This window comes from Phaseolus vulgaris, chromosome 11 (assembly GCF_000499845.2).
Source record: "Phaseolus vulgaris cultivar G19833 chromosome 11, P. vulgaris v2.0, whole genome shotgun sequence".
Taxonomy (NCBI): domain Eukaryota; kingdom Viridiplantae; phylum Streptophyta; class Magnoliopsida; order Fabales; family Fabaceae; genus Phaseolus; species Phaseolus vulgaris.
In genome coordinates, this window is record NC_023749.2 from 6947966 (window position 1) to 7009132 (window position 61167).

The 61167-nt window shown below is 34.4% G+C and overlaps 6 protein-coding genes and 2 pseudogenes across 8 annotated transcripts; all 8 read right to left on the bottom strand.

Moving 5' to 3' along the window:
• Positions 1 to 2553: 2553 nt before the first annotated feature.
• LOC137833101 (fasciclin-like arabinogalactan protein 12) lies at positions 2554 to 3738 on the bottom strand. The gene has a single exon (XM_068641477.1). The coding sequence runs from the start codon at positions 3680 to 3682 to the stop codon at positions 2816 to 2818; it is 867 nt and encodes a 288-aa protein (XP_068497578.1). The 5' UTR covers positions 3683 to 3738; the 3' UTR covers positions 2554 to 2815.
• A 1970-nt stretch (positions 3739 to 5708) lies between these two features.
• On the bottom strand, positions 5709 to 6804 carry LOC137839395 (fasciclin-like arabinogalactan protein 11). Its single transcript, XM_068648514.1, has one exon. It carries the CDS (start codon positions 6710 to 6712, stop codon positions 5870 to 5872), a length of 843 nt encoding a protein of 280 aa, XP_068504615.1. The 5' UTR covers positions 6713 to 6804; the 3' UTR covers positions 5709 to 5869.
• A 2109-nt stretch (positions 6805 to 8913) lies between these two features.
• Positions 8914 to 9932, bottom strand: LOC137833299 (fasciclin-like arabinogalactan protein 12). The gene has a single exon (XM_068641658.1). The coding sequence runs from the start codon at positions 9856 to 9858 to the stop codon at positions 9013 to 9015; it is 846 nt and encodes a 281-aa protein (XP_068497759.1). The 5' UTR covers positions 9859 to 9932; the 3' UTR covers positions 8914 to 9012.
• A 1398-nt stretch (positions 9933 to 11330) lies between these two features.
• Positions 11331 to 16435, bottom strand: LOC137829761 (fasciclin-like arabinogalactan protein 12). Its single transcript, XM_068636665.1, has 3 exons — positions 15766 to 16435; positions 15236 to 15238; positions 11331 to 11720 (listed from the first exon to the last, which is right to left on the bottom strand). The coding sequence occupies exons 1-3, from the start codon at positions 16399 to 16401 to the stop codon at positions 11484 to 11486; spliced, it is 876 nt and encodes a 291-aa protein (XP_068492766.1). The 5' UTR covers positions 16402 to 16435; the 3' UTR covers positions 11331 to 11483.
• Positions 16436 to 21394: 4959 nt separating this feature from the next.
• Positions 21395 to 26181, bottom strand: LOC137829010 (putative disease resistance protein At4g10780; annotated as a pseudogene).
• A 10025-nt stretch (positions 26182 to 36206) lies between these two features.
• Positions 36207 to 36865, bottom strand: LOC137823152 (fasciclin-like arabinogalactan protein 12; annotated as a pseudogene).
• Positions 36866 to 49420: 12555 nt separating this feature from the next.
• Positions 49421 to 55793, bottom strand: LOC137809702 (beta-galactosidase 8-like). Of its 3 annotated transcripts, XM_068610886.1 has the most exons (19): positions 55118 to 55793; positions 54910 to 55005; positions 54470 to 54582; positions 54327 to 54393; positions 54154 to 54246; positions 53889 to 54032; positions 53615 to 53703; positions 53372 to 53477; positions 53179 to 53266; positions 52901 to 53019; positions 52300 to 52458; positions 51943 to 52148; positions 51772 to 51860; positions 51198 to 51307; positions 50967 to 51080; positions 50755 to 50856; positions 50315 to 50526; positions 49888 to 50224; positions 49421 to 49774 (listed from the first exon to the last, which is right to left on the bottom strand). In XM_068610886.1, the coding sequence occupies exons 1-19, from the start codon at positions 55280 to 55282 to the stop codon at positions 49667 to 49669; spliced, it is 2517 nt and encodes an 838-aa protein (XP_068466987.1). In that variant the 5' UTR covers positions 55283 to 55793; the 3' UTR covers positions 49421 to 49666. The 3 variants fall into 3 exon arrangements, 2 of the variants coding, with proteins under 2 accessions (XP_068466987.1, XP_068466927.1); XM_068610826.1 differs by having other exon boundaries at positions 53179 to 53477; positions 55118 to 55413; XR_011080823.1 differs by lacking the exons at positions 49421 to 49774; positions 49888 to 50224 and having other exon boundaries at positions 50479 to 50526; positions 50755 to 50881; positions 55118 to 55418.
• Positions 55794 to 58291: 2498 nt separating this feature from the next.
• LOC137832492 (fasciclin-like arabinogalactan protein 12) lies at positions 58292 to 59980 on the bottom strand. Its single transcript, XM_068640688.1, has one exon. It carries the CDS (start codon positions 59520 to 59522, stop codon positions 58518 to 58520), a length of 1005 nt encoding a protein of 334 aa, XP_068496789.1. The 5' UTR covers positions 59523 to 59980; the 3' UTR covers positions 58292 to 58517.
• Positions 59981 to 61167: the final 1187 nt, after the last annotated feature.

Here is a 61167-nt window from a genome sequence, read left to right on the forward strand (position 1 = left end):
TCGACGATCCTCTTCTCGCACCACTCGCCCAGTTGATTCACCACCCGCGCTTGAAAAATCATCAGAAGCAGAAAAACTTGAAAGAGACATTACCTTTGCAAGAACTGGTTACAGATAGAAAATAAGCTTCTTTTCTCAATACACAACGAAACACATTCGTAAAAGTTTGAAAGAAGACCCTATTTATAACCCAAAGATGCACCCTAGAATTTGAAACGTTGCAAGCAATCTGAAACCGTTCAAAAATGTATAATCTAACGGTTGCAACAACAAATTCACGTCAAATCAACTTAACTCAGCAAGCTAAAGCACAAAAACCGAGGCATTTAATATCAAATTAAATCAAATGTCAAATTTACTATATTCTATTAAGACGCGAATATTTTTTAAAAAAGCTTAAAATATTTCTGTCTTGGGGGGCTAGTGTACTGGTAGGCTAAAACCGAGAGGTTCATGCCGAGAACTACATAGTATAACAACTAAGATGTTAGGTTAAAACCGAGAGGTTTAGACCGAAAGCGAAGAAGACAAAAGAATAAAACAAAAATATAAAAATTATAAAAGCCCAATTAGATAAAAACTTGCAAGAGGGGTGCACAAATAATAAAAAAGGTGCAGAAAGAAAGCCCAAGAGTAAAGGGGAAAGCCCATTAAAGAAACTCTATAAATAGGAGTTCAGAGATAGAAAGAGGTAAGAGTGATTTTATCTGATAAATATTAAACCTTTTCTGACTTTGGCATCGGAGCGACTTGCAGGTACCCCCACCAGCCGAGAGGAGAAGCCGAGAGTACCAGCCTAGAGGAGAAGCCGAAAGCACCAGCCTAGAGGAGAAGCCGAGAGCACCAGCCGAGAGCACCAGCCGAAAGCACCAGCCGAGAGGAGAAGCCAAGAGTTCCCATCAAGGAGAGAAATTAAGTACCCAGCCCAAGATAGTATTCAGCCCAAGATTGAAGGATTAGTCTTGTTAACCCATTTCGAGTGTTCTTGGTCCCTGTTGTAAGAATAATAATAAATACTTTAAATATAAATACTTTTTTAATCTGTAAATTAGAGTATATAATTTAATTAATATAATAATTAATTATTTTTAGCTCTAAATTTAATTACTATTTAATGATTTTGTTGTAATTATATATATATATATATTAATTAGTATTTTTTTAATTAGTATTTTTTTTTTATCTTATGAAATGATTTCACTTTTATTTATCAAACTTTTATTCTGTAGTTACATAATTAAGTTAGATTTAAATTCATTTTTATAATAAATAGTAGAACTATTAGGGTAATAATTTTTTAATAATTTGTGTTGATTTTTCCTTTTAAATACTTGTGTGGTATAAATGAGATTTCTAACACATTCTTTTAAGTGTGTAATTCAATAAGTGTTAATTTAATTTCGTGAAATTTACATCCAACTTGAATATTGTGATTTTGATATATCATTACTATATTAGCATGTGTCATCTCCACTTAAAGATGAAGAGTACATATTTTCAAGAGGCTACCCAACAAAGTCAATAAAATGAAATGAAACTTAGAAACACTGATAATTTGATTCACTATTCCTCAATACACAAAAATCTTCTCCTTCCAATGTGCAATTACATTACGTTGTTAATTTCTTTCAAATAACATGTGTTGTTCCCTTGTAAACTTTCAAAGAAAGAAAGTTAAGGCATCATATTCTTAATATCATATAAATCAGCTATTAATTGCATGCTAAACAAATATAATATGGTGCGATTCCATTTAGCATGTTAATACATGGACAAATTCTCCATCCACCTCTACATCTTACGCTTTTATTTTCATACATACAAAAGTCAGTTTTAACTTTTTTTAAAAAAATTTAAATAATTCTAAATAAAACAATCTCACACACCTCAATTACTCCTCCAGTATCCTATATATCTCTTCCTGTCGTAACACTTTTTGTTCTTATCCAACCGCATTGAGAGAGCATTTTCTTCATTTGAGCATGTGTTAGAGTGTTGGTGAGAAAATTTGTTGTATTCAACGTTTCGAAGATATTTTTTTTAATTTGTATTTCTTTTTTTGCACATCGCTATATTTTTTTTTAAAATTTTGTGGTTTCCAAAAAAAATGGAAAAAAGCGAATGAAAACACAACCATTAATAAAAACATCACAAAACTTAGTTCAACTACTAACCACTACAAGGAATCATCAACACTTGAGAATAAAAGAATGCATCATACTCAGAAGGCTATTGTTGAAATTAAAAAAAAAATAGAGGTGTAGTGAAAAGGTACGGAGGTACACGTAGAATTTGCCTAATACATGGCTATTATTTTTATTTTTATGAGAAATTTAAGTGTCAAAATGAGAGTCTCATGGTCTAATATAAAGTTTACTCATAAAAGAGAAAAAATCAATTTTCTTAGAAAAAAGTGTATTTTTTATTGCAATGCAACCACTATTTGCTTATATTAGGCACATAATATTCTTTTTCAACCTCCTTCCGTTACCAAACATGAAAACTAGTCACTATCTAACTTTTGGAGTATGCTTAACAAGTTGGAGATTTAAATTAGTAGAAATGGGTGTATAGTTTCTATTATTTTCTTCTTGATAAAACATAACAAAGGTTGCAATTTTTTTAAGGAAATATAGCTGAAGAAAAACCCTTAAATATATAGAGGGATACAACAATTAGTCAAATTACAGATCCCTTAATCCACTCTCATAAATTCACCACTAAAGTACTCTTTATCGCAATCAAACACTCTCAATCATTAACTGCATGGTAAGTAATGGTTTGGATTTTGGTAATCATCAAATCCAGTTTTTGTCTACGAAGACAATGCAGTCACAAGAACTAGTCCAAGAACAAGGGAACCCCACTTTCCATGCATATGGATTTTCATAGTTCCAGAGTTCTCTTTAGTGGAACTAATCTCAGATGAATCTGAGGGATCTGGAGAAATTGACTTCTCCTTATCCGCTTTAGGAGCCTTTGCTGATGGTTCCGGAGCCAATGTGGGTGCCTTAGCAACAGCAAAGAAGTCCATAGGAAGAAGCACCTTACCCACCTTGTAAATAGCAAGATGCTTATCTGTATATACAATGCCTGTGATGGTGGTGTTAACCTCACCCGTTGAGATGTTCACACTCCCACCATAACTTATCACATTCAGTTCCACTTTTCCAGGTTTAGCCCCTGCAAGGGTTCTCACAGGGTTGGTTAGAGTATCAAAGTTGGAGCTAGAAACATAGTCTGAAAGAACATGGAACTGTAAGAGCTCGAGCTTTTGGCCATCAGAAAGAGAGTTGAGGAAGCCTGGTTTGAGTTCAGAGAAGGAACTGTCATCAGGGGCAAGAAGGGTGATGCCACCTGATTTAGTAGTGAGGAGCTGTGCATTGAGTTGGTTGATCAATTGGGTGGTTTTCATGAGGCGGATTAGGATGTTGAATGATTTGGCCTGCCTCAGGATTCCAACAATGTCAACAGCTGCAGTGTCAGGGGTGGAATCAGTTGGTGACTGTGGCAGTGAGGGAACCAATGGCTGTTTAGGAGCCTCAGCTGGAGGGGTAGGTGTAGGTTGAAGTGGTTTAAGAGGGGCAGAAGCTGGTGATAATTGGGCTAAAGTGGTGGTGGAATACAAAAATGAAAGTAGCAGGGCTAGTGAGAAGGACAAGACACATTGCTCTTTCATCATTTTGGTTTTTTACAATGAAGGTTTAGATGATAGGAATTGTAGTTGTAATGAGGTGTTGATGCATTGGTGATATGGTGGAGATGGTTTTTATAGAGAAAGTTTGGGATTGGGAGACAAGGATAGGTAGTTGAGAGGACTTGTTTGAGAACCTTAAATTGTGATTTTTGAGCACACACTGAGTGGCTAGCTGGCAAGGATATTGAGGTGTTGCATCAACAATGATATATGGATGGAGCATTGTGTTTTCATGATTGAAGGCCACACCAGTCTCCCATCACAATCAATTGATCAATTGTAGTTTTTCTGCTGGACCTCTGTTATCAAACAGAGCAACCTTTTTGCAATGAAAATAGAAAGACATAGCCATTGATGTGCACAAGTTATGGCATCTTTTGTAAAAACAATGTAATTGGAGAAAGGTCAAAAAATTGTTTCCCATGCATGGTAACGAAAATATATGAGGTTTGGACACATTTCTTAAATGACGTGTTTGTGTCGATTCTATTGGACACCAACGCTGGTAGAATATGTATCTTTGAAGTGTCAAATTCAAAAAATATTTATGAAATTTCTGATAATTCGACAATTTTAATACGGTTCTAATACAATTTTAAAAAGGAGAAACACATTAATTTTCTAAAAACTTAAATTTATATATCAATTCTTATTATAATTATAAAAATAAGAAACAAATCCTTTTGAATCCGCCATGAAAAATATTTATTAAAAAAATTGAAAAAATACTTGTACATATAAATCTTTATTGTTAAGGTATATAATTCATAATTATATAATATATAAATCTGTGTTCATGTATCCTATATTTTAAAGATTATACAGATTATACGTATTTACATTTTAGAAATTATACGTATTTTCATATATATATATATATATCCGTGTCTTCTAATGCATAGATGAAAATACTTCAAGAAGATTAATTTTGTTTTCTTTACTCTGAAGCTTTTCAAGATTCAGTTCGTACTTCAAAGATAAAATAAAACTTGAAATTCAAAGTTTAAAAGTTTAATCTTTCACCCTGTTTCCCAATAATATAAAGATATTTATTACAATGTTGTTTCACACAAAGGGAGATATAACATTATTCTGATATAAAGTTCTCTTATTTAGGTGTAGATGCACTGCTGTTAAATATAATAGATGTTATTGTTAGAAAATGAAATCGAATAAATTCAATATAATTATTGCTTACCCAAGAAAGTTTATTTCTTTTTCATTCAATTATGAATTAAATTAGGAACATTTACAGTATGACACATAATTAACCTTTTCAACAGTGATCTTAGACACCCGACTCGGTCAAAATTTTAATTTAAGGGAAACTAGTATTTTTTATGTTTATTTTGTTTCTGAAAAGGATGGCCTGAAGGCCTAAAAACTACAAGGAAAATTACATTAGAAACATCAACTAAAAAGGGAATAGAAAGAAGAACATTTGTTAAGGGCACATGAATAACCACATTTTAGGTTCTCCAATCACTTTCTAATATGAAAATAAAACCATAAATTAAAGTTGGAATGATTATTTTCCATTAGTTTCTTTATACACTTCACATTTGCACAAAGATAAAGAGTATTCCTTTTGCACAATGATATTTTAGATATCACTAAGAATCTTTACCATCCCAACTAAGTTATCATTTTAAAGTTTCAACAATTATTTCACATTACACGAACATTCATAAAAGAAGAGAAAAGACAAACAAAAATACAAACAAGTATATCTATGTCAATAAAAAGAAAACCATCCCAACTAACAACCTAAATTCTGAAAGGTTAAAATGATTCTTAAATAAAATGGTGTTCATTACATTACAGTGGGTAAAGAATCAAATAAAAAAGAAGTTCAATTTATTATCAACTTTTATGATAGTCATAAAATCCGCACATCTATTACTTATTTAGAAGATCCAAGAAACTTTAAAGTCAACAGTAGCAAGTTTTCAAACATTGTATTCCAAAGATTTTTGAGTAAATTGAAGCATAACTAAAAATTTCGGAACGATTTAACAGAAACAGCTGAATTGTGAATCATTCAAGCATTCTTTCCCTTTCCATTTCACCAATACACGAGATACCAGAAAAATACAGCAAATTTAAACAAAAAAAGAAGCACAAACAAAGAAATTAACCACAAAGAAAACTGAAAGTTCAGCTGCTAAATGATCAACTCCACATGGTTGCCATAGCGAACAAGGCTATCCCAAGTGACACAAACTTTGTTCCACTAACATTGCTCAAACTGAGTGCCCCAGATTTATTGTGATCCTGGTTTGCTTCTTCTTGATCGTCATCAGAAGAGTTTTCCTTAGCAGCTTTGGGAGCCTTTGCAAGAGATGAAGGAGCCAAAGCTGGAGCCTTATTGGTTGCAAAGAAATCTAGAGGAAGAAGCACCTTGTCCACGTGATAAATCCCAAGTTTGTTATCCGAGTATACTACCCCAAGAATGGTGGCATTGACGACCCCAGTTGAAATGTTGACACTGTTACCTAATGCATTCACATTCAGTGGAAGCCTTGCAGGGTCTTTGCCAGCCACTGTCTGCACAGGGTTGCTCAGAGAATCAAAGTTTGAGCTGGACACAAACTCTGGTAATATGTGGAACTGCACAAGTTCAATTTTCTGGCCTGCGTTTAGGGAGTTGAGGAAGCCAGCTTTGAGGTTGGAAAAGGCAGAATCATCTGGTGCAAGGATGGTTATGCCCCCACTCTTGGCTGTTATGAGCTGTGAGTTGATGTTGTTCATGATTTCTGTGGTTTTGAGGAGGCGGACCAGGGTTGAGAACATTTTGGCCTTTTTTAGGATTCTGGTGATGTCATCAGGGACAGAGTCAGGGGAGTCTGGAGACTGAGGTAATGTGGGGACTAATGGTTTTGGTGATGGTGCTGCAGCCTTTGGGGTATGGGGAGTTTTTGCTGCAGGGGCTGCTGCAGGTGCAGGTGAAATAGCCAAGGTGGTAGAGGAAAATAGTAGAAAGAGTGAGAAGGAGAAAAGGGTTGCTTGTTTCATCTTCCAGTTGCTAAGTCAAACCTGTAGATATGGCTTTGATGATTGTGGAAGTATGTGAATGGTTTGAATTAATTATGGTTGGAGTTTGTGTGTGATATGTTGGATTTGTGAATGAGGGGGGTTATATAGAGATTAGAGGCCAAGAAAATGATAGGTTGGTGACATGTTGTGGCTGTGAAATTTGTTAGCTGTGGAGTGATATCCCAACTGTGATGAAATTATTAGTGGGATATTTGGCAAAGTGATGCTTTAGTTGGCATACATTAGGTGAAATAACTACTTCTGTCATTGCTGTAGTCTGGGCATCAGTTAGAAAGGTTTGCCATGACACCATTTAAATACAACACAGTATGCAAGTATGTCCTACAAAAAGATGTCTGAATGCAGAAAAGTTGTACTTAGATGTTGAGGAAAACGATAATTTACACACATTTTAAGGACACCATATGATAAGACAAGACAGTGAGTCTACTATAGAAAACATTTTATTTCTGTTATATTACTGTATATAAAAGTTCCATAAGACAATTGGAAAGCATACATAAAACAGAGAAAATAACTAAAATTACAGTACCTGGGTTATTCTCAAATTGTACTCTCTCGTTAATCCAGATGTCTATTTGATTAATTAAGTGTTCATGCAGTTGTTACACTGCTAACTTCTTTCACCACTCTGCACTGCACCTCTATGCAAAAAGATGAGCTTTTGTTCTCAATATTTTAAACACTGACGAATTGACAATTTGGGTGACATGATCAAGAAAAAAACCACTACCGGTCGAATTATTTTTTTATTCATCCCCATAATTTTTAAATGCAACTCCATAATTTATAAAATGAACATTTTACTCTTTATAAATGTGACTTCAAGCTTACCAGTTATGAAAATATTCCACTACAAGTTTTTTGAAATTCTAAAATGATTTAGAATAAGATTTTCATAACAAAATCTTTAAAATAAATTTTGAGGAACATATGAAATGCATTTCAAAACAAATTTTTTGAAACATGAGTTATTTCTAAAATGAGCTTTCATAACAAATTTTATAAAACACATGAGATATGCATACCATAATAGAATCTCTAAAACAAGCTTTTTAGAACATATATAATATTCCAGAACAAACTTTGTAGAACAACTCTTTTTCCTTCTTCTTCTTCATCTTAGAGTATAGTAGCAACAAAGAACAAATGTGTAGTTGGAGGTGCAACAACGCGGATGACGGTGACAACAATGATAATGTGGTGCAACGAGAGAGTTTATTTTTATTTTTTTTCTTTTATATGGAAGTGCAGTTAGTAATTATTGTGGTGTAGTAAGAAAAAATCTGTAAAATTCTTAACCCATTTTAATACACATGTAGCAAAAACAACGTACTAAAATAATCGGAGAGTTTCTTCTTGCACCCCTACAATTTTCTTCCTTCACCCTACATTCTTTTGAAATACTAAAATTATCATTTCACAATTTTAGGTGATTTCAAAATAGGAATTTCATAAAAAAAAGTGTTTCCAAAATAGAGATTCGAACATCGCTATCTCATATCTGGTTTCACCTCACACATTAAGTATCTCTAATACTTTTAATACTTTTGGCTTAACTCCATTTCTAGATTATCTTTGACTTATTTTCACACTTAAATCACCTTCAATCCGAGCTCCACATCTTAAGTTCTTCTATGTCGACACCACATAAATTAATAATTTTTTATTCGACATTTCTCCTTAAACATTTTATCTCGTGAGTTGGACAATTCTTTATATCAAAAGGCAATGTTATACTAAAAAAAATGACAATTCACTAAAAATAAATCATTAAATAAAAATTAATTTTAAAAAAATAAAAATTAGTTATTATATTAATTAAAATAAATATTATTTTAGAGATTAAAAAAAATATTAAATTTTTTTTTATTATTAATAAAATTTATAAATTAATATTTAACTATTAACTTTAGAATTAAAATAGTTGGTTATTCCACCTTAGAATTATGTGCATGTGGTTCATCGTTCCAACACAATCAAATTATATTAAGAATAAAAATATACTATATCCATTGATTAAATTTTATATAAGGTACTCTTTAATATTTCAATAATTATTTTAATTTCTTAACTAATGCTTTTAGAATATCAGTTAGAAATGGAATGAATTTTTTTTTTTTTGCAAGTTATGGTCTTAACTCTTATGCAATAGAAAATGGAAGGAAGAAATATTCATATATGATTGAACCAAAATGGCATACCAAACCACAAGCACTATAGCCAATATAAAAAAACCATTATTTTCTTCTTGCCCTCTACATGCATATCATGGCTCCACCCATCAGAACAACAAAAGACATCCACTTTACATGTACGCTGTAGAAATTCATGCAACCACCAGAAGCCTCCACCGGAACACCACTGTCATCATCCATATTTTTGTTACTGTCACCACTTCTGTCTGCATGTGGCTTCGGTGCCGGAGCCTTAGGCTTAGGGAGCACCACGTCAAGTGGAAGAAGCACCTTGTCCACCTCATAAATAGCAAGCTGCTTGTCTGTATACACGGTGCCTGTGATGGTGGCATTGACGGCACCGGTGCTCATGCTCACGTGGCTGCCACCGTAAGTGGTGATGTTAAGTTGCAGCCTTTTGGGGTCATCACCGGCTTGGGTCTGAACGGGGTTGGTTAAAGTGTCGAAGTTGGAGATTGAGAGGAAGGAAGAAAGAGTGTGAAACTGTAGGAGTTCCACCTTTTGCCTGTCGTTGAGTGAGTTCAGGAACCCTCCTTTCAGCTTTGAAAAGGCACTGTCAGGTGGCGACAAAATGGTCAATCCGCCGGAATCTGATGTGAGGAGTTGAGAGTTGAGTTGGTTGATCAACTGGGTTGTCTTCAGAAGCCGAATCAGAACAGAAAATCTTTTGGCCTTACTCAGTATTTGAGCAATGTCAAAGGTAGCGGCTTTTGGGGTGGCGGGAGATGGGGCAGCATCGGGGGACACTGGTACCAATGGAACAGTGTTCATTCCCGATGGAGATGCCAATGGTGATTGTGCTACTCTTGGGATTGAAGGAGATGCTGCGGGGGAGTGTTGAGCTGATGTGGTGACTACCACAAGTACAAGTGAGACACACAAGAAGAGAGAATGTTGCATCACCATTTTGTGTTATAGTGATTATTTTCAACACTACAGACTGCAATGTGTGTTGTCCGTTTTGATGTGAGGAAAATGGAAGAAGTGGCTCTTGTTTTATATGGTGGCTGAGAGAGAAGGATGTGCAGAAGGTGTGTGTCAGAAAGATTAAACTTCTCTCTGTAAACAATTTTCAGTTACCTATCATGGAAAGTTGGTGCATCAACCAGGATTGGTGGTGAACCAGTTGGGATTGAGAAGTGGAAGAAACGGAGTATTGGCTGGTATGTGAACATCTGCAATATTTTACTTTCACGTCACAATTCATAGGTTGTCACTATACATCAATTGGATTTGAAAAGGTTGTCACTGAAAATCTCACCTGAAAGTGGCATGGCCACACTGTATACTAGTTGTGTATTTACATCAATAAAAATTGATAGTCATTGTCTTGAAAACTGACATGACAGGTGTTTGATTGTGCAGGGAACTTGTATTAGGTGAGATGGTGAGATCTGTCATACTCTCTTTCACTGTATGATATAGAAAACTAAAAAAAGCAAATCTTGTACTTTGGTCCACATTGCATATTATGTTGTATTGGAACAGAGCTTAATAGAAAAAAATGTTGCATATATTCATATAATTCGGTTTAATGTTTACTTTTCCTTCTTCTCTTATAGGTTAAATTTATGTTGGGATTGTAAATTGAGTTCTCTAACCATTGTTGCATCGTAAACAGAATATTATGAGTACGTTTGGAAACTCAAATATTTTCACTCTCAAAGATAAGCAACAGTATCGCAAAGCAACTGAAGTAAAGATAAATAAGAATTCACACGATCACTGAATTTACTTCTACAAATCTTCTCCTTATAATATTCGTGTAAAGTTTAAACTGTTGATATGTTTAAGGGATGACATGTATCTTCCCTGTAAAGAAAGAAAATTAGACACGTCAGGGATCCATTTTACTGTATGCTTAACAAATCACAATTTGGTGTGAATCTAGTTAGCCTGTTAAATGTAAATTTAATCGCAGTATCCAAAGAGAAAAATTCAATATTATTTGGAAAAATGGAATACTTTTGTATAGCAAATTGCAATACAACCATTATTTGCTTATATTAGGCATATCTTCTTTCTCCGCCTCCTTTAGTTACCAAACTTTACAACTACTCATCACTAACCTTATAAATAAATATTGGATGATTAGTTGGTTTAATTTTAGTATGAGAACTTTATTACAAAAAATTGAATTTCGTTAATTTTGTTCGAAAACTGCGTTAATGGTTGATGAAACTCTCTTTATGCACCGGTCTTTAATAATTTGTATTTGTGTTTATTAAAGAAAAAATTAACCTAATAGACTATATGTTTAGACCAGTCAAGTTTTGTTTAATAGACTACATGTTTAACAAATTGGAGGCTTAAGTTGAGACAAAGTTTCTTCATCAAAAGATATAATAAAGCTTGTAAACATTAGTTAAGAAATCATAAATTAAAAGCACAACACTTAAATTTATAGAGGAAAAAAAATAACTCATAAATTCTCCAGATTCACTCCTTTCTCGCAATAAAAAAAATTACATTCTTGAACATGAAAGATATACTAGATTGAAATTTGGTAAATTTGGAAAAACCTATATGGTTTATGATAACAATGCAATCAGGAGAACTAGTCCTGGGACAAGGGACAACAACTTTCCATAACCGATTTTCACTGTGCCAGAGGTACCGTTGTTGGAATTAATATCAGATGATTCTGAGGAATCTGGAGACATTGACTTCTCCTTATCCGCTTTAGGCGCCTTTGCAGAAGATTCTGGGGCCAAAGAAGGTGCCTTTGCAGGCGCCTTGGCAACAACAAAGAAGTCCATAGGAAGAAGCTATTGGGAAAAACGGGTAATTTTCCCACTAAAACAAAACCCTAACAGAGCTACCCGACAAATAATATTGAATAAATAAAGCGGAATAATAAAAGAGATAAAGAGGAAAAACACACCCGAAAATTGTTAACGGAGTTCGGCCTGTTTAGCCTAATCTCCGAGCACAGCAAAAACAACTCCCTTTTATTATTATGAGAGAAGATATTACAAATTGGGATATTTAACAGTGAAGGGGGAGAGTTTAATTTATAACCCTCAAACCTCCTTCCCAAACAATGAACCCACCGATGTGGGACTTGGGATTAAGCCAAAATCAACAAATCTCCACCTTGGCTTAATTTCAAGTCTCACCTAAAACAAATCTTCTCAAAACATAACAAAAACAAACTTTACAGTGCTTCAAATTTGCGCCTCCGGACGCCAACTTCAAATGTGCAAGATATTAACCAAGTCTAAACAGTGTTCAAACTTGGTCCTTGTAACCACCTTGGTGAGCATATCTGCAGGATTCTCCGTAGTGTGAATCTTCTGGAGAACAATCTCCTCTTCTTCGAGAATCTCACGCACAAAGTGATAGCGAACATCAATGTGCTTCGTCCGTGCATGAAAGACTTGATTCTTTGCTAAATGAATAGCACTCTGACTGTCAGAATATAACTCAAGTTGTTTCTGACCAACTCCCAAGTCTTTAAGCAACCCATGAAGCCAAATTGCTTCCTTCACAGCCTCTGTAATCGCCATATACTCTGCCTCTGTCGTAGACAAAGCCACCGTAGACTGCAAGGTAGACTTCCAACTAACTGGCGCTTTTGCTAAAGTGAACAAATAACCAGTAGTAGACCGTCGCTTATCCAAATCACCTGCATAATCAGAATCACAATATCCAACTATGCATTGACCAAGTGATTCATCTTGCTCAAATGTCAATCCAACATCTAAGGTATTTTGGAGGTACCGTAGAATCCATCTCACAGCTTGCCAATGACCCTTGCCCGGATCATGCATGTACCTGCTAACAACACTCACAGCCTGTGAAATATCTGGTCTTGTACACACCATTGCATACATCAAGCTTCCAACTGCATTTGCATATGGGACTTCCGCCATGTATTCTCGTTCTTCATCAGTCGTCGGAGATAAACGGCTACTCAATTTCAAATGAGGAGCAAGTGGGGTACTTACAGGTTTTGTATCTTCGTGTATACCAAAACGTTGTAGTACCTTCTGCAAATACTGCTTCTGTGACAGCCAAAGTTTTCCCCTCTCTCTGTCCCTGTTTATCTCCATGCCGAGAATCTTCTTGGCTTTCCCCAAATCCTTCATCTCGAACTCTTTACTCAACTGAGCCTTTAACCTGTCAATCTCAACTTGGCTCTTTGCTGCAATCAGCATATCATCAACATATAAGAGTAAGTAAATGTAGGAACCATCTTCAAGTCTGCGCAAATACACACAGTGATCATATTTGCTTCTCTTGTACTTCTGATCCTTCATGAACTTATCAAATCGTTTGTACCACTGTCTCGGAGATTGTTTCAGTCCGTACAACGATTTGCTAAGTTTACAAACCCAATCTTCTTTACCATCAACCTTGTATCCTTCTGGTTGAGTCATATAGATTTCTTCCTCCAAATCACCGTGTAGGAACGCGGTCTTTACATCAAGTTGAGCAAGCTCCAAATTCAACTGTGCTACCAAGGCCAACAAAATTCGAATGGAGGAATGTTTAACAACTGGAGAAAATACCTCATTATAATCAATTCCCTCCCTCTGAGCAAAGCCTTTAGCAACCAACCTTGCCTTGTAGCGAACATCTTCTTTATTAGGAAATCCTTCTTTCTTTGCAAATACCCATTTGCACCCAATTGCCTTCTTACCTTTCGGTAATTGTGCCAGCTTCCACGTCTTGTTCTTCTTCAAAGACTGCATCTCCTCTTCCATCGCACCTGCCCAATTACCACTCTCTGAACTCAGAATGGCTCCTGGGTAAGTGGATGGAATGTCATCAACAACTGGAAGTGCATAGGCAACCATATCCATGAAACGAGCAGGCTTCTGAATATCTCGTCTCTGTCTTCTAACTGCAATTGGCGCTGATTGCTGTTGAGATTCTTGGGTAGGAACCTCTTCCTCATCTGACTCTTCTTCTACCATAGGAGAGTCACTTGTGGTATTTCGTGTTGGGATCACCACTGTCGGCTCAAACTCCACCTGCTTCCGGGCACACTCCACCTGTTGCGGAGTACTATCAGCTCCTTCTGGATTTACCTTCTTTAACATGGCAGATTCATCAAAGGTAACATCCCTGCTGATAATCGTCTTCTTTGCCTCTAGACACCACAAACGGTATCCCTTCACTCCAGGACTAAAGCCCATGAAAAGAGCTTTCTTTGCCCGTGGATCCAACTTTGATTCAATCACATGATAATATGCAATAGAACCAAAAACATGCAAAGAATCATAATCAGTTGCAGGTTTTCCAGACCATACCTCTAACGGGGTTTTGCCATCTATAGCAGATGATGGCAAACGATTGACGAGATGTTGAACGTATGTCACAGCCTCAGCCCAAAACTCTCTGCCTAACTCAGCATTAGACAACATACAACGAACTTTCTCCACAAGTGTCTTGTTCATACGCTCCGAAACCCCATTCTGTTGTGGTGTTTTTCTAACAGTGAAGTGCCGAACTATGCCACAATCTTGGCATACCTTCAGGAACGGATCACTCTTGTATTCTCCTCCATTATCTGTTCGGAGAACCTTAATCTTCCTTCCTGTCTGGTTTTCAACTTGAGCTTTCCACTTAAGGAAAATTCCAAGCACATCATTTTTGTTCTTCATAGTAAACACCCAAACTCTTCTGGAAAAATCATCAACAAAAGTGACAAAATAATGCCTACCTCCGATTGACGGAGTCTTGGCAGGTCCCCACACATCTGAATGCACATAATCCAGAATACCCTTGGTATTGTGAATTGCAGTGCCAAACTTCACTCTTCGTTGTTTTCCCAGAACACAATGCTCACAAAATTCAAGTTTGCAAGCCTTCGTACCTTTCAACAATCCTTGCTTGGTAAGAATTTGCAAGGATTTCTCTCCAGCATGTCCCAACCTCATATGCCACAACTTCGTTGCCTCAGCATCCTTCTTAGTGCTAGAAGTTGTTGCCGCTACTGTCCCCACCACTGTACTACCTTGGTAGTAATACAAATTGTTCTTCCTCACGCCTTTCAACATCACCAGTGCTCCTGAAGTTGCTTTAAGAATTCCATCTCGCATCGTCACAACTAGGCCTTTAGATTCTAAAGCCCCCAATGAGATGAGATTCTTCTTCAACTTTGGCACGTACCGTACATCCCGCAAAATTCTGGTGGATCCATCGTGATTCCGCAACTTGATTGAACCTATCCCGACTGTCTTACATGGATTATCATTACCCATGCAAACAACCCCGCCATCGAGTTCTTGAAAATCAAAGAACCATTCCCGAATGGGACACATATGATAGGTACAACCTGAATCCAATATCCACTCATCTGGATGCAATGATGCTGAAAGCGAGACAATCAACACATCACTTTTGCTTTCTGCAACATTTGCATCTTGCAGAGCCTTCCCTTCTTGATCCGAATTTGCCATTACAGACTCACAATATAATATTCAATATTACAAATAATTTCAAACAACCCAAGGCGAACCTTCGGCTCTGATACCACTTGTTGGGAAAAACGGGTAATTTTCCCACTAAAACAAAACCCTAACAGAGCTACCCGACAAATAATATTGAATAAATAAAGCGGAATAATAAAAGAGATAAAGAGGAAAAACACACCCGAAAATTGTTAACGGAGTTCGGCCTGTTTAGCCTAATCTCCGAGCACAGCAAAAACAACTCCCTTTTATTATTATGAGAGAAGATATTACAAATTGGGATATTTAACAGTGAAGGGGGAGAGTTTAATTTATAACCCTCAAACCTCCTTCCCAAACAATGAACCCACCGATGTGGGACTTGGGATTAAGCCAAAATCAACAGAAGCACCTTCCCCACCTTGAAAATAGCAAGATGCTTATCTGTATATACAATGCCTGTGATGGTGGTGTTAACCTCACCCGTTGAGATGTTCACACTCCCTCCGTAGCTTATCACATTCAATTCCACCTTTCCAGGTTTAGACCCTGCTAATGTTCTTACAGGGTTTGTAAGTGTATCAAAGTTGGAGCTAGACACATAGTCTGAAAGAACATGGAACTGTAAGAGCTCGAGCTTTTGGCCATCAGAAAGAGAGTTGAGGAAGCCTGGTTTGAGTTCAGAGAAGGAACTGTCATCAGGGGCAAGAAGGGTGATGCCACCTGATTTAGTAGTGAGGAGCTGTGCATTGAGTTGGTTGATCAATTGGGTGGTTTTCATGAGGCGGATAAGGATGTTGAATGACTTGGCCTGCCTCAGGATTCCAACAATGTCAACAGCTGCAGTGTCAGGGGTGGAATCACTTGGTGACTGTGGCAGTGAGGGAACCAATGGCTGTTTAGGAGCCTCAGCTGGTGGGGTAGGGGTAGGTTGAACTGGTTTAAGAGGGGCAGAAGCTGGTGATAATTGGGCTAAAGTGGTGGTGGAATACAAAAGTGAAAGTAGCAGTACTACTGGAAAGGACAATACAGGTTGCTTTTTCATCATGGTTTGGAAGTTTTGGGGATTGAAGGGTACGAAGCTAGACTAGAGGAAAAAAATGGAAGTGGTAGGATTTTTATGGGAATGAGAACTTGATGCATTGATGACATGGTGGAGATGGCTTTTATAGAGCGAGTATGGGAGTGAGAGACCGTGATAGGTAGGTGGAAGGCTTTGTTTTGAAACTTTATATTGTGATTTGTGAGCATACAGTAAGCTAGAAAAGAATATTGAGGTTTTGCATCAACGTTCTACTGATGTATTAAGCATAATGCATTTTAATGATTGAATGCCACACCAATGTGCCATCAAAATCAATTGATTTTGTCAATAATATTGCTTTTTGCTGAGACCATTGTAATTAAACAGTGCGATATTTTTTCCCATGAAGATATATTGGGTGAAAAAAAGAGTGTTTGATCAAACAGATCAAGCAATAGAAACACACGCAAATGAAACATGCAATAGGTTCTGATAGGTTGTGGAAGTTACACTCCTAAAACTCTACATCTGTACATAATGACATTATTTCGGTTGCAAGTCACATAAGAAGTAAGCTATATTCTGTACATAGTTGGTTCTTCCTTTTGAATTGGATATTTGTCAGCCGCCCATTCTTGAAATTTTGTGTTAATGTCCGTCATTTTCCTCATCAACTTCTATAAATATGGTTCTTCAAGATTACGAGGAGTATTATCAGTTTGCACAAATGGTTGAAAAGATGTTTGCCTTTCATCAAAGTAGTTTTGCTGATAATATGGTTGTTGTTGAGGTTGCTCATAAGACTGTTGACAATATGGATTATAACGTTAAGGCTGTTGAAAGTGAGGTTCACATTGCTGCAGAGGCTGTTCATATTGCTGATAATATGAATTATAATGTTGAGGCGGTTGAAAGTAGGGTTCACATTGCTACAAAGGCTGCTCACATTGTTGATAATATGAATTATAATTTTGAGGCTGTTGAAAGTAGGGTTCACATTGCTGTAAAAGTTGTTTATAAAATTGTGAAGATTGCTGCAAATATGGCTCATGAATATCATAATTGTAAATTTTTTTAGCTAATTTCTCTTCCATTTTGGATTTGAAAACAGGGATATGTAACAGACACCAATACCTATTAGACATCTCAAGGCAAACTTTTTTTTTTAAATTGAAAAGCAAACCAAGTAAACTCCCAAGAGAGAGAGGTGAGTCACAAGTGGACAAACTTAGAAACCAAGTCTTTCCTAACCAGAGTCTTCTCTGAATTGCTTTCAATATTAAAAAATCAAAGAGTAGCAACTGAAGTGTCTACCCTAAATGCAAGATCCTATAAAAAAAACTAATGCAAATGCTACACTTAATGCTTAAAAAAAATATATGCTCATCAAATACCCCCACACTTATCCTTTTGCACTCCCGGGCAAAACACTCTAAGTTTTTTTTTTTTTTTAAAAAAGCAGTGCAAATAACAAATAGCAAATTCTAAGAATGCATAATGACAAACATGATATAATTTCAAGAAATCAAGGAATCAAGAAAAATGTAAATGGAAATTCCTATATTTTAATATACAAGCAGGTTATTGAAATCGAAGGTTGAATCAAAATTGACAAAACTTCACTGAATACTCTCCTACTTTCATCAATATATTTAATAAGAAATTTTAGCCAGGTTTCCTTTAAAACTCTTTTTTCAACATATCCAACTGCATTACAGATCCTGAAAGGTTCATGGAGTAAATCACCAATTTTATTATGGATAGTGAGTACGCAAATATGATACATTCATACATGAATAGACTGATAAATCTCTTACGTTGTTGTTCCAAAAGGATGATGAAACTATGCCATTAGATACATTCTGAATTACAAGCACATGGTTTGTTATTTGTGACACTAATTCTGATCCTGTCATACCACATGTTTTGAATTCATTAACTTTAAGGTGTATAATTTAGAATTTTAGAATTTAGGCTTTAAGATTTAAGATTTATGGTTTATAAGGACGAACATTATAAACAGTTGGATGAAGCTTCAATAGAAAATAAGCTTTGGAATTTTTTTACAACATAACTCCACATGCTTCTTGATGTCTTGACCTCATCAACTTTAGGGGTAGATCTCTAAATTATAACTGGGAGGGGTAGTTCTTGGGAGAGGTGATTGAATTTCACTAGCTTTTTTTGTGTACGTTTTCATGGATGTTTGGATGGAACACATGTATTTGTTGATAGTTTTAGGCATTCGATAGTGTAGCTAAAGTTTAGATATTGGATTTTAGCTACCTCCCCTTGGAAATTCATTGTATCCAAATGTTTGTATCTCTTCTGCTAAATGTGATTGTTTGAATTTAAGGAGGCTGAAATGTCTTTTCTATTTCACGGCATTCGTTGATACAAAATTTATAGAGATGAAAGAACACGCCCTCGGTGGCAAAGATTGTGTTAAATCAACATCTTCCTTGTAGATAGCATTTAAACTTTTTAAACCGAGAAAATAAAGATTGGAGGTTTTTTATATTAGTGGAACAAGAATTTGACAAACATAGCAAGGTCTTCATTTTTTTTGCAATTACTAATGTCAATTTTCATCAGAGAAGGAAGGCCATTCCATGACCCTGTAGCAGATAAGCATTCACATTGATCATTGTTGATATAATATTTGATGCAGATGTTGATACAATAGCAGCAGTGAGGCCATTCTGATACTATTAAATACTGAATATTCATGAAACTAATCACTAGTATTAGTAATCTATTGACGGTTAACTGAACCATTAATGGTATTCACAATCGTTAGGTAAAACTAAGGTGGTCTTGGGTTTTCAAAAATCCAAATCCAAATATTTGGATCAAATTTAAAATCCAAATCCATATTTTTTCAAAAATAATTTGGATTTCTATAAATCCAAATCCAAATATTTGGATTTCTATAAATCCAAATCCAAATATTTGGATTGAATCTAAAATTCAAATCCATATTTTTTATAAATTTATATAATATAAAAAAATTATTAGTGTAATGTAATTTTTTTTTATAAAGATTAATTATTAAATTTTTTAATGTTAAACTTATGTTTTCAATTAGTTATTAATTTTAATATTTTATAGTAGCTTAACATTTTTATATTTACGCCAATCTTAATCAATTCTTTCTTTTAACTATATTCTATTCACTAGGTAAATCTTATTTTTTTTTTCTTTGATAAGTCATTTATTATTTATTTAATATATATTTAAATAAATACGTTTGATTTTAGGAGAAATTTTTTATCCTGATTTTATTTTCAATTATATATTCAGATAAAATATAAATTAAATAATTTTAATATGTTTAATTTAAAATTTTCGTATTATGCATATTTTAATTTTGATAAAAAAACTTAATAAAAAATTACTCCGTTATTTTTATTAAGGTAAAACATTCTCTATTTTTTTTTGTTATAAAAATGATTTAATTTTTAAAATATTAAAATAAATTGTATAAAAGGGATTATTTTTCCCTGATGTCAATTCAGTAGAAAAAATTTATTTTTCAAAATTCTAAAATGAATACCCTCTTGATGAAAAACAAAAATTGAATATTTTTATTTCTTGTATGAATGTGAATTCTGAAAGTCAGGGACTATCCAATAGAAGAATACCAATGAATGTCAGGAAGCGTAACCGGGTTCAAACATCTCAAATGACTGTAAGTGAGCATGATGGAGAAGCCAGTGAAGGACATTCTGATAGTGTCATACCACATGCTTCTTGATGTCTTGACCTCATCAACTTTAGGGATGATGTCGGAAATGATCTTGTATTAACAATTGGATGTAGATCTCTAAATTATAACCACGAGGGGTAGTTCTTAGGAGAGGTGATTGGATTTCTCTAGCTTTTTTTGTGTACGTTTTCATGGATGTTTGGATGGAACATATGGTATTTGTTGATAGTTTTAGGCATTCGATAGTGTAGCTAAACTTTAGATATTGGATTTTAGCTACCTCCCCTTGGAAATTGATTGTATCCAAATGTTGTATCTCTTCTGCTAAATGTGATTGTTTGAATTTAAGGAGGGTGAAATGTGTCTTTTCCATTTTATGGCATTCGATGATACAAAATTTCTTGAGATGAAATTTGACAAAGACATTTTCATCACGCCCCTCGATGGAGAAGCCAGTGAAAGACATTCTGACACGCCCCTCGGTGGCAAAGACTGTTAAATCAACATCTTCCTCGTAGATAGCAGTTAAGCTTTTTAAACCGAGAATAAAAGATTGGAGGTTTTTTATATTAGTGGAACAAGAATTTGACAAACTTAGCAAGCTCTTCAGTTTTTTGCAATTACTAATGTCAATCTTCATCAGAGAAGGAGGGTCATTCCATGACAGGGTAGCAGATAAGCATTCCCATTGATCATTATTGATATAATATTTGATGCAGATGTTGATATAATAGCAGCAGTGTGAGGCCATTCTGATACTATTAAATATTGAATATTCATGAAACTGATGACTAGTATTACTATTGACGGTTAACTGAACCATTAATGTTATTCACAATCATTAGGTAAAATATAGAAATTGAGAAACTTGCATAAAAAAATATATAAATTAAAAATATAAAAATAACCATTGAAATTTATAAAATATCTAACCGAACATTATATTTACTCAAATTAAAATAAGTAGCTGAAAAAAAAGTCATAATTTTTTTTAATAATAACAAAATCGCCATCTATAACTTATTTACAATTCAAATTTTAAATAAAGATAAATCTCATAACTCTAACCACACTACTTCCTCAATTTTAAAATAATAGTATTTTAACCTTGTCACTCATGATAAAGAAAATGCTCAATTAATACAAAATCAGATAAAAAAAATTTCAAAATTTCAATTATTTTTGTTTCTCTCTTCAATTCAAGCAGTATTTTATTGATTTCTTATAATTATAAGAAGGGTATGTAGAAAGAAAATATTGAAGTTCTCAAATCTAATTATGGAGAAAGAATAAAGACTAAGCGTATCATAATTGGAATCAACACAATCAATCATAAAGCAACGTATTCTATTCTGGGATGACATGAATTGGGACAATGATTGAAGACCAATTTAAGCCCAGATTTACAGACTAAAATCCCCTTGCACACCATCTTTAATTTTGGTAAATATGTTACTACTAAAGTGGTCAACTTAGGGAGTGTAATTTTGATACCATCATCATAACTCTGCAAATATCTGTTCCATTGAATGGCAGTCTGATACAGATAGACACTCCAGGTTTTGAAGTTGTGGCACTAAGCTTGGTGTCAGCAACGTCTTTATTCCACGACAATGGTAGATATCAAAGTGTTTGAGATTAGAAAAGATGCCTCTGGGGGACGGAGGTGGTATTAAATTCGCAATATCTTCCTTGCAGATAGCAGTTAAACTTTCCAAATTACAAAGACTCAAATATTGAAGGCTTTCGATATTAGCGCATAAGGAACAAGACAAACAGAATAAGCTCTCTAGGTTAGTGCATCTAGTAACAGAAATTTCCGTCAAATGCTTAGGACAATTTGACGACAGAGGAGCACAAAAGCATTCCCATTGATCATTGTCTTCTACAGATAATATTGCTAGGTCTCTCGGGAGGGCATATGAGAATTCTTTGCAATCTCCAATGTTTATAGTTCGGCACTCAAATTCAATAGGAGTTTCTTCGAAGGTAAAATACTTTTTGTCATTCCAATCCTGATAATGGATAAGATAAGTTTGAGGTCCATAACCGCTGTCCAGGGTTTCTCGCACATAACGGTTGAGGTTATCCCCATCCACAAACCTTCCTGAAAAACATTCAAGCATAGTCATCCCCTTTACATCCTCTACACTTATACTTGAACTACCCCAGACATTCAGGTATTGAATATTGGTCAAACTAGGGAGAAAACTTCCTGGTACCAACTTCAAATTGTCATTCATCGACAGATCTAGCAATTCCAACTTCATTAGATTTTCCAAACCTTCAGGTGCTGCTTGGATGAAACAATATGAAATCTGCAATCTTAATAATGACTGTAGCTCCCCCAATGGAGGTATATATTCCAATTTTGAACATTCTTTGAGGGTTAAAGAAGTGAGAGACCTCAAGTTAGACAGCGAATGAGGCAAACATGTTAACTCTTCATTTTGTGATAAATCAAGTGTTGTTAGAGCATTCATGTGTGTGAAAAAACACTCTGGAATACGTTTAATCAAATTTTCAAATAAAAACAAGGTGGACAAGCGTGGACAATTAGGAGAAGTGCCCTCTGGAATTTCTTGTATCATGTTTTTAGGCAGAGAAACTGCTTCCAAATCAATTGTCCATTCCCGTATGTGAGTTATCTTTTCCATAGCTTTATTACATTTTACCATCATGTTAATGCCACTCTCCTTCAAGATATTCCACGCCATTTTCCTCACCAGACCATTCATTTTTACTCTCCTCGCGAAAACAAAACTACCCGACAATAAAGAATGGTTTATGAGTTTATTCACCATGACATACCCCTCATCAAATATTTCCTTCAAACTACTCTTTCCATTCAACAATCCCCTGTCAGCAAGCTTCATAATCAAATTATCAATTTCGAAATCATTAGCTAACAATGCACAATACAAGAAACATTTTTGCACGTCCTTTTCATTTAAATTATCATAGCTGCGTCTTAGTACACTTAAAACTTCTTCCTGCATCTCCACTTCCATTTCCAATGTGTCAAATCTATTCAGCGCATGTCTCCACCAATACAAGTCAAATTTTCCTTTCATGATTCGAGCAATCACACTGATTCCAAGTGGTAAACCATCACATTCCCTTACAACAGATCTTGCAATATTTTCCACTTCAGGATGAAGTGTTGAAGGTGTCCCAAGGTGTCCGTGTTTTAGTAAAAACAACTCCCAAGCTTCGTCAAAATCACGGAAAGGGCTCACAGTTATCATATTAATTGACTCACAATCCATCTGTTCAAACACATTTTTCAAACGACTTGTGATGATCAATTTAATACCCTTTATTCCAAGAGGAATTCCCACCTTTTCTAGATCAATATATTTCCAAACATCATCCAAAATAACTACTATCTTTTCTCTTTTTTCTAACTCTGATGCCAAAATCATTGCTCTTCTTCTCTCATCATCTCCCGAAAGTCTTACCTTTATTATTTCTGCAATGTGCTGTTGCAATTTGAAAATGGTGAAATTATGGGAAACAGTGACCCATAAGACATCCTTGAAAGTTTTGTTTCTTTTTATCTCACTATGCATGTAAGTTGCTAGGAATGTTTTTCCCACTCCCCCAGTTCCACATATGCCAATCATCAAAACTCTATCATCTTCCAGAAGCTTCTGAATCTTCCTAACATTTTTCCCAAATTTGCTACCAACAAATTCATTTGACAAAACCGAAGGCTTCTTTACCTCATGCTCTTCCACTTTTTTAGTTAACCATTGTATTTTGTTAAATTCTTCTGATATTTCAGGCAAATATATTTCTTCTTCTACAACAGAGAAACACTCAAACTGATTCAGTGAGTTCTTTATATCAACAGCTCGTTGTTTCATGTCCTGCAGTCCGCACAACCAATGATCAACCTCTCTCTTGCGCTTCTTGCCACGTGACTCCAACAACTGTAATTGTGTCTGAATGTCGTCTTCTTTACTTCTCAGATTGGATATAATCACATCTAACTTACTTTGCAAAGTAGTCCTCAAAGTACCATTATGAGCTTCATAATCTGTTTCATTGTTTTGGTGAAACTTAAATCATTTAAAGTAATAATATATTTAAACAAGGAAAAAAAAATACAAATACATTTTAAAGTACAAAATCTAATTAAACAGTATTTTATTTCTTCGTTTTTCCTTTTATTCGATTTTTGAATAGAAGTTTTAAATATATATTACTTTATCAAAATAATATATATATTTTTTCAGAAAAAATATTTAATTAAAAGTATTAAATTTTATGTTTTTTTTCAATATTATTTTTAATTTTTATCTTTTTACTTATTAATTTTAGTTATTTTTTATTTTTTTTCATCAATAATTATGAGAGATTTGAAATAAGCAAAAACTAGCCCATGAGAAATACTACTATTGATATAAAATAAACAAAAGTTTAGAAATGATTAAAAACTTATAGTACTAAAATAAAAAATTTAATCAAAAACTTAATTAGCGATAATAATTTTAAAAAAGAGTAAATAACCTCAAATAGTTGTGCTTTACAATTCCAACACACATAATAAAATGTGGTTAATTTTTTTTAATATATATATATATATATATATTCACATTAAGAAATTTAAAATTATACATGTTGAAACACCAAAATAAAAATTGACCATTAAAAACTAAAATAAGAAAAAAAAACTATATATATTGCATGACCTAAATAAAATGATAAAAATATTTGTGCGAAAATAAGAAAAAAAGAAGATAATGGAAGGGTAAGTAGAATGCATACCTTGTAATGATGCACACCTTTCAGGGTTAAGTGCATTATCAACCATTTCTATATCACCTAGATCACCTTCAACCACTTCAATGCAAAAAGAGATGTAGATAAAATTAAAATCTATTCATTTTTTAAATTTAAACTAAAATCAGAAAAAATTTAAGGTAGTAATTAAGGTAAGTTTATGAAGACATATACAAACAAAATGATGATTGAAAATCAAGCTATCTTGTATCACCTAAAAAATAAAGCACTCAGAATGAAGGGAAACAAATAAAGACAAAAAAAAAATCTATTAGAAAGTTGCATAGAAAGTTGCATACCTCCTAATAATGTTGATCCTGTTTCATGGTTAATTGAACCACCAACAATATCAGTCATTTCCCCAACCCTTTCGGCCACTTCAATAAAACATAAAATATGAGATGATTAAAAAAAAACAATAACATTTTTCTGCTCTTTCATATTATTTTATACTGCTGTATGATTTAGACTTAAAGTTTATTCTTGGGTTAATTAAGTAATAACGTTTAAACAAAATACAGAAAAAAGAGTATGTGAGTGAGAAATAAAAAATAGTTGTACCTTGTGATGTGGTGATGACATTTATATGTTGTTGGGAATGATTTGAAGCTGAGATATGGTTAGGAAGAGAGGAGCATATACGAATGCCTTTTCCTTGTATTCGATCAACATGTGCTTTAATTCTTGAAACTCCTCCTCTGAATTTCAGTCCACAGTGTTTGCACTTCAACCTACCATCTTCTTCAACAGAAACTTGATTCCAGTACTCCTCATCTTTAGGTCTACCCATTATTATTATATTTTCCTCTGCCCACAAAATGAAATCTACTGCGGTAGTGTTGTAGGGTTGAAGTAACCATTCACAGCATCCATTGACTTTGATTACAAGTGAGTATCCAAGTATTATGAAATGCAAAATTAGATAAATAAGGAAAAATTGTTTTACTTGTTGGATCATGGATAAATAATGGAAGACAAAGCAATCATTTCCATTGGAAAATCAGAGAAAGAAGAGGGAATTACCGAATGGAGCCCTTCTTCCAAGTGGTTGATTACTGAATGCAGCAACTTAGTCTCTTTTAACATATGAAATTATGTTTGAAAATGTAGAAGTGATTTGAGAGAGAAAGAGCAAAAATAGAGAAGATGCATCTGAAGTTGGAGAGATTTGGTAGAAATTTGCATCTGCAGAAAAGTAAAAGACACTTGCTGATAGCTCCAAAGAAAGAGTCGGCATTAACTGTTTGGTGAAAAAATTACAAAAATGGTGCAAGCAATTTGACACTCTAAATAAGTATATCGGCTCTAAGTTGCATTGGGGTTTAGGCATTCAGTTTAAATCTTTTTTACACCCAATATCATAATTAATATTTGTTCATGCAAATGATCATTTTTTTAAATTTAATGTATTTTATTTTTAAAAAATAGTTAATAACGTGTTTTTATTTTGAAAAATAATTAATTTTGTTTTAAATTGTATCCATCTTAAACTCTATTTCACGAAAATAATTTAATTTTTTTAAAATAACAAAAATATTTTTAACTTTAACTACATTTAAAAAATAATAAATATTATTAATTTATTTAGAATACTTTATATATATTTTTTGTATATTAAACTTGATTTAGGATAAGTTAGTTTTTTTATAAAAAAAGTTAGTTTTAATTCTTAAACTTTATTTATGATTATTTTAAATAAAACAAATTAATTTTTTAAAAAAAATAAGAACATATATATATATATATATATATTATCTTAAATAATGATTTTTATAGTCAAAGTAATTAGTATTTTAATTAAAATGAAAATTTAAAACCTAATTAAAAGTTAATTTTAAAATTATATACCATTAAAGAAAATTTAATACAAATAAATATTCAGTTGATATGAAGCAAGAATTTATTATAGACATATTTAAAAAAAATATTAATTATTACTTTGTGTAGAAAATAATTCAATTGACTAAAATATATTTAAGGAACGATTTTTCATGTATGTAATTTTTGTTGCGTTTATGTATTTTTGGTGTCAAATTGCACTATATTTGTAATTTTTTCTCTTAAAGTTGCATGTTTTCAGATGAGATCTTTTGCTTTTTATATTAGACGATAAATATGAAATTTTTTTATATTTTAAATTTTTCAGTTGTAACTACTTTTAGTTACATCTGTTTTATAATTTGTAATTCGCACAACTTCATCTCATAACCGATTTTATAAATATAACCGATTTTATAAATATGAGTTAAAATTAGGTGCAGTTCGTAATAAATTTTGACTCTATTTTTCCAATTTGAACGCAAGTGTGAACATATTCCTCGAACAAAGAATAAAATAATCCAATGTTATTTCAATATATTTGGTCTACTTCAAAAGCAGAAACATTGGCCCACATCATCTAACTCAGATTTAGGGACAGAAAAACAAATTTTTTTTTAAGTTTGGTTTAGATTTAAGGAGCATTGTTTGATTTTGTTAAGTTAGCGAAATGAGTGTTTAGAATGTCGGCAGCATGAATGTGAAGGTGGGGTGTGATGACTTCTTGTAACATAATCATTATCCAACTCCAACTTTCCTTTCCTTTTCCATGGAAATAACACCACGTGATTGCTTTCTTCTTCCTTCCAATGCCACCTTTTTCGCAAAATAACCTACTCTCTTACAAAAATGGTTGTGATACAATTTTTCTGACACTTGAAAATGAAGTCATTTTTCGATATAATTAGTTTGATTTTACCTCCTCCACATGTCAGAAATATCTTTATAATAAAGTTTTTATTTTTCAAAAACAATTTCATTTTGATATAAAAGAAAAAAGAAAATTGTTCCATTTTTGTAAAAAAAATAAATTTCTTATAAAAAGGTATCACTATGCAACCTGACATTTTGACTAGACTGACACATCAAGTAACAACAATTTTCTGCTATCACATGAAAAAGTTATTATTAAAAAAAAGATATTATTAAAAAAAGAAAAAAGATATTATTATAAAAAAATAGAAAATAAAAAATTTGGGAGAATTAGACCAAAATTCAAGTTAACAAAAACGATACATAGGTAAAATATACATATTCATAAAGAATTCTAAGAATAGACTAAATGGAAAGCTATTATACCAATGAAATATTTCTCAATAAATATTAAATTAGTCAACTTATCAGCACACGCATCACATCCTTTTACGAAAAGTATGAGTAACTTTAACTCCAATGATTTTTTCATAATAATTAAGACAAATATTTTATGGATTTCGAAACATTCAAAAAATATTTGTCCTAACACTAAATACAGCACAAACCAAAACATAATCCGATCAAAAAAATTTAATATTATTTTTAGCTAAAATTAATGTTTGATTTTCATGATTTATACAGTTTTTTTCATACCCATGAAATAGATAATGTATATACAATTATAAAAATATAATTTATTTTAATTGAAAATAATAGAAATAGGTAAAAGATGTTATTAGCCATCTCAGAACCAATATGGTTTTGTGATATGCAGATGTGAATATGGAGGAGGAAGACGAAACAAGAGTCTTGAATATCAGTTCTACAATGGTAGAGAGTTAAAATCTGAAACAAAATATCTGAATGAATTAAAAACATTATAGTTTAAGTGTGAAAGGTACCCAGAAACACACGTCACATCATAAATAAATGTCTTTAAAATCTTAACTGCGTTGAGGTTCACTTATCTACCTATTGGATAACAGGTTGTGTGACTCTTGCCGACAAAGAAATTAAGGCATGTCAGTGAAGAAACAATTTTTTTCCCAAGAACACTATTTGTTTTGAATTCTGGTTTATTTCATTTTAATTAGTAAAATTGATTTTTTTCAACTGTTAAACGTGATTGAAATTTATTTTAAATAAAAAAGTATGTCCCAATATTAAAATCGATTGCTAATGTAAACTGAAAAACTTTTTTAAGAGCTTCTCTTGTTTAATGATGACCTGTCGAACTTAAAAGATGTTTTTATATTACCCTCTTCATTTACATTAATTAGGTCATGTTGATTTAATTTTTGACGGATTATGTATAAATTTTACATACAAATATTCTTAATAATTTATACAAAATATTGAAAACATAAAATAAATATAATTAATATCTTCAAAACATAAATACTTTCTTTATTTAGAAGGATTAAAAAAATTCAAATATGAAAGAATTCCTATAAATAATTTTTTAATACAATAAATGTTTTTAAATAAATATTTTTTATCTTGTTTCCTTAACTCATTTTCTTAAACGTGTCTGCCATGTGACAGAAAAGGATTGATCGCTAACTTTCATCAATATATTTAATAAGAAATTTTAGCCAGGTTTCCTTGAGACTCTTTTTTCAACATATCCAAATGCATTACAGATCCTGAAAGGTTCATGGAGTAAATCACCAATTTTATTATGGATAGTGAGTACACAAATATGATACATTCATACATGAATAGACTGATAAATTTCTTACATTGTTGCTCCAAAAGGATGATGAAACTATGCCATTAGATACATTCTGAATTACAAGCACATGGTTTGTTATGTGTGACACTAATTCTGATGCTGTCATATCACATCATATCACATGTTTCTTCATATTTTGAATAGGAAAATGATTATTTGACACCTCCAAACTGTTTGCTCCAATTTACACCTGTGTGACGTGGAGGAATGGATGATGTGGCATGGGCACTTTTGGTATTTTTGGTAAAAGCAACGTGACATGTGATCTAAAAACGGGGAAGAGTGTATTACGGTTTGAAATTCAAATTTCCCGCAAGCATAGGAACGTGTAGAGATAGACAAACGGTGACTTCGGTGACGAAGTTGTGTACGGTGACGGCGGAGAGGGCAAAGGTGTGAACTGACGGTGACGGCGGAGTAGTGACAGTGGTTTAGTGCGAACTGACAGTGGTTTAGTGCGAACTGACGGCGGAGTAGTGCGAACTGACGGTGGTGTGCGAAACGCTGCGAGGAAGGAGGAGAAGGTGGTTTGCGAAACGCTACGAGGAAGGAGGAGAAGGTAAGTGTGTTTATTTTGGTGTAGTGATTGACCAAATTTGACTGCTATAGTGGATGTATTTGAGATTGTGCATGCATAACAAGAACCTGTTAAAAAAACATCATCTGTTTATCCAGAAATTTAAAGTTAAAAATTCAATGTGTAGGTAATTTCTTCTTTTTTTTCATAGACAAGATGATAGGTAATCCTGGGAACTGAATTTGTATAGGGTGTGTGACTGTGAAGGATTTTGGATTGATGTTCTATTTCGTTGGCTGACGTTCGAAATTGATATACTGAGAAGCAACAAATGTATCTTAGAAATTAACGTGGGTTCATGGCCTAAGTCCTGAAGGGCAGTTAAAGGTTTTTGGTCTCCTAATCCTTCATATGAAATTTCATGAAAATCTTACAAGTCCTAACACATTTGGTAAGTTGGAGAATCATGTGTTCATAAAAGTACTTGTAATTCCAAAGCCTCCACTAAGGTTATTCTTTTTTGGACATTTTGTTAACAGCAAATAGGTATCATCATTTGGTGTACATATTATATTTAGTTTTTTACCCTTGAATATGTATTTGTTGTCTAGAATACTACAAATATTTTATGTTTCAGCCGGCAAGAGGAATTGTCGCACACACCCAGAAACGAAGTCAGTATATTAAATTTCTATCTCATTGGTACCCTTATAGTGTAAGTGGGGACCCATGTGTTAATAAGTGGGGAACCAATAATAACTTTTTGCATGCTGATTATCTTCATTTTATTTTTCAGATTCTTGTATTTGGAACTGAATGTTGTGTGTAGTTGACAATAGTTGGATGGAATGAATCTTATTTGGGTGTGTTTTAGCATGATGTGGTGTTCATTGGAACCCTGGTAGTGAAAGTGGGGACCCATGTGTTAATTAGTGGGGACCCATGAGTAACTTTGTGCTTGCTCATCGGCTTCAATTATTTTTTTTTTATTCCTGGAACTAGAAATGAATATGGTGTGTAGTTGAGACAAAGTTGGATGGTATAAATGTTAATTGACTGGGTTTTAGCATGATGTGGTGGTCATTGGAACCCTTATAGTGTAAGTGGGGACCCATGTGTTAATAAGTGGAGACCCATGAGTAATTTTCTGCATGTTCATTGTCTTCAATTTTGTTTTTGCATTCCTGTAAGTGGAACTGAATGTTGTGTGTAAGTGACACATAGTTGGACTGTATTAATGCTAATTGAGTGGGTTTTAACATGATGTGGTGGTTATTGGAAGCCTTATACTGTAAGTGGGGACCCATGTGTTAATAAGTGGGGAACCATGCATTACTTTCTGCATGGTCATTGTCTTAAATTATGTTTTTGGATTCCAAGAACTGGAAGTGATTGTTGTGTGTAGTTTAGACATAGTTGGATGGTATGAATGTTAATTGAGTGGGTTTTAACATGATGTGGTGGTCACTGAAACCCTTATAGTGTAAGAGGGGACCCATGAATTACTTTCTGCATGGTCATTGTCTTAAATTTTGTTTTTAGATTCCAAGAACTGGAAGTGATTGTTGTGTGTAGTTTAGACATAGTTGGATGGTATGAATGTTAATTGGGTGGATTTTAGCATGATGTGGTGGTCATTGGAACTCTTATAGTGTAAGTGGGGACCCATGAATTACTTTCTGCATGGTCATTGTCTTAATTTTTGTTTTTGGATTCCAAGAACTGGAAGTGATTGTTGTGTGTAGTTTAGACATAGTTGGATGGTATGAATGTTAATTGGGTGGATTTTAGCATGATGTGGTGGTTATTGGAAGCCTTATACTGTAAGTGGGGACCCATGTGTTAATAAGTGGGGAACCATGCATTACTTTCTGCATGGTCATTGTCTTAAATTATGTTTTTCGATTCCAAGAACTGGAAGTGATTGTTGTGTGTAGTTTAGACATAGTTGGATGGTATGAATGTTAATTGGGTGGATTTTAGCATGATGTGGTGGTCATTGGAACTCTTATAGTGTAAGTGGGGACCCATGTGTTAATAGGTGGGGACCCATTAATTACTTTCTGCATGGTCATTGTCTTAAATTTTGTTTTTGGATTCGAAGAACTGGAAGTGATTGTTGTGTGTAGTTTAGACATAGTTGTATGGTATGAATGTTAATTGGGTGGGTTTTAGCATGATGTGGTGGTCATTGGAACCCTTATAGTGTAAATGGGGACCTATGTGTTAATAAGTGGGGACCCATGAATTACTTTCTGCTTGGTCATTGCTTTAAATTTTGTTTTTGGATTCCAAGAACTGGAAGTGATTGTTGTGTGTAGTTTAGACATAGTTGGATGGTATGAATGTTAATTGGGTGGATTTTAGCATGATGTGGTGGTCATTGGAACTCTTATATTGTAAGTGGGGACCCATGTGTTAATAAGTGGGGACCCATTAATTACTTTCTACATGGTCATTGTCTTAAATTTTGTTTTTGGATTCGAAGAACTGGAAGTGATTGTTGTGTGTAGTTTAGACATAGGTTGATGGTATGAATGTTAATTGGGTGGGTTTTAGCATGATGTGGTGGTCATTGGAACCCTTATAGTGTAAATGGGGACCTATGTGTTAATAAGTGGGGACCCATGAATTACTTTCTGCTTGGTCATTGTTTTAAATTTTGTTTTTGGATTCCAAGAACTGGAAGTGATTGTTGTGTGTAGTTTAGACATAGTTGGATGGTACGAATGTTAATTGGGTGGGTTTTAACATGATGTGGTGGTCATTGTTTATCATATTTGGTTTGGATTTCTTTATCATTGTTGTTAAATTGCATGTTGTAGGTTGATCGTCTTTTACACCTTTTTGAAATTCTTGACGAATTTTCTAGAAAGAGTGGTGCCCAAATTTCATTGGTAAAAGAAAATGTTCCCCTACAACCGAATAGGTTAGTATTGACAGTAATATTCATATTTATTTTGATTTCTCTCTAATTTGGTTTGGAGTTAATATTTTGAATTCTTCTTTAGGGTTAAATTTATTTTGGTTGTATGCAGTTATGACTGTGGTATTTTAGTTGTGAAATATATGGAGTTGTGGGATGGTTCACAACACTTGGAAGGGAATACCTTTCCCAATTACACCACGGTAAGAGTTATTTTGATTACTTAACACATTTTATTTATAGTTTGGTGATTGCAAACTGATTCCATGATATATTATTTAGAAGGAGCTCCTACGCTTTCGTCAAGAGATGCTATTTTCGTGGGTGTTGCATGAGTCTAATGTTCAACGAAAAGTCGTATTGACAGGTTTGGAAGTAGATTGCCCTTGATTTTTATTGGACTTATTTTGAATGTAATTGTACACTTTCAATTGAATTGTAACAAAAAAAAAAGTGTTAGTTATTATGAGTTGATGTGAACAATGTAGATACTTTTATTTCATGAATGGAAGCATTCTCAATTTCATTTAAGTTATTTAGTTTAAGAATTTTTTTATATCATATTTTGGGCAGAAAGTTGTCATTGGAGCACATGAATGTGAAGGTCTTTGTTAATAAATTAATTGGAACCCTTATAGTGTAAGAGGGACCCTTGTGTTAAAAAGTGGGGACCCAAGAATAACTTTGTGCGTGGTCATTGTTTTCAAATATTTTTTTGGATTCCTGTAAATGGAAGTGAATGTTGTGTATAAGTGAGACATAGTTGCAATATATGAATGTTAATTGGGTGGGTTTTACTGTGATGTGGTGGTCATTGGAACCCTTGTACTGTAAGTGGGGACCCATGTGTTAATAATTGGGGACCCAATAACAACTTTCTACATGGTCATTGTTTTCAAATATGTTTTTTGGATTCCTGTAAATGGAAGTGAATGTTGTGTGTAATTGAGACATAGTTGCAGTGTATGAATGTTAATTGGGTGGGTTTTACCGTGATGTGGTGGTCATAGAAACCCTTATACTGTAAGTGGGGACCCATGTGTTAATAAGTGGGGACCCATGAATTACTTTCTGCTTGGTCATTGTTTTCAAATATTTTTTTGGATTCTTGTAAATGGAAGTGAATGTTGTGTGTAATTGAGACATAGTTGCAGTGTATGAATGTTAATAGGGTGGGTTTTACCGTGATGTGGTGGTCATAGAAACCCTTATACTGTAAGTGGGGACCCATGTGTTAATAAGTGGGGACCCATGAATTACTTTCTGCATGGTCATTGTCTTAAATTTTGTTTTTGGATTCGAAGAACTGGAAGTGATTGTTGTGTGTAGTTTAGACATAGTTGGATGGTATGAATGTTAATTGGGTGGGTTTTAGCATGATGTGGTGGTCATTGGAACCCTTATACTATAAGTGGGGACCCATGTGTTAATAAGTGGGGACCCAAGAACAACTTTCTACATGGTCATTGTTTTCAAATATTTTTTTGGATTCTTGTAAATGGAAGTGAATGTTGTGTGTAAGTGAGACATAGTTGCAGTGTATGAATGTTAATTGGGTGGGTTTTACCATGATGTGGTGGTCATAGAAACCCTTATACTGTAAGTGGGAACCCATGTGTTAATAAGTGGGGACCCAAGAACAACTTTCTGCATGGTCATTGTTTTCAAATATTTTTTGGATTCCTGTAAATGGAAGTGAATGTTGTGTGTAAGTGACACATAGTTGGACTGTATTAATGTTAATTGGGTGGGTTTTACCATGATGTGGTGGTCATAGAAACCCTTATACTGGAAGTGGGGACCCAAGAACAACTTTGTGCATGGTCATTGTTTTCAAATATTTTTTTGGATTCCTGTAAATGGAAGTGAATGTTGTGTGTAAGTGAGACATAGTTGCAGTGTGTGAATGTTAATTGGGTGGGTTTTACCATGATGTGGTGGTCATAGAAATCCTAATACTGTAAGTGGGGACCCATGTGTTAATAAGTGGGGACCCGTGAATAACTTTCTGCATGGTTATGGCTTTCATGTTGCTTTTTCTCACTGCAACTGCATGCATGCAGGGGAGGGGATTACAATAATTTTATGACCAACCTAATTGTCATTCAATTCAACGAAATTCAATGCAACAAATTTAAAATGATTGTATTTTGAAGACATCATGGTTATCATTTTGTTCAATACCCAAGGTACAACCAAGTGGTGCAAGAATGGTTTTTATATAACCATCTATTCAAACAAAGAAGACATGAAATTGATTGTAACTTAAACTTGCAATACAACAAATATTATCAATACATATAGGAATGTATCCCATGTACGATGTTCAAATGGTGAGGAGTTGTGATGCACCAAAAATGATAAAAGTTCTCTTCTATGTCATATAAAACACTTCCTTGTGTGCAAAAAGTTTTGTGGTTCCTTCATTACAACCTGCAGCCAAAGAATGAATTTAACTTATATGAACAAATTGATATCTATAGAACATTTGTTAGGTTTAAGGTCACAAACCTAAACAACTCTGATGCATTTGATTCTTAAGATATTGGTAAATTAGTTTGGACTGAGTTCAACAATGAAAGAAGGCCAACAGACCCCGTACTTGACACCTACAATTTAATTCGTACTAATTAAACAAAACAAAAAGTTCCAAACGTGAAAATAGTGAAGAAGTACAACAACAATTTTGATGATTCAGAATTTTCCACATAAACCATTTTGATTTATTTTTTTACACTTTGCTTCTACCAGTAAAGTGAATAGCTGTAAACAAAACCTTATATTAATAGCAAATAAGCATATCCACTCATCCATTCATTCTTGAAAAGATTACAAAATGATCGTTTGATAACGGAAATCAACCAAACCAAAATACATACCTAACAGCAACACTAGTCTTTAAAGCTTCTGTCTCCCTTCAATAATCGCCACGCTTGTTTACCGGCCAATAAAAAACCCTATCCGTCGCGCCCAATCCAAAACCCCACCAATCGAAAACCCTAGCAATCAAAAACGCAAATTCGAACCTGTTTTTTCACAAACAAAGTCCCTTCGCAATCCACAACACTACCTTTCAAACGCACAACTCAATGGAAGAACAAATCCTTTTTTCGAACACACTCCCTCTCCCTTTCAAAAACCCTTTTTCGAACTCACTCCTTCTCCCTTTCAGAAACTCTTTTCTCGAACGCACCTTCCAAATGGGGTTTATTTTGATTTTTTTTTCCAACTCAGCAACTGGACCCACAAACTCTTTCTTTAATATTAAAAGTGCCATGTGAGCCGGATGTAATTTGGAGCAACCTCAAGAGAGGTGTCAAAATATCGGTACTCATATTCATATATGATTGAACCAAAATGGCATACCAAACCACAAGCACTATAGCCAACATAAAAAAAACCATTATTTTCTTCTTGCCCTTTACATGCATATCATGGCTCCACCCATCAGAACAACAAAAGACATCCATTTTACATGTACGCGGTTGAAATTCATGCAACCACCAGAAGCCTCCACCGGAACACCACTTTCATCGTCCATATTTTTGTTACTATCACCACTTCTGTCTGCATGTGGCTTCGGTGCCGGAGCCTTAGGCTTAGGGAGCACCACGTCAAGTGGAAGAAGCACCTTGTCCACCTCATAAATAGCAAGCTTGTTGTCTGTATACACGATGCCTGTAATGGTGGCATTGACGGCACCGGTGCTCATGCTCATGTGGCTGCCACCGTAAGTGGTGATGTTAAGTTGCAGCCTTTTGGGGTCATCACCGGCTTGGGTCTGAACGGGGTTGGTTAAAGTGTCGAAGTTGGAGATTGAGAGGAAGGAAGAAAGAGTGTGAAACTGTAGGAGTTCCACCTTTTGCCTGTCGTTGAGTGAGTTCAGGAACCCTCCTTTCAGCTTTGAAAAGGCAGTGTCAGGTGGCGACAAATGGTCAATCCCCTAGAACCTGATGTGAGGAGTTGAGAGTTGAGTTGGTTGATCAACTAGGTTGTCTTCAAAAGCCGAATCAGAACAAAAAATCTTTTGGCCTTACTCAGTATTTGAGCAATGTCAAAGGTAGCGGCTTTTGGATTCATATACCTGACTTGCCTATATTCTAACTTTTCTTAGAAGCAGTGTCCTTGATAAATAGTTTTTATCTATTGAGAATCACCCTCTTGAGAATTAGGGTTTCTTGTGCGTGCGTGGCGCCAGCGGAACGCCTCCGCATCTTAGGGTTTTCCGTGCAAGGCGGCAGCATTGTGCGTGACGGCAGCGGAATAACTGGAGGTGCGGCGCGGCGATGCTACAGGACGACATCTGGAACACAGAGCACGGGAGAGACGTAATTAGGATTTCTTGTGCATGCATAACGGCAGCGGAACGCCTCCGCATCTTAGGGTTTCCGGTGCAAGGCGGCAACATTGTGCGTGACAGCAGCGGCGGTGCTACAGGACGACGATGCGGTGCGGCGGCGTGGGCAGCGTGCGGTTTGTTCCGTGTTCTTGTGGAAGTTCTTGGCGACAACTTGTTAGCCTTCTAAAATGAAGGAGGATTCTGCGGGTTTTCTCATACCATGGGCTTGTTTGATGGATCGGGAAGTATGTCCTGATAAAAAAATATATTCTATATCTGGTCAAAGGAAGACTTTTGCTCAGGCTTTGGGAAATACATGTGACATTCCTTTGTCCCAGCTACCTACTCCTTGTATTAAGGGAGACATGATTGTTGTCCGGATTGATGAGGCAGATTACTTGGCTGGTCTTGAGGATTGCAAAACCCATCTCCATGGTCGGATTATTCTATCTAAGGGGGATAAACCTCTTACACACCTGGATTTAACTAAAAAGTTGCAACCGGTGTAGAAAGCTCTTGGACCATGGAAAGCAATTCCTCTTGGAAAAGGTTTCTATGAGTTTGAGTTCGCTTCTATAGAAGACATGTGATAGGCCCTCGGGATGAGTTTGTTGAAGTTATCTCCTGGTTTATTGAGATTGTTTGCCTGGACAAAAGACTTTGTCCCAGCTACCATGAAGAATACCAAAGCTCAAACATGGGTTAGAATCTACCATTTGCCTTTGGAGTATTGGAAACCAAATACAATATATTCCATCGTTAGAGGCCTTAGTACTCCTTTGTCTTTGGATGAGCATACTATGAGAAAGAATAGGGGTATGTTTGCTAGAGTGTTGGTGGATATTGATCTTCTGTCCCCTCTCTCCGATCAACTTTTGGTTGAACGTCCAGACTTTGCTTTTGTAGCTAGTGTGGAATATGAATGGCTCCCTCCTTTTTGTTCTCATTGTAAGATGATTGGGCACGAGCTTGCTCAGTGTCGGGCGATCCATGACCAGGGTCGTGTTCTTGGGCCTCAACATAAACCTTCTCAGAAGGCATCTTCTGATGAACGGGACCAAGGGAGGACCGTGATTCCTAAACAACGTAAAGAATATAGAAAAAAAGATCCGGAGAAAAAACTCGTGGAAGGCCTCATTGATAAGTTGAAAGTTGATGAAACAGGGGGAGGACAGGATGATTTTGCATATATGTCTCCTCTTGAGGATGCTTCAGATCATGATAGGTCCTCACCCAAGCAGGGGTTGTCCACTCCCACTTTGGATTCACTTGCTGTTATGCAAGCTAAGGACTCAGAGTCAAATTCAACAACTTTTATTGATGATTATCATGTGGAGGTATCTGTTCCTGTGCTTGTACCATCTCCGTTGCGTACTACCTCTCCTCGGAGGGTTAAATCACATGCAGATACTAATGCACCAGTTCCTAATGTGGGGGCCTCTGCTATTGTGAATGTACCGTCTCTGTCGCCTCATACCTCCCCTCGGAAGGCTAAATATCTTGGGGATGTTAAAGCAATATCGTTGGTCCTTCAAAATCACTTTTCTTCTCTTGATGGTTTGGAAACTACAGATGTGGGAGGTGATTATCATATTGGAGCGTCAACTATTCCGCCTGTTGGAATTAATTCTGATCATATTGAAAATCAGGTTGTTTCAAAATTTTGGGCTGACTCCAATGAGATGGAAGAGGATGCCAGTGATAATGGGGAGGAAGCAGTTTGCACTAAAAGAAAACCAGGGAGACCACCTAAGGGGACTGGTAAATCCAGAAAAACTGTTAAGGCAGTTCTTTCTACAACGTCGCAATGAAGGTCTCTTCATTTTTCTGGAATGTTAGAGGATTGGGAAACCACAAAACTGTGGAGATGTTGATTAGTTTACTTAAACTGCATAAACCCCTCCTAGTTTTTCTTGCTGAACCCATGATGTCGTACACTAATGCTTTCGACGTCCTTTTCAAATCTGTTAATATGCATTTGGTGGCTACGTCTCCTATTGTTAATAAAGTTGCTAAGATTTGGTGTTTGTCGGTTCCTAATCTTGTCCAAAGTTTCTTAGTTAATGATCAATTTATCTCTGTAACTTGTCTTCTGCATGATAAATGCTTTAGCTTTGCAGGTGTTTATGGAGCTAACACATACTTGACTAGACGATTTTTGTGGAGGGATCTTAGTTTCTTCACAGGGCCTTGGTGTATTCTGGGAGATTTTAATGTTGTGCTCTCGTCGGATGACTGTAAGGGGGGGGTGGTTCCTAATCAATTTTCTTGTAATGAATTCCTTAACTGGATTAATACTAATGATCTTTCTTGTATGCCTTTTACTGGATCTAGTTATACTTGGTGTAATGGAAGGAGAGGGGTGCATAAAATTGATGAGCATATATTTATTCACACTCATTAGCCTAATTCATAGATTATTGGACTATAATAATAAATAAATCCATTGTTTTAATTAATATTCTTATAATTGGGTTTATTTGGGCCTTAGCTATTATTATTGTTAATTTTGTGTTTTTAGAGTAAATTATCCGGAGGAAGCATCTACCTTTGTGAATGGGCCAAATATGCAAAAGTCCAAGTTGCTTCTTGAACCAAAACAGAAAAAATATTATGAGGAGAAGAAAGAGAAAATAAAAGCTACAAGATTCTAGAAACAGAATTGGAAGCAAATCTTCTGCAAAATAAAAATAATTATGGAAAGATAGAAACTTGGAAACGGTTAACAAAATATAAACTACAATATTCTCTCAAGATCCTTGGAGCAGAAAAGCCTATAAAAGGACACAAGCATCAAGGAGAAAAAGGGAGAGCTTCATAGGGTTTTCTTAGTTTATTTTCTTCTTAGTAATTCTTTTGTTTTGCCTCCGCATGGAAGGCTAAACCTTTTTGGTTGATTCTTTTGTAATTCCCCATTGAGTTCTGAGGTTTTGTTCAATAAAAGTTTCGATTTTTAATTCTCTATAGCAGTTGTTTTTATTGTCTAATCTCCTGGAAAACTGGTTTTTGTGAGAGGTTGTACTTGAACGCATGATTGAGAGTCTTCCTTATCTTAAACTTTGGTTTCTTAGTTAGTTCGCATTGTTCTAATTAATTTCTTGGGCGCATGATTCAAGGAGAGGAGGTAAGCATTCCCATGGAGTATACGCATGGAACAAAGTGGGTATTGATTAAACTAGTAGACGCATGCTTTACTGGTGAGTTTCAGTTGAATCAGATCGGTGCATGTTCAATCTGGTTTAGCTCTGTTGGAGGATTAAGAAAAGATTAATCTTTAGAGAACCTGTGAAGAATTCAATGGTGGAAGAACTTGGGATCAACCGCTTTTTATTTGCTATTTTAATCTCTTTTATATTTTTTGCACAACTATCTCAAACCCCCTTTTTATCTTTATTGTTATTGCTAACTTTTATTGCTTGCAGATAGATTTTAAATCCTGATCAACTGATTTTACTATTGGATTCGTTGGAAGACGACTTGTGGTCATCTGACCACAATTATACTATCATCTCTTTAGGGTAGACACTTTAGTTGCTACTTTTTGATTTTTTAATATTGAAAGCAATTCAGGGAAGACTCTGGCTAGGAAAGACTTGGTTTCTAAGTTTGTCCACTTGTGACTCACCTCTCTTTCCTGGGAGTTTACTTGGTTTTCTTTTCAATTTAAACAAAAAAAAGAGTTTGCTCTAAGGCGTCTAATAGCTGTTGGTGTCCATAATATACATCCCCTGTTTTCAATTCTAAAATGGAACAAAAATTAGCTGAAAAAATTTACAATTATGATATTTATTATGAGCCATATTTGCAGCAACGTTCACAGTTTTATGAGCAGCCTCAACAACAATGTGAACCATATTTTCAACAACCTCAGCATTTTAATCCATATTGTCAGCCGTCATATGAGCTACCTCAACAACAACCATATTATCAGCAATATTATTTTGATGAAAGTGAAACACCTTTTCAACCATTTTTTCAAACTGATAATATTACTCATAATCTTGAAGAGTCATCTTTAGAGGAGCTGGTGAGACAATTAATGGTAAATACAATGAAATCTCAGCAAAGCATAGATGCTACTCTATCAAAGTTAGAAGAGAAAGTTGGTCAATTGACTAGACAATTTGAAGATATTTCTAAGCAAAGTTTGAATTCACATCATGATCCTAATTTAGATATAGAAAATCTTTCCAACTTTGATACATGTTATACTTGTGATCCTGATATATGTGTTGAGATTAATTCTGCCATGCCTCCAGTTTCCATTTCATTTGCAGGAATAAAACCTTATCCAGACACTCCCAAAGTGCATATGACTGCTGAAGACACAAAGGATTTTGATGATACATGTGCAACATGTTCTGTGATGACCAAATGCATATCCTCTGATGATATAATTTGCAGTGCAGACACTGTTGATTTGCAGGTTGTTAGGATCTATGAACCATTACCAACTAATGTCCAACCTCCACTGATGGAAGAAAAATCATTGCTTAATCAAGAGGCATTAGACTCTATGACACATGCAGGTCTTGATAAAGAAGTTGTTGATGCTGCTATACTTGCCGAATCTACTGAAAAAGATTGCGCACTAGCAAATGGCTCTAACATAGTTTTGGAGGTAATACAAGAAGAGGAAGAACAGGTGTTACCCATCGTTCAAGTAGACACTGATAGTGGAGAAGAAGATGATATTATTCTTCCATCCTTAAAGCTTCACAGAGTACAACCTCCACTATTTAAGGTGAAACCCATATCACTCATTCCATCATCTCCACTGGCTACACCTTCTATCATAATTGGAACGTTTGAAAGCAGCCTTTACCAGCCACCACCACCTCCTAACTTACATTTCATTCCATCTCCCACCCCAACTAGACCGTCTACCCTAGCTAGACTGTCTAGCCTTAGACCACCACCCTTAGACGATCCTCAAACAGCTAATCATATCAGATCGTCTATGATGAATAAATTTTTGTCTTCCATATATACTCTAGAAAGTACCATCATCCATTCATGGAAGAAACTGTACCATTTCACACGACTTCCAGACCCGCCCCATTTTCATCTATTAATTCAAGGCTTATTCGTCATAGCATGTTTGTTTCATACTTTACCAAGGTATTGCATGCCTTGGCAAGACCTTCCAGCAATCATCATCTTTGTGCTACACTATACAAAGGCCCTTGGATTATATTGTAGAGGAGATGGTTGAAGAGATTTGTTGCAGTTGCCAATTCCCTCAAGCTGAATGAGGGAGTACTTCTTCTCTCACTTTTATTATACAAATTTATTTATTGATTTTACATTGAGGACAATGTATGATTTAAGTGTGGGGGAGGAGAATCATAGTTTAGGATTTATCTTTTGTTGATTTATTTTTGTGTTTTTTGTTTTTCTTTTAATTGTTTGAATTTCTTTTTTGCTTCTATTAAAATAAATAAGCTTTTTTAGGATTGTCTAATGGCTGACATGTTTTATAATTCTTGAAAATCTTGGTTTCTTGATCTTTGTTGTTTGGATTTTCTTAAAAATTGATAAATAAGTTGGTTATGAGAAATTTTGGGTTGAATCTTTTGATAGAATGTCCCTAGTGAGTTTTGAACCTTAATTGATATATCATTTAATACTCTTTTTAGTGTGTTTTCACTCATGTTTGCTTATACTCTAGAACTTAGCTTGATTCTTTGTTTTACAATTGTGATTTACGTGCATGAACTGATATGATAGAGGCATTCTTTGTTTAAATTAACCCACTAGCGATACTAGCCTACCTTTATGATAATAATCCATTTGTTAGCCCTTTGAGCCTATAGCCTTTTTCTTATTTTTAACCCTCATTACAAGCCTCAAAACAGAAAAACCATGTTTGTCCCTACCTTAGAAGATGAAGGAGCTTTGAAATCATTTGGGAATAGGCTTTTGAATAAGTGTGGGGGTGTATCTCATTTTCATAGTTTATCTCTTCAGTTTTTTTTAAAAAAAGAAAAAGAAAAGGGGTAGAAAAAAAAATATAACAAGAGAAAAAAAAAAAAGCAAAGCAAAACAAAGAAAATAAGAGTGGATCCTCTAATACACTGGATTGACTGTTTATTATATGAAAAAAAAAATTATATCTTGAAATAAAAAGAGGAGTTGAATTGTCATAATACTTACACTTGTTTTTAGACCTATCCTCCATTGTTCCTTTGTTTTTCTATGGTTTTAAGCCTAATTTCCCCCTTTTACCTACCTTTACCTTAGCCTCATTACATCCCTTATAAAGTCCTCTTGATCTTTGATTGCATATTTTTCAATGGTTGTGAATATTAGAGTCTTGCTAAGCATATGGTAGTGTTTGTCTGCATGAGTGTTGAGTGTAACTACAAACCCTAAACACTTGAGAGTTGGAGAGTGTCCAGTGAAGTTTTGTCAATTTTGACTCAACCTTCAATTTCAAGTACCTGCTTGTATATTAAAATATAGGAATTTTCATTCACATTTTTCTTGATTCCTTGATTTCTTGAAATTATATCATGTTTGTCATTATGCATTCTTAGAATTTGCTATTTGTTATTTGCATTTTTTTCTTTTCTTTTTAAACCTCAGAGTGTTTTGCCCGGAAGTGCAAAAGGATAAGTGTGGGGGTATTTGATGAGCATATATTTATTCACACTCATTAGCCTAATTCATAGATTATTGGACTATAATAATAAATAAATCCATTGTTTTAATTAATATTCTTATAATTGGGTTTATTTGGGCCTTAACTATTATTATTGTTAATTTTGTGTTTTTAGAGTAAATTATCCGGAGGAAGCATCTACCTTTGTGAATGGGCCAAATATGCAAAAGTCCAAGTTGCTTCTTGAACCAAAACAGAAAAAATATTATGAGGAGAAGAAAGAGAAAATAAAAGCTACAAGATTCTAGAAACAGAATTGGAAGCAAATCTTCTGCAAAATAAAAATAATTATGGAAAGATAGAAACTTGGAAACGGTTAACAAAATATAAACTACAATATTCTCTCAAGATCCTTGGAGCAGAAAAGTCTATAAAAGGACACAAGCATCAAGGAGAAAAAGGGAGAGCTTCATAGGGTTTTCTTAGTTTATTTTCTTCTTAGTAATTCTTTTGTTTTGCCTCCGCATGGAAGGCTAAACCTTTTTGGTTGATTCTTTTGTAATTCCCCATTGAGTTCTGAGGTTTTGTTCAATAAAAGTTTCGATTTTTAATTCTCTATAGCAGTTGTTTTTATTGTCTAATCTCCTGGAAAACTGGTTTTTGTGAGAGGTTGTACTTGAACGCATGATTGAGAGTCTTCCTTATCTTAAACTTTGGTTTCTTAGTTAGTTCGCATTGTTCTAATTAATTTCTTGGGCGCATGATTCAAGGGAGAGGAGGTAAGCATTCCCATGGAGTATACGCATGGAACAAAGTGGGTATTGATTAAACTAGTAGACGCATGCTTTACTGGTGAGTTTCAGTTGAATCAGATCGGTGCATGTTCAATCTGGTTTAGCTCTGTTGGAGGATTAAGAAAAGATTAATCTTTAGAGAACCTGTGAAGAATTCAATGGTGGAAGAACTTGGGATCAATCGCTTTTTATTTGCTATTTTAATCTCTTTTATATTTTTTGCACAACTATCTCAAACCCCCTTTTTATCTTTATTGTTATTGCTAACTTTTATTGCTTGCAGATAGATTTTAAATCCTGATCAACTGATTTTACTATTGGATTCGTTGGAAGACGACTTGGGGTCATCTGACCACAATTATACTATCATCTCTCTAGTGTTAGACAAGTATACTCTAGAATCATATTAATGAATTCCTTGACTGGATTAATACTAATGATCTTTCTTGTATGTCTTTTACTGGATCTAGTTATACTTGGTGTAATGGAAGGAGAGGGGTGCATAAAATACATAGAAGACTGGATAGGACTTCATGTAATGGAGTGTGTCTGGATGAATGGGATTCTTGTACTTATCAGGTTCTTGTTAAAAATTGTTCTGATCATTCCCCTATTCTTGTTAGTAATTCTTTGCGGAAGGTTAGCAATTTTCGTTTCTTTTCGATGTGGCTTCAGGACACTTCGTGTCTAAAGCTTATTCATGATTCTTGGGATAATAAGGTTGTTGGTTGTCCTATGTTTATCTTGCAACATAAGTTAAAAAGGTTGAAACTTGAGCTCCGAGACTGGAATAAAAATTCTTTTGGTAATGTTCATAATGGAGTTCTTCTTAAGCAGGGCATCCTTCTTGGTATTCAAAAAAGCTTAGAGACTGTTAGTTTGTCTGATAGTGATGGACTTCTCTGTCAAGAAAAGATTGCTAAGGAGGAGCTTGATCATGCTCTTCACTGTCAATATTTGTTTTGGAAAGAAAGGGCTAGGATGTTAAGGTTCAAGGATGGAGATCGAAATACTACTTTTTTCCATGCGGTGGTCAAAAGGAGAAATAATTCTAGTGAGATTCATCGTCTACAGATTGATAATGAGGTTACGAAGGATCCTAAAATCATTGAGGATCATATTTTGGACTTTTATAAAAATCTTTAAGTTGAGTCTATTTCTAATGTTCTGGATACTGATAATATGGACGATTTTATTGGTACTTATATTCCTGCGATGGTTTCCTCTGAGGAGAATATGATGTTGATTAAATGTCCAGATTTTTCTGAAATTAAAAATGTTGTTTTTAATCTTAACGGTAATAGTGCTCCTGGTCCTGATGGTTTTGGTGGTGTTTTCTATCATTCTTGCTGGGAAATTATTGGGACAGATGTTTGCAATGCTGTTCAACAGTTTTTTAAACAAAACTGGGTTCTCCCTGGAATGAACAGTAATGTGGTATCTCTTATTCCAAAGGTTCAGGGTGCTGATTCCATTAAAGATTACAGGCCAATTGTTGTTGCTAATTTCAAGTTTAAGATTGTTTCCAAGATACTAAAGGATAGGCTTGCACTTGTGGCTGCTAGAATCATTTCTCCTAATCAATATGGATTTGTGCAGGGTAGACAGATTCAGGATTGCATTGGTATTGCTTCTGAAGCTATTAACATGCTTTCTAAAAAGGTTAGAGGAGGTAATGTGGCTTACAAAGTTGATATTCATAAAGCTTTTGACACTCTGAGTTGGAAGTTCTTATTATTAGTTTTAAAACGCTTTGGTTTTCACCCCTCATTTGTCGGTTGGATTAGTACAATTCTCCGTTCAGCTATGCTTTCTATCAGAATAAGTGGTAGTTTGGTGAGTTTTTTTCCTTGCAGTCGAGGGGTAAGACAAGGTGATCCATTGTCTCCTTTACTTTTTTGTCTTGCAGAGGAAGTTCTTAGTAGAGGTCTCTCTAAGCTTGTGAACGATAAGAAGATTTTAAATATGGTCAGTCCGCAAGGTTATCTCACTCCCTCTCATATTTTGTATGCTGATGACATATTTATTTTTTATAGGGGGGATATTAAGTCTCTTAGAAATTTGAGTTTTTTTCTTAAAACATATGGTGATTTTTCTGGTCAATATATTAATAACTCTAAAAGTAGTTTCTTCACCATGGATAATTCTCCAAGATTTGTCACCAAAATTCAAAATATTCTTTCCTGTAGTCATGGTTGTTTGCCTTTCAATTATTTAGGAGTGCCTATCTTTGTTGGTGCTCCAAAGTGTCGGTTTCTTCAACCTTTGGCTGATAAAGTTAAATTGAAGCTAGCATCTTGGAAAGGTAAATCTCTTAGCATGATGGGTCGAATTCAGCTGGTCAATACGGTGATTACTAGATTTCTAGCTTATAGTTTTAATATGTATAAGTGGCCTGTTTCACTTATTAAGCAAGTTGAGCAGTGGTGTCGGAATTTTATTTGGACTGGTGATATTCTAAAAAAAGGTATTGCTACCGTTAATTGGGGGAAAATTTGTTCACCTCTTAAGGATGGAGGTTTGAATATTATTAATCTTCATCATGAAAATAATGCATATCTTCTTAAGCTTGCTTGGAACTTTGCTTATAGCGACAAACCTTGGTCTTTACTCTTGAAAGCCAGGGTTCTTAAATCAAAATTTGAATTTAGAATGGTTTATAGATCTTCCTCTCTCTGGCTTGGAATTAAGCAATTTTATTCTACCATACTTGACTATACTTCTTGGACTGGGTTCTTTTATTAATTTCTGGAATGATAAATGGTGCTCTACTACTTCTTTAGCAAATATTGCAGGGTTATCTGGTGGTGTTAGCATTCCGGATACAATCTCTCAATTTTGGACAGGTTGTGATTGGAATATTCCCTTATCTTTACAGCAGATGCCTCATTTTTTAATCATATCATGGTTAGAGAGGAACAGGATATTCCTAATTGGATTCTAAATGAGTCTGGTCGTTTCACTCTTAAATCGGCTAAGACTTTTTTCTTGGAACCAGGAGTTCCAAGTGGTTGGGGTAAATTCATTTGGTCTTCATCCTATTCCGCCTTCCAAAACTCTAGTACTCTGGAAAATTTTTCATGGACGACTTCCTACAGATCAACATATTCAGAATAAGGGTTTGCATATATGTTCTATGTGTTCGCTTTGTGAAAAGCAAGAGGAATCTATTCAACATCTATTTTTTGAATGTTCTAACGCATTGCATATTTGGAGTTGGGTTCGACAAATTTTTCTTACTTCTAATTTCTCTAATAAGGATGATCTACTTTCTTTTATTAAGAGTGATGGTAGTCCTTTGGTTAAATTGATTAAGCTTGCGGTGATAACCTTTTCTAAATGGATGATATGGCGTATGAGGAATTATGCTAGATTTCAGGATAAGATTGGGGTTTCTAAGGCTATTTCGATAATTAAAGATTTAACTTGTCTAGTGAGAAATTCGTCTAAAGCTTCAATGAAGAATGATATGTTGGACTTCAACGTGATTAAGTTTTTGGGTATTAAGACTCGTAGTGGTAAAATTCTTCGTCCTCTTCCTATTAGATGGGAATTTCCTTCACCAGGCTGGGTCAAAATTAATACTGATGGGGCTGCTAGGGGGTATCCCGGTCTTGCTACTTGTGGAGGTATTTTTCGTGGGAGTATGGGAGAATTTATTGGTGCTTTTTCAGCGTTTCTTGAAGTTCAAACTGCTTTGGTTGCTTAGTTTTATGGAGTTATACATGCTATGGAGGAAGCTCAAAAAATGGGACTTACTAATGTCTGGCTTGAATGTGATTCTGCCTTGGTTTGTGCTGCGTTTACTGCTAGGACTATTGTTCTGTGGATGCTTCAGAATCGATGAAATACTTGTCTTAATTTTTGTGGGACAATCAGGTTTAGGGTAACTCATATTTTTCGTGAAGGGAATACGTGTGAACGAGAACTTGATGCATTGATGACATGGTGGAGATGGCTTTTATAGAGCGAGTATGGGAGTGAGAGACCGTGATAGGTAGGTGGAAGGCGTTGTTTTGAAACTTTAAATTGTGATTTGTGAGCATACACACAGTTGTAAGCTAGAAAAGAATATTGAGGTTTTGCATCAACGTTCTACTGATGTATTAAGCATAATGCATTTTAATGATTGAATGCCACACCAATGTGCCATCAAAATCAATTGATTTTGTCAATAATATTGCTTTTTGCTGAGACCATTGTAATTAAACAGTGCGATATTTTTTCCCATGAAGATATATTGGGTGAAAAAAAGAGTGTTTGATCAAACAGATCAAGCAATAGAAACACACGCAAATGAAACATGCAATAGGTTCTGATAGGTTGTGGAAGTTACACTCCTAAAACTCTACATCTGTACATAATGACATTATTTCGGTTGCAAGTCACATAAGAAGTAAGCTATATTCTGTACATAGTGGGCAAGGATGATGAAGATTAAGGGTATACATATATGATATATCAAAGTTATGCAATTGTTTCATTGATACAAAGGTGTTCTCCAGATTTTAGAGAAACTTTATCTCTGTCTAATTGAATGAGCTTTTGACAGAGAATCACATAGAGGTCTTGCTCTGATTGTGGTTTGCTACCAACGAAGAAATTGGAGAATACTGTTATTATCAATAATTATGATAAAAGTTTCCTGAACGATTTATTAATATTCGAATATTTTGTTTTCTAGCTTGGAGATGTATCCAGATAAACAATGACCTAAAATGTTGCCTCCACGATTTTGTAAGGGAAATAGTGATTACATTACATGTACTACAGATATGATGAATTTTACTTTGGGAAACTTTTCATTTCAAGTTAATTAATTCAATTTCTTTTAGGAGAAAAAGCCTCCTATTGTCCATCGTTTTGTCTTTCTCAAAATTATGTATGAGAACAATTGCTTGTCTAGTGGGTAAGAAACCTTCCTTTCAAGTAAAAAAACAACTATTACAGATCATTTTAATAGTTTCCTCTTTCATAGAAGTATGAATACACTGTTTTTGACATGCTTTTCCTAGTTTACTACCAGAAGGCCCTTTTACATTGGCCAATGAGGAATCATCTTCAGCGAGTGTGAACAGACTTGGGAGAGTGCAGAGTGCTATTCAGCTAAGTCCAACATAATAAATGGACTTGAAGCAACATGTTTATGAACAAGAAGCTTCAACAGCTAAACTCTTTGGTACTCCTTTACATGGATCTCCGAATGTATTAATTGATAACCCAATTCTACAACTGCTTGATCCAATGCAGCCCTGTTAACAGATGCTCCTTAGAGTAAGTATAATCCGAATGAAAAAGTAAAATGAAATTAACTACACAAAAGACATATATGAACTTTTTATTTAAAAAGAAAGCAAGAAAACACCTTCTGCACAATGGATAGAGCCTTATTGCTGCTGCAGCGTCCATGTTTGAAGTTCCCACAAGTCCCCTGAGGTGTTCCAAAACTAGCAAATTTAACGGAAGAGATCACCTGATTAGGATAAGGGCACTCCAGTAACATTACAGGCCCTACTTTTCTTCCTGATTCTGCATCTGAATTCCATAAGTCTACAGGTGGAGGGTGAGATTCAGATACATGTGAACACATGCTTCCCATCTGTTTTGTAGCAAAAGTGATTTGCTTAGGGTTGCCTCCACTTTCCTCAAACAAAACAAGTGTGTTGCTTTTAGGTCGTAACCATGATCGTGGTACATGGTATCTGCATGATTAGTTACTAAATAAGTGTCTAGCATGATTTCTAGTTACTTTCAAGTTTCAACTTCTTTCATGCAGAATATCTAGCACTTACAATGTCTGTGATGGCTTTCCACAGTTCTGGAGACATTTGGATGCTTGATAGGACCCTCTATAATTGCACGAATCAGTACAGCCACTACTTGGAGAGGCATACGTAGGCCAGTATCGCCCAATGCTCTGTCCATTCACCCAAGCCTCACCTTTTCCCATCCCCGTGAAGTCAATTGCAACTGGATTGCCACCAGAGGGAGCAAGGAAATTTGTCTAATAGGATGTGTTAATACATTTTAGCTAGCAGAAAAGTCATTTGTCCTATAGTAGCATTCCCTTAATTTTCTATGAAGTGTGTGATTATGAAAATATCATAGACAAAAGTAAACACGAAATTGGACAATCCATAAACAAAGGGAAACAAATTGCAGCAAAGAGACTTTGTATGCTGTTATAAGGATAATTTTAAATCAATAGATTATATATTCTGATAAAGATTACCTTGTACCAAATCAACGGTTGGTGTACAGGTAGTGTAGATTGTGAATTCCACTGTCTAGAACTGCCACCAGATGGACCTAAATCTTCATCTTTAAGGCCAATCTGAATTCACAAAATTATGGACAGTCTATTCTATATATAGGTTTAATCAAAACCTCAAAATGAGAGAAAAAAAAAACTGGTTTTACTTAGGCTGAGAACATGAGACTAACCTGATATGTCCACTTCTGGGAGGACAGATCAAGAGAGCTGCCATTTTTCAAACCTTTCAATATCACAGGGCCAGTGATCCCTGCACCCCATGTGTCAAAAAAAGCTCCATAGTTCTGATGCGCATAAGGTGTGCATTAGTTAATGTGGCAATGAGAACTGTTTTGGTGATAAAGTGAAATTATATGGGAACGGATTAACAGGACATTATATTACAAGAAGAAAAGACGAACCTGAAGTCCCACAGTTAAACTTAGAAGATCAATTGTGTTCTTCCCAGCCAGTAGTGTGATGGGGATGTCTACTTTGACGTTAGCTTTCTCATGGTTGCCCATTCCACTCCCTGAAAAGTTCTCCATATTGTCACAGATGAGTAATATTATTGATAGATAATGAAATATTCCATTTAAATAAAGAACTGAACATTTTAGAAAGGAACAGTCTTCAACAATTTTACTTTATTATCAATCTTGAATTTATTTTGCCACATCCTTGAAATGTTGCTCGTACATAAGTTTTTATATAATAAATTTTACAAGAGAGAGAAATAGGTGTTGGATAACATGGGTGATAAGACGAGGAGAGATAAAAACAAAAGATGAAAATTTAAAGGTTGCTATACAATTGGTTCTATGTATCATTAATGCAATTTTTGCTTGCATAAAATCATCAGAATGTTAATAGTTTCTCTTCTAGCTATACATTTTAATGAGCATGAGTTTGTAAAATATTTCAAAGTATTCCTTATAAAGCTGGTGAGTACTAAGTTTTATGCGTAGTTTGAGTGATCACATCTACTTAGTATACCTGCAAGTTTCCCATTTATGAAAGCATGAAGAGCATGACCAAGGGATTTAATGTGAAGGACAGTTTGAGCACCAGTATCAAGATCAATTCTGCAGAAAAAAACCATGAAAAGCGTTACTGCGGGACAGAAAATTGCAATTAATTTCTCAACCTAAAAGGTATATTATATACCTTGTGGAGTACCACAAGTAGTCACTTCTATCAGCTGTTGTATTTATTTGCTCCAGTAACCCAAATTTTGAGAATGAATCAGCCTTTGAAATACCGATAGGTTCACTAATCCAACTCCATCCTCCTGAGTCAGAATCATCCAACGAGCCAACCTCTTCTTTTAAAGATTCACTTGTAAAGCTTGAAATCATAGATGCAGAATTAATCTGTAATCATAAATGACTATTGGTTATGCAACTTCATGTACTAGAAAATGAAAGAAAAGGTCTAAACTATAGTTAGATTAATCACATGCATTCTGAAAGTAACTTCGTTCAATTGAACAACTACTTTGATCCCAAAACTGATAAGGCAAACCTTTGCAGTATTAAGCACTACATTCTTGCAGTCAGGTAAGATGCTGACAGACCATGCGGGCAGGTGATATGGATTTCCATTGAAGGTCACTTTTGCATCAGATGTGGCTATGTTGGCAAGGAAAGCGGAACATACAGCTCCTGTCTTGTAAACTGCAACCTGGATTTGAATAGTAATGTTAAGAGATGTAACTAAACTATCCATTTGAGATAATTGATTCTAAATGTTAAGGAGTTTGACATTCATGATCCTTTTTCCAACATTTAAGATTATGGATGGTTCACTAAAGGGCACACATTATTTGTAGAGAAGAGACTCAATCTTCATAATGCATGCAAATCAAGTATTAATTAGCCCACAAAGAAAGACACCTTCAGTGATCAGACAGCATTATTTTTCCACAATCAATAAAAAGCAACACGAAATTGGGAAGGAGGCAGGAACTAGAGAAAACAATAACATTGACAAAATCAGGTGGGCATCTAAATTTTTCAATGCATTTTTCGAGACAGAAACTTAAAATTTTGGCAGAAAATGAGACATTTAGGCCACTAAGATAATCCAGAAATTGTGGCCTACTTTTGAAAGGAGTACTTATTACCTCTATATTTGGTCCAAGAGATGTAATTGTTGGATCAGTAGCTGTGAGAGCTTCTTCATAAAGTTTAATGGCCTTATGCAAGTCTTTAAGGTGGCCCCACTTAGGCTGTCTAAGAATTCCTGAATCATTCAGTTCAGATATAGTATGTGAATTTGATGTCATGTTACAAGTTTGTCTATTTTTCTTGTTGATTGCATACGGAAGAAAGGTTGACTAGTTCATATAATTCTACAGAGTAGACAATGAATATGAAGTATAAAGGTTGAAAAATTACATACCATACTCATCAATTGGTGCATCATAGTCATAACTACTAGCAACGAAAGGCCCACCAGAAGCCCGGCCAAAGTTCGTCCCTCCATGGTACTGTTTTGGAAGCAACCAAAAAAGTTGTGGCATCAGCTCATTTCCTAAATATCTAGAATAGCTTAAAGTTAAAAAAGCCTTAAACATCATGTAAGGTTTCATTACCATATAGTAATTGTTAAAAGTTCCACCTCTTTGGAAAAAGCGTGCTACAGCAAATGCAAGATCTTCCACAGGTCTGTGAGGTACAGCATCCCCAAATGCAAGAAACCTACAGTTTTGTGGATTTCGATAGGTTACAAGAAAAATAAAATTAGAGTTGAATGTGAATGGAGGTACTCTATCAGTAGATCATATTTTGAGTATTACTTTTAAATAACTAATGACTTGACAGAAAAGGAGACTAACCATCCAGTATAACCCTCTGTCCATATTTTTGGTTTTGCATTAGAATTTGGTTGGAATTGGTCACAGTAAAATCCATTGCACGTGTTAATCTGGGAGTAGTTAACAAAATGTGAAATTAATAATGATTTAGGATAGTAGACAGCAACATAGTAAGATTGCTCAATTCAGGAATCAAGAAAACAAACAACAGTGTAAAACAACTAAATAACACTAGAAGACAGCTAAAACATAAACTGTTCAGGATAATTGTAGATGGCTAAAGGAGAAAACTTACAATTGGATTAGGGGCATCTAGCTGTTGGCACATTACCCAAGGAACCCCTGTATCAAGAGATGTTGCCATTGATGCTGCCCATTTGATGTAGGATTTAGCAGCTGGACCATAATGATCATCAATGTTCCCATACTCATTTTCTATCTGTTCATAGTATTTTCACATTTAAAAGTAGACGGTACGCTATTAAAAGTTCAGGACTGTCTGTATATCATGACATATCGATAAGAAAAATTGAATGTATTTAGTAAAATTTAAGAAAAACCTGAGACAAAATAATAGGTCCTCCCTGTGACATATAGAGGTTCTCTTGCTTCATCATATCCACAATCTTAGCGGTGAACCGCTTCATTTCTTCCTGAACACAATTCAATTTCACATGATAGCAGGAAGCAGATTTAGCAAGATGAGACAAGGAGAAAGGAAAGGAATAATTACCTCAAATGGTTTGTTATCAGTTCGGAACTGAATTCCCGGAATAAAATGTAGCCAAAGAGGGAAACCACTGCTCAGAAAAGTTAAAGGCCATGATCAGATATTAACTTCTTTGTGAAAAAATACATATAAAGATCATATTTTACCCGTAGTTCCATTCAGCACATGCGTATGGACCAATCCGTAGATGCACATATAGGCCTGCTGCTGCTACTGTCTTCACAAATTTAACCAAATCTGCCCTACCTTCAAAATTATACTGCCAAGCCAAAGCGCACACTCCATTGATTTAATCACAAATTTAAGCATCTTATTGACATTAAGAAATACCCTCTCCATTTCATGTTTTCAAGATCTAACTACATTGTTCTTATTGACTCAGAAAAATATGTGAAGCAGTGATCATTTACTTTCCTAAGCTGCATGCACTTATTTTTGGTTGAGTTTAGACCCTCTGAATGTGCTTGATTGCTGAGAAAGTTTGAAAATGAACACACACACACTGCAATGCAAGTAACAGTGAACAAGAGACACAATACAAAAATGGTAGTAATAGTAACATCAACAGAACTAAAAAGAAGAGGACCTGGCCTCGAACTGGTTCGTGTAAGTTCCAGAAAACATAAGTCTCAATCACATCAAGTCCTCCATCTTTGGACTTTTGAATGATGTCTGGCCACATCTGCAACAACAAACACCACCCCTTTTAATTCAAAACTTCAAAAACAAAGGAAAAAATAGTGTACATGTAACAACATTACACACAGACACAGAAAGAGGGTAATGAAGAGAACCTCTGGAGTGCTACGAGGGTAATGGATAGAACCAGAGACCAAAACTCGGCGCTTGCCATTAATGACCAATGCTCTATGGTCGTACGTGACATTTGTGGAAAACGAAGTAGGGGCATAAATGCAGAAGAACCAAAGCAAAAGGAACAGAGTCTGTGATGCTCTCATTGCCTTTTGGAATTGTTAGTGCAAAACGAACAAACAAAAACAACAAGGAAATGAGACCTTGTTTGTGTTTTGCTCTTGTTCTTGAAGCAAAACGAAGTGCTAAAACGGGCTTAAGGACCAACACAGATTCTACTCATTCCATTGTTATTTATAACACATTTTTCCAGAAAGAGTAGTGATACTCAAACTCAATAATTTATTTTTTTTATAAACACCTTATATATCGTTTTCTACCATTTATTTCCTCATGTCATGGATCACTTCTTTTTTATTCTCTCTCTTCAAATGTAAATGGATACTCTTCAAGCATTATCCTTCAGTAAATTTTCTGTCTTTTAAAAGTTCCCTTTTGTTAATGCTCTTATTATACTTTCTTACACTAATCATTTTCAGAACTGTTTATAACTAATTAATGGATTTTTCAAGTATTAGAAGCTTGATTAACTATTCACATGTAACAAATTTTAATTATCCAACTACTTTTATGATTCTTTGATAAAACAAATTTTCTGAACTCGTCTCAAGAGAGTCAATTTTCTTAAAGGGTAGAAATGATTGAAAAAGTGTTGCAGATAATGTGGAAAGAAAGGAATAAAATTTAAAAGAGGGTAGCTTATCAAGACAGACAGAAAAAACAAGTTTGTGAAGCATCAATGATTGGTTAGTTAGGTTCATCAATCAGTTTGTTGTGTCTTTTTGGCCCACCGTGTTGCTGTTTGGCCTCTTGTTTGAAAGATACTTTATTATCTTTGGATATAAAAAAGTTGTAAGTTGAAATTGATAAACATGGAAAGATAAAGAGTACTTACTGTAACCATTGAGAAGGGTACGGCACGCATACAAATTATTTAAAGCTCTTTTTTTTTTCTATCAGCAAGATTATTTAAAGCTTGTAAGTTAGTTAATAATGTCACGATCTTCTGCTGCTTTTGTTTTAGCATGGTTTATTATTTTATTTTATTTTACTGAAGGGTCGAAAGGCTAAAAAAATAAATAAAAATTAAAATAATATAATATAATAAATAATAAAATAAGATAACATTGTATTAAGGTCCAATAAATAGGTCTAAAACAATAAAATATATTTAATAATTACAAGATGTTAAAAATAAAAGTCCAATAACAAACATTATAAATAGGTGATTTGTTTAAGTAAAGTGATTTTAATCTGATAATTAAACAAATTGATTCTGACTTAATCATCGGAGTACTTTGCAGATACATACATCTAACCGAAAGTGAATATGGATCTAAAAGCCGGAGTTGATCCAAATCCAACAGTCGAGTGATAGTCCAAATCAAGTAGTTGAGAGCAATCCCAAGCCCACATAGCAGAATCCAAGTCAATTGATCAAATAACCGAAAATTCAAGTCATCCATAAGAAACCAAGACGCCGAGAGGAGAAGAAGAAGTTAATTACTTCTAAACCAGCCATCTAATAACACTTTGGATTAAACTCTTTTTTTTTTTTTTGTATAATGAACTTTATATTTTTAAATATTATTTTATCAAGATGTGTGTTAAATTAATTAATATTTTTTTACTAAAATGGGTATCTTTTATTTTCAATTGTAAATCAAAACTACCACAAACCAAGTAGTTCGTAAGTTTGTTTTATTGGTAAAGGTTAATAAAAACATTTAACTTCCAAACCCTTTTATTATATAACAAAATAAATAGCAAAAGAGTAAAGCAATTTAATTGCCAATTCAACTATTTATAGTCTTTACAATATGGATTAAAAGAGAAAAAATCTATTAAAAAAATGCGTTGGTCTAAATAGAAAAAAATACGCTGTTTATATTCACAATGAAGGCTATAAAAAATATAACATAGATCGAAAACAATTGTTTTCATAATGGGTACTATTAAAAATAATAGGTTAAATTGATTTTTTGGTTTTTTTTTATCTTATTCGGAGGTTTCAGTTTGATCATTTCTCTTTTTAAAAAAATCATTTATCTTCTTAATCATATGTGTCATTTTCTGACCGATTCTTGACATGAAATTTGTCACATTACATGAACCTACATAACAACTATGAAACTCAATCGTTGTTCAAACAAAAATTACCATAAATGAAGTGAATTTTACGAGGAAATCGAGTTATGAACAATCGAAATAAAGCATACAATTGATTTTGGCAATTTCTTTCTCCACTTCCTACAACTTCGTACTTTTGATGAAAAATCATATTAGTCATGAGTCTAATGGAAAAAGTTTTAGGTCTTGAATTAGTATATGATTCCTAAAAATAATATATTTTTTGTCATAAACTTAGTGTACTAATATCTTAAAATTGCACCTTGACCAAAAACACAAATAAAGTTTGAACAGGAAAAAATGGTAATTTTTTAAATAAACAATTTTGTTCACATGAAGAATCAAAATGAATTTTTAAAAGAAAAATGACTAAATTAAAACTTATAAGTAAAATAAATAACCAAAAATATCTTTTAATAATAAAAACAATAGTTATTGTCAATCATTGTTATTAGAGAATTGGTTAATATAAAAATCAAAATATTTTTTATTGAAATTAATATGTAAGTGGATAAGAAACCATAAAAAATTATATATTTTAACGTATTCCAATAAAATGTTTTTCTTAAATTTTTAACTAGTACCCTTAAAACATGAGTTATAAATTGCCAAAACTAATAAGCTATTTAGGAAAAAAAAATGATGATAACACTTAAACATTATTTTCACAATCAAGTTCTATCAATAAAATAATTTTAATTATATATTATTCAGAAATCTGTATATTACACTGAAGTTCACTTACCCAATACAAATAAGTTTAGCTTTATATCTGCAGAAAATTCACAGCAACCTTAGAATATATACAAGAGACAGTGGAAAACTCCACAAATCATAAAGAGAATGAATTAATTCAATACTATCAAATGCTTTATTCATTGAAGTTTCCATTTCTGTATTTATTACTTAAAACTCGCAATTAGCCTAACAAATTGAAGGAGTTAACCCGTAAATTCCAGACACAGTTTCCATGAAATTTTTTCTTCAAAGTACGTACGTAAACTTACAAAACATTGAAACAACCTCTATTGAAATGTGCATAACATTGAAGTAGCCGAACACAGAAGAATACAGCAATCTCAGATATATATACTGATAATTCACCACTATAGTACTCACTCAAGCCTTTCAATCATAGCACACTTGAATATTAACTGAGTAGTATGTAACGGCTGGGTGTTTGAAAATTCATCATGATGACAATGTAAGCACAAGAAGTACTCCAAGAACATGGAACACCCACTTTCCTTGTAAGTTGATTTTCACAGTGCCGGAGTTGTTGTTTGTGGAATTAATCTCAGATGATTCTGAGGAATCTGGAGACACTGGCTTCTCCTTATCCGCTTTAGGAGCCTTTGCAGAAGGTTCTGGTGCCAAAGATGGTCCCTTTGCTGGTGCCTTCGCCACTGCAAAGAAGTCCATAGGAAGAAGCACCTTCCCCACCTTGTAAATAGCGAGATGTTTATCTGTGTATACAATGCCAGTGATGGTGGTGTTAACCTCACCCGTTGAGATGTTCACACTCCCTCCGTAACTTATCACATTCAGTTCCACTTTTCCAGGTTTAGCCCCTGCAAGGGTTCTCACTGGGTTGGTTAGAGTATCAAAGTTGGAGCTTGACACGTAGTCAGAAAGAACATGGAACTGTAAGAGCTCCAGCTTTTGGCCGTCAGAAAGAGAGTTGAGGAAGCCTGCTTTGAGTTCAGAGAAGGAACTGTCATCAGGTGCAAGAATGGTGATGCCACCTGATTTAGTAGTGAGGAGCTGTGCATTGAGTTGGTTGATCAATTGGGTGGTTTTCATGAGGCGGATAAGGATGTTGAATGACTTGGCCTGCCTCAGGATTCCAACAATGTCAACAGCTGCAGTGTCAGGGGTGGAATCACTTGGTGACTGTGGCAATGAGGGAACCAAAGGTTGTTTAGGAGCCTCAGTTGGTGGGGTAGGGGTAGGTTGTGGTGGTTTGAGAGGGGCAGAAGTTGGAGATAATTGGGCTAAAGTGGTGGTGTAGTACAAGAATGAAAGTAGCAGTGCTAGTGAGAAGGACAAACCAAATTGCTTTTTCACCATTTTGGTCTTGTTAGATGATAATCGTGTAGAAGATATTGGAAAGGAATGCAAATGGTAGGATTTGTGTATGCAATGTGCACTTGATGCATTGATGGTATGGTGGAGGAGATGGTTTTTATATAGCATGTCTGAGAGTGGGAGACAATGAAAGGTAGGTGAGAGGTTTTGTTTGAAAATCTTGAAATGTGATTTGTGATCATACAATGAGTTAATAGCTGGCAAAGGAGATTGATGTGTTGCATCAGTGAAGATGTATGGATGTAAGTTACAAACTAAACTGTTAAAGGGTTACTTCATCAGATGCTTAACCTGCTGCATTTTTGGTTTTTCTTTTCTTAGTAATGAGATGGGAAGGTTAACAATGTGTATAAACTGTTCTTGCTAAGAACATTCTTGATCAGGTATTTAAGCTATATGAATAGGGCAGCAACAACTCTGTGAGAAGACATTTTAATCTCACCGGTGCATATTTTTCTTATGAAATTTATCATAATAGTACAACTTTGAAAAAATTTCTAAAATAATGTTAGTTGTGGCTAGAAAATGAGAATTAATTTTGTAAATGTTATTTAAGCACGTAATAAATATAATTTACATGTTCTTTAATGTATTACGTAACTCATTGATTTAGGTATTTACTTAAGTCAGTTTATAATTCTTTCTAAAAAAACATTTTTTTACGCAAACATGTAATAAAGATACATGGTTTCATGATAATGATAAAGCAAATGACATGATAAAATGATCAAATATCATTTGTATATATAGAATAAAATTTCATTAATAATGAGTACAAGTAAAGTTTGTAAAATTGTCTCATAACAAAAAAAAGTTATTTATAAAGCTTATCCATGTTAGTACAACTTTTTCATGAAAATATTCGTATACTTTTTTTTCATGGGAATTTAAATAAATTAAAGAATTATATATTTACGTTAACTATTTAATTAAAAATTAAAAATAATAACAATTAGACATTTTATGACAACTAAATATATGATCTAACTTACAATGTATAATCAATCTTATTATCTTATATTATAATATCAATTTTATGAAGTTAAAATAAATTTTCCTATTATTTAAAGTTTATTATTTTTTAAGATAATATTAGAGTTATTTAAAGTTTATCATATTTAAATTTATTAAGCTCGGTTGCTCATTACTCTAAAAAAAATGTTAGAAACATCACATCAAGATATAAAAAATTATAATAAATAGGTAAACACAAACCTAAATAAAAGTTCAATATACAAATGTCTAATCGTTATGAAAGTACACAAGGAGCATGGAATTATAAAATATTTCCCTTTAATTAAAAATAGCACATTAACTTTTATGGATTTGCTCATCAAGTTAACAAGTATATAGAACGAGAAAGTAAAGGTACATTCACCATTAATCATTAAAATACTTTATAAATTTAACTAAGAACCAAAATAGTAAATATACTTGACTTTCTCACTTCATAAACATTCCTTCAGAGTAGTCAACTCCAATTTTCATACAAAGAAAAGACAGTATTACAAAATTGATTGCGCCTTAAACAACTATCCATTCATGAAAGGCAGTGAATAATACAAGATCCCAAACACTCCTAAATAATGATAGCCTCTAATTGCAACTAGTAATTCAATTGAAAATGTATCTCCTCCCAATTCAGGCACTCATGAGCAGTGTTGTCAAGATCGCGAGTTAACTCGCCGATCTTCCGAGTTTACGATCTTTCCAGGCAAAATCGCGTCAGATCGGAGATGGGATCGGACCATCT

What these genes read in the sequence shown, in the direction of transcription:
- LOC137833101 (XM_068641477.1), bottom strand. Translation starts at nt 3,682, where the DNA reads ATGATGAAAGAGCAATGTGTCTTGTCCTTCTCACTAGCCCTGCTACTT.
- LOC137839395 (XM_068648514.1), bottom strand. Translation starts at nt 6,712, where the DNA reads ATGAAACAAGCAACCCTTTTCTCCTTCTCACTCTTTCTACTATTTTCC.
- LOC137833299 (XM_068641658.1), bottom strand. Translation starts at nt 9,858, where the DNA reads ATGGTGATGCAACATTCTCTCTTCTTGTGTGTCTCACTTGTACTTGTG.
- LOC137829761 (XM_068636665.1), bottom strand. Translation starts at nt 16,401, where the DNA reads ATGATGAAAAAGCAACCTGTATTGTCCTTTCCAGTAGTACTGCTACTT.
- LOC137809702 (XM_068610826.1), bottom strand. Translation starts at nt 55,282, where the DNA reads ATGAGAGCATCACAGACTCTGTTCCTTTTGCTTTGGTTCTTCTGCATT. An exon ending in TGCACCAATTGATGAGTATG is followed by an intron (nt 53,020 to 53,178) that starts GTATGTAATTTT and finishes TGAATGATTCAG; the next exon opens with GAATTCTTAGACAGCCTAAG. An exon ending in TACTTGTGGTACTCCACAAG is followed by an intron (nt 51,861 to 51,942) that starts GTATATAATATA and finishes TTTTTTCTGCAG; the next exon opens with AATTGATCTTGATACTGGTG.
- LOC137832492 (XM_068640688.1), bottom strand. Translation starts at nt 59,522, where the DNA reads ATGCTATATAAAAACCATCTCCTCCACCATACCATCAATGCATCAAGT.